Source organism: Dipodomys spectabilis, unplaced genomic scaffold (genome assembly GCF_019054845.1).
Source record: "Dipodomys spectabilis isolate Male_0828 unplaced genomic scaffold, ASM1905484v1 ptg000300l, whole genome shotgun sequence".
Classification (NCBI taxonomy): Eukaryota; Metazoa; Chordata; class Mammalia; order Rodentia; family Heteromyidae; genus Dipodomys; species Dipodomys spectabilis.
The window spans coordinates 1,062,385-1,134,473 of record NW_024870977.1 but is presented as its reverse complement, the minus strand read 5'-3'; the positions used below and the strand labels follow the sequence as shown (position 1 = coordinate 1,134,473).

Sequence of the window (72,089 nt, the reverse complement as noted above, 5' to 3'; positions counted from 1 at the left end):
GTGACTTAAATAAATTCACCAGATTTTTCAAATAAAATAAAGAGATATTTAGTCACAAAATACAGCTAAGCATTTGCGTGATTTTTTTTATTCTACTCCTGTTCTCAGTTATCTTCAAATAACATAGAGATGAGCCAATCATGTGTGTAAATCGAAACGTATCAAGCACACAGAACTCTAATTTCTATATCAACTTCACCTAGAAATGAAAATTATCACTTGTTTCATGTCTTAATCTACTTAAAACAAGTTTTATTAATTTTATCAATAAATTTCATAATCTATGGTATTGATGCATTGCATAAGTATTTGATGCCTTATTTCCACTGAATTAATATTACATATAGTTTACTTTTTTACATATGATATAATGATATTTTTGAGGATAAAACATACCTGTTTTTCATTTTGGTTGCCAAAATGGAAATATTAGGCATTTTGAAAATTTAACTTTAAATCTAAGCGTTTAAATTTCACTAGGACTTGAATTGTGTTACTTACAACTTTCATATTTAAATAAAAAGCATTATTAAATAGAAAGCAAAATTATGTTATCACAACTTAATCCCTGAATTAATTTTATGATAAAAAACAATTATATTTATATAACAAGATATACATATGCAAACAAACTATGAGATACACAGAAAACACATTTTTTGTTTTGTGTTTGTTGTTTATACTTTGTGATGATTCTGTATTCTTTACTTTATGCCTTGTATATTCATTGTATATCTTCAGGAAGGTGAGGGGTGGGCACAGAGCTTTAGGGAAAAGAGCGAAAAATTGTAGCAATGGAGTTCATTGAACATTGACGAAAGTGAACTATTTAACACATGGGTGGTGACAGGAGGGTGGGACTGGGAACAAGTGAGGGAACTGAAGATATCTCACAAAAGGAAATGTACTCTTTATCTGACTTATGTAATTGTAATCCATCTATAAATCACCTTAATAAGAACAACAGAGTAAATTTATTTTAAAAAGTTTCTTAGAATCCTAGAAGTTGTTTTGTTCACTGGTTTTAGCTGGTTGAGTCTATCTCTGAAAATACCTAGGTTGACATTCATTGGGCAAATATGTGAGCTACTAGTAGATAAATGTCAATTGTGATTTACGTTTTTTTAAGACTCTAATTCATTTATTTCTTTAATCTAATTTGTATTATTTCTGTTTACCACTTTTTGATTTGGCTTGTTTCTGTTTTTCAAGGACCTAGTGCCAAAACCTTAGTGCTGATTCAAGATTGTTCTAATTTGTTGATATACATACTCAAAGACATAAATTTTCCTCTGAGTATTGCCTGTGTTGTTGTGTCCCAGAGGTGGTAGTATTTTGTATGTTCACTTCCACTGAATTCCATAAACATTGCAACTTCCCTCCATATCTCTTCAGTGACTCACTAATGATTTAGCAATGTGTTATTCAGTCTGTGAGGTTCAGAATTTTCTGTGATGCCTCTTGATGCCAAGATCTAATTTGTTCCCATCGTGGTCTGACATGATACAAAGAGTAATTTCAATCTTATTTTTGAATTTTCACAGATTTTTCTTGTGATCTAAGATATGATCTATTTTGGAGAATATTCCATGGGCTGCTGAGAATAATATGTATTGTGAAGCTGTTAGGTGAAATACTCTGTAGATATCTTTTAGGTATAGCTTATCAATGCAGTTATTTAACTCTGAAGTTTTTTGCTAAGCTTTTACCTGGGTGGCCTGTCCCGAGGTAAGAATGATGTGTTCAAGCAACCAACAATGTATTTGGATGTATACATGTTTTTAGGGTATGTAGTATTTGTCTGATGAATTTGGGAGCTCTAGGATTCATGGTATTGATAATTAAAATTGTTATATACCACTGATGGAGAGTTTTCTTTATGAATATTTAATATCATTCTTTGTCTCTTTTTTACTTTCATACCACTTTTAATTTAAAGCATATTTTATCTAATAGTATAGCTATTCTTACCTGTTTATGAGGTCCAATTTTATTTTTTAAAGATCATGTACAGAAGGGTTACCATTACATAAGTCAAATAATGAGCACATTTCTTTTTGAAAAGTGTCACCTCTTCTCTCATATCCTCCCAGTTTTTCCCTTTCAACCTCCCTCCCCCATAAGTTGTATAGTTCATTTACAATGTAGTGTCTATTGAGTAGCCCTGCTGTATTTTGTTAACCTTGTGTCTCACCATTTCTGTTTTCTCCCTTGCGCTTTCCAAATTTACATATGAGAAAAAAGGTGCAGAAATATAAAAAATACAGCATCAGAACACAGAAGGAAAAAGCAATTATTTTAATGAATACTAATGATTATTTTAATGAATATTATTTTATATGATGACATTCATATAGCTATTTAGCCTTGGTGATCTTCTCCAAAGGGAATCCTCCTTTTACATCACTGTATAAATGTTTAGAATCTCTTATAATTTATCATGGGCAAGTGTAATATTTTTTCTTTTACCATCCAAGTGTTTTTAATTCTAATTAGAGGCACATTCTAATACAACAAATGAAGGAAATCAGACAACTTATATTTCTTTGAGTCTGTCTTTATTCACTTAATATAAGTTTGGTCCAAGTCTTTCCATTTCCTTATGAATGGTATAATATCATTCTTTCTGTGTGAATAGAATTGCATCATACTGAAGATTTTCTTCCTGGCAAAGGAAAAAGTTAGCAGGATATATAGAAAGAGAACAGAATGGAAGAAGATTTTTACTAGCTAAGCATCAGACAATTGGTTTCATAATTAACCCATATTTAGAGATCAAAAAGTTAAACCCAACAAAAAAAACCTCAAATAAACAAGAACCCAATTAATATATGGGATAAATGTTTAAAGATAACTTCTTAGAAAAAGAAGTAAGAATGACAAATAGACACATCTCTTTCCATAAAAGAAATGCAAATCCAAACAACACTGCGATCCATCTCACCCCTGTTACAATGTCATTATGAAAAAACGAACAATCACAGTTATTGATAGATGTGGCCCAAAGGAAACTCTATTACCCTGTTGTTGGGAATGTAATCTTGTTTTACCCCTTTGGAAAACACTATGAAAATTGCTCAGAGAACTGAATAGAGAGCTACTATGATCCAGCAATTCCTCTTACGGGCATTTATACAATGGAGCAGAAACAAGGCCAAACTGAAGCTACCAGCAAAATCATGGTCATTATTGCAATATTTTCTCTAGCCAACATAAGGGAGCAGCCCAGGTGTCACTCATTGTAAAAAGAGATCAAGAATTATATATGTATACATACATAATATATATTAATATATATATCTAATGTCATTGATCCCAATTTACAAGTGTATATGTGTGTATATATGTGTACATATGTATGTATATACATACATATGTACACATATATACACACCTATATATGCATGCATAATGGAATTCTGTTCATCTATCAGAAAGAATAATATTGCACCATCTTTAAGCAAAATGAAACAAAGAAATAATATAAGTGAAATAAAGCCCACTCAGAGAAACTTAGCTTACATGATTTTCCTCATTTGTGGTAGATAGAAGGTGCCTATAAATGTAATAGTAAACACACTGGATGGTATGCAAGGAGGTACAAATGAATTATCTGAAGTGTCAGAGTCCATGGAGAGTGAAAATTCTATAATTCTCTTAAAAGACTAAGTCACAGCTCAACAAAATAATTACCAGTAAATATGTACTGCAAGAGAGGACAGTGGGAGAAATTATTGGAGGGGTAGGAAATTGAAGTTTAAAAGGATAGAATACAGGCAAGAATCCATTGTAAACTTCCCAGAATTGAAATATACAAAGGAAAGGGTAGTGTGAAATGGGAGTGAAGATGTTGAAGTGGTAACACAATTCCAGGTGCATTGTACACATAAATTGCTTTGTTAAATGGCAAGTAATTCCATAACATAATATTGAGATACATAAGGATTGGGGTTGATTGGGAGGTGTGGATGAGAATGTTGAAAGAGGTGACAGTAATCAACATGCACTGTAGCCATAAACTGTTTCAGTGAATGTACAACTACTTAAAGATTATAAAAATATTCAAAAATTAATTATGACAGTTGAATAGAGTTGAACCTCAATTCAATTCCCATTTAAAAATATTTTTAACCTGTAGACTTGGAGAATAAAATTCAAATAATAAAATTTTATGAATCTTTTTTATCAGAATTTGTGATATTAACTAAAAATTACTTTGCCTTTTGTCAGCCATTGGGCTTTTATAAGAGAATACTTCAAAGTAAGTGGCTTATAAATAACAGGAGTATATTACCCATATGCTAGAAGCTTGAATATTAATTATAAAAATGGTTATTCAAACAATTCCTTATCTTATGGGAGTCCACTTTCTGGTTCATTATAATCTAATTTTTGGACGTTCACATGGCAGAATAATTATATTGGGCTTCTTTCATCAGGATCATTATTGTAGTGTCATCTCTGAAAAGTTGATTCTAATATCACCAGAAGAGGGAATAGAATTTCAACATGAGTATCTGGAAGGAGTTACATAGTCCAATACACTTTGCAACTTTTGCTTTAACTCAGTGTAGAGTATCATTTGGATATTATTTCATAGAAGATAATAACTTAAGGACAAATTTATATCATGTGACTTATGTGAATGATTCTTCTTACAATGGGAATAATTATAGTGATAGCAAAGTGAAATATGATTGTTTAGTGGCTCTTGAATCACATCATAGGTAATCATGTAAATGTGTCACAGCCTTTTTAAGGACCTTTTGATGTATTTGAACAATCTCCGATGAGATCATTGCTTTCAGAAATATTCATTTGAGCCAACAAATACAGATCTCCTTTGATTTTAATTACTTCCTGCTATTAGGACTCACACAGACACCAAATCAGAGCATGCTAATTTCTCTGATAAAATACATAATAAAATTTTTATAATTAATATAATATTAAGACTGTAATATTAATAGCAGTATAAATACTTGTATTCACATTATATAATATATTAACATCCTTTGGTTTAATCAATTTTTAGAATATTTATACCTAAGTGTAAATTGTTTGCAAACATTTATTGATGATATATAGAAAATGAGAAAAAGATTTGCATACATATTACTACAGATGCAAACAGATTCACCAGGTTGTTTATGATCCATCATTTGTTGCTTTCATTCGTGCATGGAGAACATGCAAAGAAGTGAAAATTGTAAACTTGACTTTACTAAAGGATTCATTACATGAAGTTTTTGTTGGGCTAAATATATTTTATAAATTAAATTGTTTGTCCCTCCCTCCCTCACTCCCTCCCTCCCTCCCTCCTTCCCTCCCTTCCTCCCTTCCTTCCTTCCTTCCTTCCTTCCTTCCTTCCTTCCTTCCTTCCTTCCTTCCTTCCTTCCTTCCTATCTTCTTTCCTTCCTCCTTCCTTCTCTCCATCCCTTCCTCTCTCTCTCTCTTTCTCTCCTTCCTTTCTATCTTTCTTTGTTTCTTTCTTTTTTCTTCCAAACTTCCTCTCTTTCTTTTACTCAGAATATCTATTATGGCTATGGAAAAAATGCCAATGTTGTACTCCAAGGTGTTATGAGTAGTTATAAATATTAACTAAATTAATATTAATTTTAATAACCTATGTTGTATCTTAAGACAAATTGTACTAAAAACTTCACAAACATTGCAAGATATGTAACAAATATTACTTTACATGATATTGTTTATTTCTTCAAACCAAAATAAGCATTTAGACTTAATATTGTATATGTGTGTGTGTATGTTGTTCTTGTGATTTTAATTCAAGACCTATCCTTTCGTTGTTGTTTGTTTGTTTTTTTCCCTCAAGTATGTTGCTCTATCGTTTGAGCCACAATTCCACTTCTGGCTTTGTGTGTGGTGTGGTGTGTGTGTGTGTGTGTGTGTGTGTGTGTCTTGTGGTGTGTGTGTTTAATTGAGATATGTCTCACAAACTTTCTTGCCAAGTCTGGCTTTGCACCCCCGCTTACTGAGTAGTGAGGATTACAAGCTTGAGACACTCATATTTAGCACAGGATTAATATATCTAAGAATAAAATAAATTTCATATTATTTGAATTCTAGAGGCTCAATTTAACAAATTAATACTTAGGTATTTATTTAGTTATTAAACTTGAACCTGCAATGTGAAAAATAGTTTTCATTTTTATGAAAAAATATACACTCAAAGGTTTAAATGACAGAATCTTTGGACAAATTGAAATAATCTATTATTCAAAAGCAAAAAAGGGATTGTTAATCAAATTTCTCATGTAAGCTAAAAGCAATAGGCTCTGTCAGGCTGAATGCTCTTTCAGGCAATTTTTCCTTAAAGTAAATATTATCTACTGTGGTCTCATGATTTTCTCTTCTTTTAAACCTAAAGTTTTTTTGACATAAAAATGTAGATTCATACATTTTCTTTGGGGGGGCGTCTGGTTGTGGGGCCTGAATGCTGGGTCTGGGCACTGTTCCTCAGCTCTTCAGCTCAAGGCTAGTGCTCTACCATTTGAGCCCCAGTGCCACTTCCAGCTTTTTTATTTTTGCTTATGTGGTGCTGAGGAATCGAATCCAGGGCCTTATGCATGCAAGTCAAGCGCTCTACCACTGAGCCACCTTTCCAGCTCCATACATTTTTTGAGTATATAAAAATCTTAGTTACTGGTCACGTATTTCTGAGGTTTGAATACCAAGTCATTTCAGAGAAACACTGAATTTTATGTATTTTATGTCAACAGTGATTTATAGAAATTGAATCAATTTCAGTATAAGATAACTAAAGCAAGATATCCCATCACTTATCCAATTATTACTATAGAGTTGAATAACTTATTTTTGAATGGTAAGAAATTCATATTATACCTACTCTCTATAGAATAATCAAAAGATCATGATAGTATTTATTTTTCCTTCAACTTGAAAGAAAGAACCTCACTATAGATGACAAATACTTGAATGGAAATGCCATCAAATTATGAAAAATTCAAATCATTATGAGTTATATGAAATAGTCATTTTGGAAGCTCACAAAATGAAACCTCTTGATGCTTCCTTATCTGTTAAATAAAATGTATTTGCACTCAAAATATTTCATTCATCTCTCCAGCAATGGTATAACCAAACCACCTCTATGCCAAATAGCATCTCTAATATTTAGGAACAGATGTTATTGCAATTGTACAGAAAGATCTATTTTCCCCACTCTAGAAATTAAATCTGAAATCATAAAGGATTGGGATTAATAACTAGATTTCACTATGTTGCCATAAAGAGATGAACCCTTTCAAGTGGGCATAGTCGTAGTGATTAGGTCACTAAGAACTTGTTATCAAAGAGGATGTTAAGATCAAAGTCATTTCTTCCTCTTCCTTCTTTTACTTCTCCGTCTCCTTCTACTTTCCCTTCTCTTTCTCTCTTCCCCTCCTACTCTTTCTCCCTGTTTCAATCCTATACCTCTTCTTCTTTACTTCATGGCTTCCATAAATACACATACTCCATCACATGTTCCAGATATCAGGTATTGTACCACCACCAACCCAAAACAATGAGGATAAGAAATGTAAATTGAAATGTGTAAAATCAGAAGCTAATATTAATCTTTCCTCCTTTTAAGTTAATTTTATAAAGTATTTTGTCATATTAATAAGAGACTGACACAACATGCTCTCATTTCTTGTGAGGGATAAGATTTACTGGAAATAAATCTGATCAACATTGTCCTAATATAATGATTGGTTAAATTAATATTATATCTGCACAAATCTACTTTAAAATATCAGATATACTTCAATAAGATGAAAAAAAATGTGTTCAGAGGAAGATGGCAGAGGAGAAGCTGGAGGCTAAACAAGCTCTGGCATAGAAAGCAAGTTTAGTGTTCAAGTAAACAGTCCTAGACTACAGAATCACACCAAGTATGCCATCACATTACAGAGAGTTTCGCCAGAAAGGGAAAATCCAGGCAAGGAGACAGATCTAAGCATGTGTTAGTAGCCACGGTTGTGGCAGCTGCGTCGGTAGAGCCAGTGATTATAGCCACCATACCTACATCACAGAGAGTTATGGGACAAAGGAGCCAGAAACAGTGGGCGAGCAGATTCTACTCAACACCAATAAGAAATTACAAGGAGCAGATATCTTCATCCTGAAGATCACAGACCTGAGACGGTCCAGGAACCAAGACTCTGGTGGTAGTAGAACCCTGACATCGTCACTCCTTCCCAGGGAGCACAGGAGGAAAGGCATCCCCTCCCCGCCACCACCATCAGAGATCTCCATCTTTGATACTGACAAAGGTCTATTTGAACAGCTATCTCCAACTCAGGTATTGGAAAAAAACAAGAATCATTTAGGAGGTCACAGGAACCTGACCTGACCTGCCAGGCTCACCTCCACCCAAGGGAAAGTCAACTAGCCTAAGCATGGAAGCCCAGCCCTGGAGGAGTGACTTTCTTCACTCGGTAAACAGAGCCAGGGTCTGCCCATCCCTAAGGCAGCCTAGACAATCAATTGAAATTCAGTAAACATAAACCGTGAGAATGGCTCCAGGATGGGCTCTGTGAGTATCTCAGGAGCTAGCTCCTCAGTTAAATGCTACTGTTTGCTGAAAAGCCTCAACCCTCTCCCAGAACCTAACCTCATCACAGCATCTCCAAACTAGAGGAAACAGCCATCTCCCTCTTTTGTGATTCTCAAAGCAGATCTCCCATCCACTGACCTAGCCTGGGAGGTGGTTCACAAAATCCTGGGCATTGCAGAGAATTTTTCTGCCTGCTCAAACAAACTGACTTAAAAAACCAATCAAGCCACAGGAAAACCAAACACCACAAGCCGACCAGAGACTACAAAAGACTGGTTACAGCACAGGGGAGATACAGGATCTTCCCAATCTACACACCCCCGAAAAAAATCAAAGAATATTTCTTAACATTTTCAATTTTTTTATAAATTATTTTCTATTAATCCTTTTCCTCTCATAATTTTAATTTTAGGTGTGTATGTGGGTGTGCTGTATTTGTTATCACTCCTGACTTTTTGGTCCTTTTTTATTCCTTTCTTTTTTTCTCTTTCTTTTTTGCAAAACTTAATTACTGTTCTGATAATCCCCAGATATTTAACCATCTTTGATAATTAGACTTTATCCACCATGTGTACACACTTAATCCAGAAATTTATTACTTAATTCACAACCTCTTTGTCTTAAATTCTTTAATAGCAATATTACCTATTTATACCTATATAATTTTATGGAAACTAATTTTGAGAATTAATATTGTTTTAGTTTTTCATGTCTCCTTTCTATCCCTGCCTTCTTCACATCCTATCCTTTTCTTCTCTCAATATCATATTTAAACATACATACTTGTTAAGTGTTTCAGTTTTTTAATTTAAATTTTTTTTCATTTTTTCTTGTTATTTTTTTCTTAATCTCTGTCCTATCATTCTGTCCAATCCATTTCCCTCTATGCTTGGTTAAATTCACTCTCCTTTTACCTGTCCACATCCCTCTAATCCTATTTTCCCTACATTTCTCCTTAAACCTAATAATAACTAGAGTGTATGTGCAGCCTTTTGACTCTGCTACTACAGGACTTTGGTTGATGCTTGCCTTAAAATGGTGTGCTAGCACAAAATTGGTGTTACTTTCATACCAAATGGGAAGAACAGGTCGGAAAAACACAAGAAAAATGGTAAGTCCAGGTACCTGAACTCCCACTCATGATAATCAGTGGACAGAATAGTTAATAAATAATCCAGAGGAGAGTTCCCAAAAATCTCTACAAATACTACTGGTAAACATGGTGAATGAAAAGATTGAAAACCTGCAAAGGACTCAGTGTGAGTGTGATAGGTAGGGACAGGCAAACCAAGGATTAATACTGGAATCTGGTGAGCATGATGAAGCTACTCAAAGATTGATACAGGAATTGAATGAGCAGGTTGAGGACAGTCAAAGAGAAATACAGAAATTGTGTGTGCAGCCTGAGAACAGTCAAAGAGAAAGACAGGAATTACATGAGCAGCCCGAGAACAGACAAAGACATACACAGGAATTGCGTGAGCAGGCTGAGAACAGTCAAAGAAAACTACAGGAATTGCATGAACATGAGGAACCTAATCAAAGAGTAATACAGGAATTGTGAGAGTAGGATGAGACTAGGCAAAGATCAATACAGGCATTCATGGAATCCATAAACAGACAGCTGAAAGAATTCTAGAAGACCACAAAAGGAATGATGAATGGAGACTACCAGAAGGAATGGGAGTCCAAGGAAACCATCACCAATCAACTAAGTGATTTGAGAATAAGCACTGAACACCAAATTAAGGAAGTTAAAAAGTTAATCCAAGAGCTAAAACAAAGCTCCAACAAAAAATTTGAAGCCATCAAAGCTGACCAATTAGAAGGAAAAGAAATAAAACACAAAGAAGAAAGTCTTGACAGTAAGTCTTGACAGTAGGTTAGACCATGCACTAGACGGAATCTCAGGTATTGAAGACAGCCTAGGTATTATAGAGAAAGAACATACAATTACCTAAGACAAATCCAAGAAATATGATATATCTATTCAACATTTGGAAGACACCGTCAGAAGGCCTAATCTCAGGAAAATGTGTACATAGCAGCACTTAGAAACAGAAGTTAATGGTCTAGGAAATTTGTTTCAGGATCCTAGCGGAGAACGTCCCAAGCATGCAAAAAGATAAGCCAATTCAGATACCAGGAGCTTTTAGAACCCCAAACAGACCAGACCAGAACAGGACATCACACTGTCACATTATAATCTGCATAGTATCAATTCAGACCAAGGAAAAGAAGCTTAAAGCTGTCAAGGAGAAAAGATTAATCACTTATAAAGGGAAACTAATTAGAATCACCTCAGATTTCTCAGCAAGTGCCTGGAATGATGTATGCCATGCCCTAAAGACAAATAATTATCAACCAAGAATACTGTTCCCAGCTAAAAACTCCTTCATACACAAAGGTCAAATAAAAACCTTCCATAGCAAAGAAAAACAAACAATATTTCTCCACCAAACCAGCCATAGGAAAGATACCTAATGATGTCCTACAAATAGAAAACCAACAAGACCAAAATTAAGGCCATGAAACAGCACCCAAACTGAGAATCCAAGAACTACAGGAAGAACCAATTGCCACGGCCCCCCAAAAGACGGATAACATGGGAAGAACTCCCAAATACCCCTCAGTCCTAATTCTCAACATTAATGGACTTAACTCTCCAATCGAGTGTCATAGACAATATAACTTAGATTAAAAAGCAAGATCGTTCTATCTGCTCCTTTCAGGAGTCACATCTTGCTCATAAAAACAAACACATTTTCAATGGGAAAGGCTGGAACAAAATCTACCAAGCAAACGGCCCCCATAAACAGGCTGGAGATGCAATCCTAATATCAGATAAAATAGACTTCAAATTAAAATTAGTGAGAAGAGATAAAGCAGGTCGCTACATACTAATTAAGAGATCTCTCTTCAGGAGGATTTTACATATCAAACATCTATTCACGAAACAACACAGCACTCAGATTTATCCAAGAAACACTACTTTCCCTCTAAGCTCACATAGATCCAAAAACTTTAATTGTTGGGGATTTTAACATACCACAATGCCCACTAGATAGATCAACTCAGCAAAAACTCAATAGAGAAACTGCAGATCTAAACAACTGCATAGATCAATTAGATTTAACAGACATCTACCAAATATTTCAGCCAGCACCATCAGAATACGCGTTTTTCTAAGAAGCACATAGGACATTTTCCAAAATAGACCACATTTTAGGTCACAAAGCAAAGTTGTCCAAATTCAGAAAAATTGTACTTTTACCTTTGATTCTCTCAGACCACAATGGAATAAAATTAGAACTCAACACCAAAAGCCAAAAGAAAGTCCTGTAACACATGAAGGCTAAACAACACACTGTTGAAACACCAGTGGGTCATGGAAGAAATTAGAAAGGAAATTCAAATATTCATGATATTCAACAAAAATGAACAGACAATTACCAGCTCCTCGGGGAAAAAGCAAAGACAGTACTTAGAGGCAAGATTATAGCTCTGAGTTCCTACACCAACAAATTGGAGAGATCTGAAACCAACAATTTAATGAGATATCTGAACCTCCTTGAAACAGAGCAAAAAGATAAACATCAATCCAGTACACGGAAAGAATTAAAATTACATCAGAATTAAATGAATTAGAGTTTTGAAAAATAATAGAAAGAATCAACAAAACGAAGAGTTCGTTCTTCGAAAATATTAACAAAATGGACAGGCCCTTAGCAAATCTTATCAGAAAAAGAAAAGAACACACACAAGTAAATAAACTCAGAGATGAGAATGGAAACATCTCCACAGAAACAACCAAGATTCAGAACATTATAAGGGAATACTTCTCAAACCATTGTGCTAATAAGTTTGAGAACTTGGCAGAAATGGACCTTTTCCTAGCAAATATTGACATGCCCAAACTAAACCAAGATTAGTTAAACCAACTTAACCGACTCATACGAAGCATTGAAATAGAAAAAGGAATAAGACACCTCCCATCTAAGAAAAGCCCAGGACCAGGTGGTTTTACAGCATAATTCTACAAGACCTTCAAAGCAGAGCTCACACCAATAGTCCTCCAACACTTCAATGAAATTGAAAGAGAATGTTCACTACAGAACTCATCTATGAAGCCATCATAACCCTCAGCACATAACCAGGCAGGGACTCATCAAAGAAAGAGAACTATAGACCCATTTCTTTGATGAACATTGATGCAAAACTTCTCAACAAAATTTTGGCCAATCGATTTCAACATTGATCCAAAAAAATCATACAGTGCAATCAAACAATATTCATTTCAGGGATGGAAATCTGATTCAATGTACTCAAATCAATTAATATGACTCATCGTATCAACAAAGAGCAAGGATTAAAACCCCATGTTTATCTCAATAGATGCAGAAAAATCATTTGACAAGATCCAACAAACCCTTTATGATGAAGGTTCTGGAAAAATTAGGAATTCATGGAATATTCCTGAATGCAGTGGAAAATTAGGAATCCAGGGAACATTCCTGAATGCAGTAAAGGCTGTATATGACAAACCTACAGCCAGTATTATAATTAATGTTGAAAAACTAAAGCCATTTCCTCTTAACTCAGGAATGAGACAAGGATGTCTACTTTCTCCACTTCTCTTCAATTTAGTATTAGAATGCTTAGCCACAACAAAAATACAACATGTAAACATCAAAGGGATCCAAATAGGGAAAGATGAAATAAATCTCTCCCTCTTTGCAGATGAAATGATTTTCTATTTAAAGAATCCCACAGACTCCACTCCCAAGTTACTGAAGCTGATTCAAAATTTCGCAAGGTAGCAAGGTATAAAATTAACCCTCAATAATCAATGGCTTTTCTCTATGACAACAATGAGAATAACATGGGTGAATTCAGGAAGGCAACACCATTCGTAATAACCCCACAAAAAAAATACCTAGGAATTAACAACCCACGAAGTGAAGGACCTGTATGATGAAAACATTAAAAACTTGAACAAGGAAATCAAAAGAGAACTTAGGATGCAGAAAAACCTCCCATGCTCCTGGATTGGAAGGATCAACATCGTGAAAATGGCAATACTTCCCAAGGCTATCTACAAATTCAGTGTAATACATATCAGTATTCCGACCTCATTCTTCAAGGAAATACAAGAGGCAATCCTAAAATTCATATGGAACAATAAAAGAAACCAAATATCAAAAACGATCCTTAACTGAAAGAACAGTGCTGGAAGAATATCAATACGAAAATTCAAACTCTACTACACAGCCATGGTAATCAAAATAACTTGGTTCTGGCACAAGAACAGACGTCAGGACCAATGGAATAGAATTTAAAACCCATAAATGACATACAGACCTATAGCCACATAATCTTCAATAAGGGAGCTAAAAAAATAGAATAGAAGAAAGACAGACTCTTCAGTAAAGGGTGCTGGCTAAATTGGTTAATAGCTTGTAGAAAACTAAATCTAGATCTTTATATATCACTCTGCACAAGAATCAATTCCAAATGGATCAAAGAACTCAGAGTAAAAGCAGACACCCTAAAAACAGTACAGGATGGAATAGGAGATACCCTAGGTCTCGTTGGCCCAGGCAGAAATTTCCTTAATAGAGACACAGAAACACAACAAATCAAAGAAAGTTTGGACAAATGGAATTGCATGAAATTGCAGAGCTTCTGCATGGCAAAGGATAAAGCTAGCAAGAAACGTATCTGTAAATATGGTATAATCATATAGAGTTGATAAAATTATATTGGACTGAATATGTGCACAAAATAATTAAAATAACTGAAGTCTGCATAAGGTACTAGTGAAATATTAATGTCCTACTTGTGATGTCATACTATAAATACTTAAAGAAACAGGAAAAATTATTCCAGGGATATCTCTGTGTTCTTCTTATAACTTCATAAAGATACATACTAACCTCAAAAGAATTTAATGATATCTAGAAAACAGAAGTCAATATTGAATGTTTACATTGAAAAATAGTCTGGATCCAAGCTTGAGATGAAATATACCTTGCTAATTAGAATGCAGAGATTTAGAAGACTGATATCAGTGCCAGTTTTGACCAAAAAATCATGGGAAATGACAAAATCAAAGTAAGTTAGATATAGTGTAATTTCCCTGTTATCTCACATTTGTGGAAGTCATTGGTAAGAGATCATTGCTCAAGAGAGCCTTGTCTTGAAAAATAACCTAAAGTGGTTAGAGCCTTAGCAACTTCAAGAACCAGTAGTTCCAAAGGAAAAAAGGAAAGAAGAAAACAGAAAAGGAAATGAAAGGATAGAAAAGGAAACTATTTCCTCTTCATTGTTGTAGTTTCATGTCATTGGATACAAGAATTGAAAGTATTTTCTTTACTGTTTGAGAATTCAGGCCTCTCTAATATGAAAGTATTTATTTCAAATAACTATTGTATTACTACTACTTATTAACTTATTATTAGGCCTTCTTGGAGATTGAACCCATTGCTTTGTATCTATTAGTCTAGTTCTACAAATGAGCTGTACCCCAGCTCTCTCGTATTGTTTCGGAAATTGTTTATGAATTCTTCAATAGTTAGCCATTCTACTTTTCATCTTATCTTTTCTCTCCAACATTTTCCACTTTGCATTTTAGTGTTGAAAACTTTCCTCAATATTATCTTCTAAACTTAGAATGTTGCTGTTGAGTTTATAGAGAACTCAGTTGTTTTATTACATCTTTTAAAATTGTATACTTATATATGTAATTCACATGTATGATTGATTCTTAGAGTTCCTTGCAATAAGCAACATTTATCTCATCATATGCACATAGGTATTGAGCCTTTGTGATCCTCTCCTAAGAATAGCTTCCCTTCTTCTTGCCATGTGAATGCTGAGAGGGCTGTTATTTAATCGTGTCCAACCGTAATTATTTGTCTTTTATCATCTGTTGGATTAACTTGTAGATTTATGGACATAGTGCAGTTATTACAAATGAGGAAACCATTCAGCATATATTTAATAGGATCTGGCTTATTTCACTTAATATCATTTTTTTCAGTCTTTCCATTTCCTCAGGAATGGTTAATTTCATTCTTTCCAAAGGAAGCACAGAATTTCATCAATACAACAAAATTGAAGGCCCAGAAATGACGCCACTCCTATAGGCACATCATCCTCGATAAATAAGTCACAAACACAGGATGGAAGAAAGATGGCCTCTTCAAAAAATTGTGCTGATAGAATTGTCTGTATACAGAAAACTTAAGTTAGATCCTTATATATCCCCCTGCACCAGAATTGATTCCAAATGGATCGAAGACCTCAATGTAAGTCCAGATACCTTGAGAATGTTACAGGAAGAGTAAGGGGAAACAAGAGTGCTCCTTGGCACTGGTCAAAACTTCCTAAGTAAGTTTGGATAAATGAGATTACAACAAACCAAATCTATCATTTGTCACACTCAAAAGCCATGAAGATAAAAGAGATAGTGTAGCACAGATTTATTAGGGAATAAACCTACAGATGAGAGCTAAACCCTTACCCCTTATCTACCTAGGTTATTTATAGTGGGTTTATATGAATATAAGAGTTTTCTTGTGGAGAATAAGAAGACAATGCTAAAACATAGATAGCATGTGAAATGAGTTGTAGCTGAAAAAAGGGAGGGATTAAGGCGGGGTGGTGGTCTCTTTCAAAGCCTTGGCTTAGTGCCAGATATGTAAGGTATAGCTGCAGAAAGGAAGAGGGGTACAACAGGAGTGGTTATAAACAAAAGCACCGGTCTGAAGCCTCAAAATAAGGACCCAAGTCTGTGTGAACCAAACAGACTCTAACATGAGATTCTTTTTACATGCATTTCACTTAATTTCAGAACCAAAACATTTAAGTCATCTTAACCATACGAGTAATAACAAAATTTCTTCTGAGTTTTCAATTTCTTTACAGATGAAAATATTTAATTATACATCTATTTTTCTCTGCCTAACATCCTATTCCTTAGGAAGTTCTTTTTGTGTAACCCTATGCTCCTGATTAGAAGACTGGAACAAAGGCAATAATGAAAATAGCCAAGGAAAATACTTGAAAAGCATTTTTTAAAAACCGCAGACACTCCTGTTTTCACAGGTTGCAATGAGAATATACATAAAAATATCAAGTTTTTGTTATCATATAAAAAGCAATAATTAAACTTTAATTAGCAGTGAAGAAGGGAACAGAAAACTATGTTTTAAGACAGCTTGACTTTGGGTTATACAACATAAGCATAATGGATTTATCTTGTTTTTCTATGTAGTTGACACAATAACAGAGAGCAACACCCAAAGGCAGGAAAATACCTAAGCCAAAGCAGACAACATTTGTCTATAAAATAATTGTGAGGGTCTAACTCTTTCAGAGTCAGGATTGAAAAAGGAAAAGTGTATTTGCGTTAGTGTGAACAATAAAAAATATAAAAATCCTTTATTAATATTTTAGATAACTTGACTAGTGGAGAAGAGGAAAGGTATGAAAAAGTTCAAGACTGAGTATTCCCCAAGATGATTCATATTTATCAGCTATAACAACGGAAATAGCCTTGGTTACTCTTAGTATCATGATTGTTTACATTTAGAAGCATTATTTGTTGCTGGGTTATAAGCTGCAAACCCTTGAGTGTTAATAGTCATTTCCTGAGAGAGGAAAGTTGCTGTGTAAACAAACTTAAAATATGAAAGACTTAACATAGTGGAAACTATTTTCTAGCTATATCACAATCTGTAGGTATAGATTTTGTTTCCCATTTTCCAGGGGACCCATTTTTGTTACCTTGTTTTTCACCATCTAGTGATCTTAGAACATCTTATACCATCCTGGGATTCCTGTATTTTTACTGGATTCTCTAATTTGTGCTGGAAAGTTAGGAAGGATAGAAAATTGAGTTTCTGTTTCTGTTTTACCTCATTTTTTATTACTTTAGAAACTATAATTCAAAATGACATAAATTATCTTTATAATATTAGGAGACAGATTTCATTTCCATATTCTTAACATAGCCTTCTACATAATTTTGGTACTTAGATATTATTTAGAATTTTGAGACTTCATTAATGCAAGGCCCTTAGTAGTATATACATCATACATGTGTACAAAGCCAGTGGCAACTTTTTCTTATTTTCAAAAATTAGGATATGTGTTGTCCCTGTAGTTGCATCAGGAAAAGGCTAGAGTTGACTTAGTTTACTAAGCCAAATCTGCTGTAAAAATTTTCTACAAGTTAATTGGCTTGAATAATCCGTATTTATCATTTTACAGTTCTAAAGGATAGAAATCTACAAGAAGCCTCACTAGATTAAAATCGAGCCACCGACAGAGCTAAAATAATTTTCAGATGATTCTAGTGGAAATGGCATTCACTTCCTGTTCCGCTTTCCAGAAACTTTAGAATCTGGATTGTTATCTTTTCCTTTATGTTCTAATGACGCATCTTTATATCTTTCTGATGGTTCTTACCTAATCATGTCTCTTTTGAACTACAGCTGCGACTTTTAAGTACCCATTTGAGTATACTTTCCCCATCAGATAATTATTCAAATTTGCGCTCCTTGGGTAATGAAAGGTGATTATTTTACAAACTTGTTTATGTGTGTGTGTATCTATCTATCTATATACACACATACATACATAAATATATATATTAAATATATATATTACAAAATCTACATTTGAGGGATTAGATATTTGGTGATGATAGACATTTTAGGAAGTTATTTTGCTGTGTACCACAATGAGTATGTAGCATACTTTCTGCTATAAACTGTTATCCTTTCATTAAATTTGAACAACATATTTCTTCTATGAAATATAACTAAAAAAATTTAATTCCTGAAAGCAGTTAATTCTGGTTAAAACATTGTCATGTACTAGAAACCCTAAATCTCAGAGAACAGCTCCAAAAGCAGTTCTGACACTATCACTTTTTATACATTCTTCTTAAAATCTTCTCTTTTCATGATTGTTATTATTTTGGAATTATGGTTATTATTTATTTGACTTCTATTTTTAAATAATGCACCACCCAATACTGGTTTTCTTTTTCTAACTTTTTGTGTTTAATCTACATGAACTTCTTATTGTAGTTGAGTCATTGTGGAGAGGAAAAGAAAAGATATCTCTGTTTGCATGTCACATTAAAATTGTGCCTTCAAGCTTTTTATTTTAAAATCATCGATTTTTCATTATGTTTAAATTCTGAAAAAATTTAGCCTCTCAACTCACACAATATTAATGCAGTCTTATTTCATGCCTCCCAAAAGCAAACAACAATTTACTACTTATTTTAAAAATGCTTTTAATTTTTAAAATTATTATTTATATAAAAATATATTTTTAAAAAAATTAGCCAAGGTAAATTGTTTCTTAGATATTTAGAGTCATATTCAGTCTTTATTGTGGAAACCAGAAAGGGGAAAATATTGCTTTTATTCTTCCTTGAGCCACTCTGATGTACTTCATCTATTTCTAAAAGAATAAAATTCTAGTTTTGAAGCCTTTTGCTTCATATTCACAATGTCACCCTTCCTTTATTAATAGGAGAATTTGGAGAAAGGATGAGAATTCACACTAGAAAATGGAGAAGAGGTAAAGAGAAGGAGAAATTTAGATTTTTTTCTTCCTCATCTCAATCATAATGATTGTGGATATTAGATACAGTAGTCTAGAGTGATTAAACACATTTATAGAAAAAGATAACCCCACAAGTGATCACATGGAGAATGATTATTTATAAAATAAAAATATAATAGCATCAAGCAGGAAGTGTTATCTTTTTGATTAGTTATTGTTTAGTAATTGTTAAATTCTGGTGTGCTATAGTCAACTATCTTAAAGGTATACAAGAATGGTAAGAAACTAACATCTTAATATTATATTCTAATATTAGCTTAATTCTTGCTGTATTATACATGTGTTGCTGTATTTGAGTTTTGCCTCAATTTCACATTCTATATTCTTCCAGTACATAAGTTGAAAGAAGCCTCCCTTTGGAAATATGCTATTTTTATAGCTAAGGGAATAGAAGCCTGCTAATAGTCCCAGACAAGGAGATAGAAATATTTCTCTACAAATAGCCTTTGACTACTTCTGGTTCATTATTGTAAGCAGAAGTAAATCACATGACCCAACTTGACTTTGCAGAGTAGAGGTAAATATCACCTACAGAAGCTGATGCAGGACATAGAGTAATATGCCAAAATATGCAACCCTTGAGATAAAGAACAAAATGAAAAGAACGATAATAGAATCAATCATACTTGCCATCACATGTCTCTGCAGGAAGGAAGCTATTATGTACATTTGTTTCTAAAACTACTGATACCTTCAAATCATGTCTTTTATTTTTGGATGTTACAGGAATTAGAGAACATTTTGATACTAAAACAGCATAAAATCTCAAAGAAAGCTGGAGTAATCATTTCAATACTACATTTTGTTCTCTAGGAAAAGAAACCATTTAATAGACAATACTTTATACTTTCTTACCTAGTATCTTTTTTCTCCAGAACTGGACTTTTTTAATATATGTGAATATCCACCAGAATAAATGTCATTTTACTGCATCTTTTGCAGACAGCATAGTCAATTAGATGTAGGTGGGAGTTCATCAGTAGCACTTTTTTAAATTGCAAAAAATTCGGACAGGGAGTGAATATACATATTTTTCAACCATTATATTCCACATCCTCCTCTTTATTTCCTAAGAAACACACCCAATCAACAAAAAGGCTTAGATATTTCGCTCTTGACCTTGAAAGTGGAAGCAGAATGTTTTGGATGTCTGAGCTGTTAATAGTGTTTTCAATAATAATGTCATATGAAACAGCCCTATGAGTCCTGCAGGTCACACAGTACTTCCTTAGTGATGTGATAGGAATGTCAACCTTACTGGACTTAGTATTGTTGTCCACTTCCTTTTCTACCACCAGGCCCAAATTATAATAAAAAGTAATGGAAAGAAAAAGTAATGCCATTTAAGAAAGTCATTTAGGGTTCTGGGAATTTGGCTTCATGGTACAGTGATTGCTTAGCATGCATGAAACTCTAGGCTCAATTCCTCAGTACCACATAAACAGAAAAAGAAAGACTGGAAGTGGTGCTGTGCCTCAAGTGGTAGAGTGCTAGCCTTGAGCAAAAAAAAAGAAAAGCAAAAGCTCAGGAACATTTCTTTGGGCCTGAGTTCAAGCCCCAGGACTGGCAAAAATGTCACTTAGCTAGTAAATGCCGAATAGAGAATACATACTTGGAATGTATAATTGCTCCTTCCAACTATTACCTAACAGTAGTCCTTAATTCATGTGGGTTTTTTTTTTTTTTTTTACCTATATTAGGATACTGTGGTTTGTTTTTTTTTTTTTAAACCCTTTTGTTAACAGGTCACAGCAATTAGTGTCAGGAATGTGCTTAGATATCAGGTGAAGATTAACCCTGGAAATTCAAAGATTCCATGCTTTTGAGTGGTCACTTCTAATCACAATGAGAAGGGTAGTCTAAGTGAGATTTGGAAATCTTTTTTGGTCAGTTATGGCACTAAAAAGGCAGAGGCTAATTAATAGTTTTAATAGAAATGAAGGAATAACTCCAGGTCGAAGAAATAAATGATAATAATAACTAAATTATACCAGAAACTGTTCTAGGGAACTATTTTGGGTTATTGAAGAACTAGTTATCAACTAGGCTTTTTCCTCATTGCCTTTAGCATTCTAAATCACTTAGGCTAGTTCTTAATCTCTGTGTGATAAGTTGTATCTCCTTCTATGTTGTTCTTTCATATCTGATATCCTTTGCTTTCTAAAAATCTCAGTCTTTCTCTGTTTCTTTATGGACTTTTCTTAATACTAAATAACACCTACACAGATGGCAGAGGATGCTAATGTAAGAGTCCTATAGTTCATGAGTCATTAATATAACAACATGGAAAAACGAGGACATATTTATTCCTAACTCAATTTTTCTGAAAAGCTACAATGTCATCATTTCATTCAAATTTCCATTCTTTGTCTACATAGTGTCATTAAATGCACTAAATTCAAATATGAGCCATGTGCTGGTGGCTCACACCAGTAATCCTAGCTACTCCGGAGGTTGAGACCAGAGGATTGTGGTTCAAAGCCAGACTGGTCAGGAAAGTCCATGAGACTTTTATCTTTAATTAACCCCCAGAAACCCAGAAGTGGTACTGTAGCTAGAGTGTTAGAGTGATCAATTGAGCTGAAGAGCTGAGGGACAGTGCCCAGGATCAAATTTCAAGCCCCAGGACAAACAATAAAAGTGCAAATATGAATTTCAGTTTCCCCAAAAGGAACTATGAAGTCAATAGTAATCTTCCTAAGCATAAAAAATAATTTCAAAATGATTCAGTGCACCGACTTTAGCTGAGTTGTTTAAGTTATGGCTTCTTTGATGGATATATTCTCTTATTTTAAAAATTATCAAATATTAGCTTTATAATAAACTTCTCCTAGTATTTCTTGTTTCATAAGAGAAATCCATACAGTTGATGTCACTTGGTTTTCTCAGTTCAAAGCCAACCCAGGCAGGAGAGTCTGTCACATTCTTATCTCTAATTATACACCAAAAATCAAGACGTGGGGCTTTAGCACAAGCAGAAGTGTACTAGATTTGAGGGCACGTAGACAAGAAAGACAACTATTCAGGGACAGGGTTCAGCCTCTGAGTTCAAGCCCCAGATCCAGAAAACACTAAACAAATGAAGAAGCAAACAAAAAATCCCACATATTTCTTTGGGACCATCCTTACAGCACTGGTTTGAGAAGAGGCTCCTTTTGCTTATCATACTCACTGGATCCTGCTTTTTTGGAATCCTCATTGCTATGGCGAACTCAGGACCAGATTAAAGGAATGGATAACTGACTTTTGCAACAAGAGAATTATCTCAAGAGTTAAATATTCATGCATAAGACACTTTAAAACCGCTGGTCGCAGGTGGCTCACGCCTGTAATCCTAGCTACTCAGGAGGCTGAGATCTGAGGATCGTGGTTCAAAGCCAGCCCGGGCAGGAGAGACCTTGAGACTCCTATCTCCAATAAACAACTAGAAAATCGGAAGTGGTGCTGTAGCTCAAGTGGTAGAGCGCTTGCCTTGAGCTGAAGAGCTGAGGGACAAGCGCCCAGGCCCAGAGTTCAAGCCCCAAAACCGCCAAAAAAAAAAAAGACACTTTAAAACCTCATGTCTTTGTTTCTTTGAAGTAGAATACTTTAAAACAAAGTTATTTTCTTTATTTTTCTATGCTGGCCTTCAAATGGCAGATTGTTTCCTTTTGTAATACTCTCAATTAGAAGTTTACAGAAAAGTTTTATATGAGTAAAGAACACAGTGGAACAAGTTAGGGACAGAGTTTCCTTCAAGACTTGGATTATTTAATTGTACAGTGAAAAGGACAGCACAAATCAACTTGAACTTGGTCATTTCCCTATGTTCAATTCCTCTCTTGGAATCAGTATCCACTTCCCATAACAGTTCCTTCCACTTACTTCCAGGAACAATCTATGGTGCTACTCCCGATAAAATGAATGTTTTCTGGCTTCATTGAAATAGCACAAGTACATCTTTGGACATGAGGTAAGAGGTGTTTCAGAGACAACTTAATAACGAGAAAATATGGAATTGTCATGGTTTATAAAACATTATCCATATACATATGGCCGTATATGATGATGTTAAGTAAAATGAAACCCAAGAAAGGGACACAACTTTTTTTTTCTTTCTTGTCATTGTTTTTAATGTACTAAATGTACTATGTCATTTTTTTGTTTCTCTCCTATTTTCTTCCTCCATGGTGTAACCCCTGTTTTCACTGTATTTGATGTTGTTAACCTGCACCTTGCATATACATTTTTCTAATGTGGGGAGGGGAAGGGAAATAAAACGCTAAGACAAGGATACAGTATGACCCATTGTAACAATGAGATGAACAAGACACTATGTTGAAAACTAACTTTAAAACTTGGGGATGGGAGAGGGGAGTTTGGATGGTGGGAAGAAAAAAGATGACAGGGTAAAAACAAAGAGGAGGTTACAATGCTCATTAGATAATGTACTTATTAACTTACTTATGTAACTCTAACCCCTCTGTACATCATTTTCAAAATAAAAAACATGAAAAAAATTATCCTGGAGTAAATTAAGTTGAAATTTCCTATGCTCTGTAAATTAAGACTGATTTTAAGTGGGAAGAAGTTTCTCAGAAACATTTTTTGTGAGTGTGCATGTTGTTCATTATTTCCCAAGTGTACATAAGTTAACAGTAGGAGATACAATAAGAATAATAGGAGAAAGAGAAGTTCTTTGTTTAAGTATAATGGTCCAATACACTATAGAAGACTCTGCAAATAAGACAACTTTGAAACAATAAAGCCAAGGCCACTATGTAGATCTATGGGAGTGATATAGAGAAACATTACTACTATTGAAACATAAAGGATGAGGCCACTCTCTTTAATCTACTAACTCTAAATCATGGTAGCTAATCATGAAAATTTGTAAAAAGAATGGAAGAATAATTCTGGTTCCAAACAAGTCAGATATAAGACCATAGACTTAGTTGGAAAAAAAAAAGGCCATGTTGAGAAAGCAGGAATTATACTAGCAATGAACTGGTGGCTAAGATCACATTTCTTTCTCTATTTTTTCTTTCTTTTTCTTTTTCTTTCTTTCTTTGTTTTTGTTTTTTTGGATGGTTGTGGGGCTTGAAGTCTGGGCCTCCACTCTTCAGCTCAAAACTAGCGCTCTACCTCTTGAGCCACAGTGCTACTTCCAGGTTTCTGGTGGTTGATTGGAGATAAGTGCCTCACAAACTTTCCTACTCATGCTGGATTTGAACTGCAATCCTCAGATCTCAGCCTCGTGAGTAGCTAGCATTATAGGCATGAGCCACCAGCATCCCGCTTAACACCACATTTCTAACAGTGTACACTCAGTATATGTAATGTGTATGTTTCTCTATCTTTATATGAACTCGAGTTAAAAATCTGGGCTACAGCTTTTGCACTCACAAAAATGTTTGTATTTTAAAAGTTGATACTCCTGGAAAAATAGAACTTAAGAATGTAAAGGAGTCTGGGAAGTTCAGTTTGCATCCAGCTTGGGAGAGCAGTCTTTGAGACACTATTTATAATTACCAGCCAAAAGCTGCATTGGAAGAATGGCTCATGTGATGGAATACTAGTTATGAGCAAGATTGCTGAATAAGAGCTTGAGGTTTTCACACACACACACGCACACACACACACACACACACACACACACACACATATACAAACATGCACATACACACAGAGGCACTTCTATGTGCAAACACACATATGAAACAACTCTCAGGATGTGTAGAATTGTTAGAAAATAATAAAAAATATGTACTCAGACTAGAATCAAGTGATAATTTTTTTAATATTAGAAAGTCCTCAAGTGAAATTTTCCCCAATATGCTTGAGAATATTACATATTTAGGGACCAGAGATAGTAAGAAAGTCAAGTAATCGTTATTGAAGGGGTTGGATCCATGGAAGAATGAATCAGAGACCCCTGCAGGTGCTTCTGAAAATGTTCATATCCTGTATCAAATGTTAGAAGATCATCGAAAATAGTACATAAACATTCTGAGCCATCAGTCTTTTGAAAAATATTATCGGAGAAGTTCAGAAATGCTAGTCTGTATCAAGATTAAATAAACCAACAAAGTATGGTAGGACAATGAGATACAAGGCTGGAATTCTAGCACTCAGACTAAGACAGGAGATTAGAGAGTGGAATTACATAGTGATACCTTCCTGGGACTAGGTAACATAATTTTGTCTCAATAAAACAAAACAAGAAAGGAATAAAAAAAAAAAAACAGGAAAGGAATACACAGTTGCAAGTTTGGCTAATTTTGTCATTATGTTTTGAGAAGTCAAGTTTGCTATTGAAATGCAACTCATATATAATCCTCAGTTATGTTTTAAATACTCTCTTCATTACAGAACATTCCTAGATGCAAAATAGCTCATGATTCCCAACCAAAAATTTGAAAAAGTAAGCATCATTCTGTTGGATTCCAAAGAAATGATGAAGGATTACAAAAGCTTAAGCCTGGGGAAATAGCGAAGTTCATCTAATGTAGGAGTTTGTAGACTTGTCTAAATTAGAATTTAGATATAAAATAAATATTTTTATTTGTAAGTTTTCTTTGTAATTTAATATTCTATTTCATATTGTATTTCATATTCTATAGGACAGAAGATTTAATTCACAAATTCACAAATGATTCTGGCATTCTATTTGCCTAAAATATTCTTTCAAGTGAGGTATAATTAGAACTTAGTTAATAGATAATTGCAACAGTTCCTGTGTAAGATGATAATGTGAATAATGTAGAAAAAGTTGCCAACAAATTTATGATATTAATTTATAAAAAGAAGAATTTTTTGAGACTTTGGTGCACCATGGGATGAACAGAGTAATTGTGTGACAACCTTTTCCTTCCACCTATATATAACACAGGAAGAAATTTCTTTAATTACATACCTCTGTATATAATGAGAAAAATGCTAGGTTTTGGGTTTGTTTTTATTTTGTTTTTGTTGTTTGCTTTGTCCTAGGGCTTAAATTCTGTGCTTGGGACTGTCCCTGAGCCTGATTTTGCTCAAGGCTACTGCTCTTCCACTTGAACAACAGTGCCACTTGTGTCTGGCTTTTCTGAGCAGTTTATTGGAGATAAGAATCTGAGGAACCTTCCTGCCTGAGTGGGCTTTGAACCATAAGCTTCAGATCTTCATATTCAGATATTCAGATATTCTGAGTATCTGTGATAGATGAAAATATAGCTATAAATAGTATTTGCAAGTGTTTTGATCTCAAGAATACCACTGGGGGGAAAATGATGCAGCAAAGTTTAGTGTAGTGTTCTTTCCCCAATAGGAAGGGCATCACATTAGCAGAAGTGTAGTATTTTTTCACAATAATGATAAGCTAGTCCTGATGTGAATTTAGGGAATTTTAAGGTCCACCTTACAAGTTGGAAACTGTTGGGCTAGGATGAACTTACAGCATAAAAACTTAGGATTGATGGTCATAGAAATAATAGCTTACTCTGATAAACATATGTTTACACTTGAGGAATTTATTATAGATACTTCATAGTTTTATCTTCTACCAGAATGGGGCTATTTTTTCTGTTGACTTTTAAATATGTACCCACCCCCCACTGGAAACTACATCTATTGAAGAATAAAATGCAAACAGGTACTGTTTTGAATGTCTCTGGTATGGCATGTTCAGAATTTGAAAATGAGTATTTAGTAGTAATAGGAATGTTGAAGAACACATATAGTCTGTCTTCTTAACAATTAGTTTTAAAAGTTAGGAGTTTCCATAAAATTGAACTGTTTTCTGTTTTAGTATGAAAATATTAAAATAATGTTTTTTTCAAAGTAATGGCAAGTATATTCTGAAAATTTTGTATAGTTTGATAACATTCAAGTTGATGACACTCTGATAAAGAAAGGGGTAATTAATACAAATTAGAAGACAAATTGGGTTCATTTTTAAAAAAGGTAACACACATAGAATAATATTTACTATACCAATACAGTGAAATTATATTTTATGTAGCTTATTTTTAAATTTAATTTTATTGTCAAGGTGATATATAGAAGGGGTTGCAGTAATTGTAAGGTAGTAAATATATAGCATGTCGAACTTTTTACCTCCTCCCTCATTTGTCTCATACTTTTCCTTCACCCCAATACCCTTTACAAGTTGTAATGTAAATTTCCAACAAGTCTTGTGAGTATTGCTATTGCACTGGTTTGTCTTTCGCCATTTGCCTTGCATTGTGTAGTTCCTCTTCCCTTGCCAAATTAAGATATATGTATATACAATACACAGAATCCCGAATTCAAATACTGCAGAGGATAAACCATAGAAAACACAAAGAAAAAAGAAATCACATTGGGAAAAGGTCAGATAATGTGATGTTAGGAAAATGAACCCTTAGATATGTATTTTAATGTTTTTTTTATTTCATGCATTTGTTTCTAATGCATTTATAAGATTATCTCTTTGTTGCTTTGTATGTCCCTCCCCCACAGTATAACCCCTGCTTTTACTATATTTGATGTCAGTATAACTTGTGGAGGAGATGGGGAAAAACAAGTCATTTAAGGATACAGGTGGACGTGTTGCAACAATGAGAAGTGCAAGTTGTCATGTCGAAAACGAGCTTTACAACGTTGGTGCGGGGGTGGGGGGTGGGGGGGTGAAGGGGGAGGATTGGGTGGTGGGGAGGTAGGGGGGAGGTAGGGAAGGGGTGTGAAGGGTAAACAAAGGAGGAGGCTGCAATGCTTGATAAGAAATGTATGCATTATCCTGCCCATGTAATTGTAACCCCTCTGTGCAGTATGTTCACAAAAAAAATAAAATAAAATTTAAAAAAAACAATACCTACAAAGGAAAACCTCTGTATCCATATCTAGGAGTTTATTATGCTCAGCATTATCTTATATGGTCATATATACATCACTATTGAGACATTCAGCTCTTCTGCTAGGACTATTCTAGATATTTCCTACTTATTACAAATGAGGGAAACCATGGAATCTCTTTGTGTCTTGCTTATTTTAATTAGTAGGATATTTCCAAGTCTTTCTATTTCCTTATTACTTAGAAGCATAGAATTCCACCGTGTGTGTGTGTGTGTGTGTGTGTGTGTGTGTGTGTGTGTGTGTTTGTATACCACATTTTGTCAATTCGTTCATCAACTGAGTGGCATATTGGTTTAAAACATGATTGCATGCAAATATCACTTAGGGTCATTCAAAAATGACAGATTCTACTTCACCAAACATTCTAAAATCATGATTTCTAAGTAAGGCAGGATTTTATGGTGGCACAAGTGTTGAGATACTTGGATGAGTCTATGTATATCTTGCACTGAATTAGGCAGGAAGATATCCAATATCATATAGGATAAAAATGGTAGTTTCAAAATATTCCCTTGAGAAAGATATAGGAGGTTGCCAGAAGTATGAAATAGTTGAGATAATTTTGAAGAATTTAGAAATGCAAGCTCAGGTATGTCTCTTTAAATAATAATTAAGTGGAAGGGCAAAAGAAGGGGAAGAGAAGAAAATAACTGACAGCAGATCATTGTCCCAAATTAGAGTATAAAGACATAATCTATAACTTCCAAGTTAAAAAGAAACCAATATAATACGTCGCACTTAATTTAGGTACATGCAAAATGTTTATTTGGCTTTTTCCTACCTTAATGTTCCAAAATAAATGAATACATAAGAAAAGTTATGTGATTGCCGTTATTTCAACCTGAACACTAAATGTGATGAGCCCTCTTTTTCTTACTTTGCACTTGGAAAATAGTACCTAAGTTGATGATGTTGTGGCTGATTAGAGGTAGACAAAGGGGCTTCTACTTGTACAATTATCCCAGAATAGTTTAAAGCAGTTTTTCTCCCAAGATATAAAACTAAATTTTCTGAAGTTGCTTTGAACACACCCTCACACTTAAGCAGATTATTTGAAATTATACTTCAGCATTTCCTTGGCACATTCTACTTTGTGCCTTTGTCTTTTTTGCACATTCCTTTTGAGTTCATAGTTGCTCTATTTCCATTTAATCTGTGAAAGCTGCTAAGAACATTGTTCAACTACCACTTCTTGTTTGCACATGCCCAGTCTATGTGAAGCTACTTTGTACATGTTAAGCAATAGGGTAGTACTCACTCTTTGAGGAGAAAAGTTCCACATTATAACCCTATGCCCACATTAGAGGGCGTAGAATTTAAAGCATTTTGAGACAACCAGTGAAAGGTTCCTTAGGGACATTTTCTTGGAGCTCATTAGTTTACCCAGGAGAAATATAAATATCCACAAAAACTGGAGCTTATTAGTAAGTATACGAATTAACACTAGATCCTAGATGTTGTGTTAATACAAATCACCATTGTATTATTGTTACATCAGAATCCTTCCCTACTTGCAAATATGGATGAGAAAATGAAAGAAAGGCATTAAAACAAAATGTCTTATCTTTTTAGTCATTTAATCCTAGTGGTGAGGGTAATGTCTGAACTCTTCCATTCAATAAACGTTTAAAGTTTATAAGAGTACTGCTTATATAAGAATTTGTGGCATGTTCATTGACAGGGTTATTTCAGCATGGAGATATCCCTAACAAGAACTAGATTTAAATAGAGTATATGACAGTTATGATGTGTCAATCAGACATTTTCTATTCTAAAGAAGAATCAATTTCAGGACTGTTCAGTAACATCAGTAACATCAGTGTTACTTGTCCTACATTTATAATGAATAGGTTGATAAAATATCCAAACATATCTAAAGATATTTCAATAAAATCCCAAACTGATGTGGATACATGGGTCACTCATTGAAACTGTAGACAAATTAGTCTTATCTGTGCTGCAGTTCAATCAATAATCACCTGATTAAACAAACTCTTCAAAAATATTCACAGGATTCATCATGATAATTATATCTGTATAATTCTTCTAAGGTCAGGATAAAAGCATTTGGTCCCAACATTTAAAATCAAGAGGATCTGTGGAATTCATGGATCCAGAATTTTATGGCTTCACGTTCATATCTCAAAATTTTATTAATCTGATTTTCACCAAAACACTGTGCTTATTGAACTTGTCTATGTCCTTTTAGTTTTCAAATCCAAATAGCATATTTCCTTCAGTATCTTCCTGAAAATTCATTCCCTCCTTTACTTCTGTAAATCTGTTTTTATTACTTTCTTGTTTCCTTATTTATCTCTTTCTTCCATTCTTGTCCACTATGATGCTCACATTGCTCACATTTGTGTCAGAACTTTCCTTTTACTCTTCCGTTTAATAATGCCCCCGATTTTATTATTCTTTTTCGTATTAATGGTCTTAGATATTTTAATGATGTCTAAAAAGACTTATCTATGCATCGGTTTAACATAAATTTTAGAACTATCAGAGAGTTGTTTTCCTCTGAATCCATCATTTCCACCTGTATTCTTTATCACCAAGAATATTACTAACATGGCTGCCAGCCAGAGACATGGAAGCACTTTAGATTTCTTCTTACCCTCCTACTTCTGTCCATTAGATAAGATGAATAATCAAGATTTTATGTTTATGTCACTAATATAATTTCCATGTACTCCTTTTTATGCCCCTGAAACCGGCCTGTTTCAAATACTCATCATGGGTCACCTAGTCCTAAAACAACCGCTTACATAGTATGCTTTTTCCCCATAGACTTTTCATATTGTTCCTCTCCATCACCAAATTACTGCTCCATGTAAGCACACAGAGTGAATATCTCAGACACAAATTCCAGTATCATTATTTACTCACTACATTGACTGTTGGCATTACATTTCTCATCTGTAAATGGATATAATCTACCAGAAATATTGAAGAATATATTTGTTGACTTCTAGAGCAAGAAAAAAGAAAAGTGAAGAGTCCTTACATTTTCCACCTTACCTTACAAATAAGGAAAGAGTCAAATTCAGTTTGTTGGTTTAAAATCACAAATTTTTTCTTGCAGAAATAAAAATAAGTCATCATCAGGCTACACTGTGCTCATCATCCTCATCAAAATTATTATTAGCATCATATGTGTTAATTATTGAAAGTCTGATATGTGTCTATGACTTTGCTATTATTTGTCTTTGGATTAATAATTTGAATGTTACCACTGTGCATGCATCCATATTAAAATTTTGAGCAAATAAAGAAACCAAAAAACTAACCATATCAGGTAGCTTGACTATGTGCTTATAACAAATTATGGAATAGATTTTTGAAGCATTGCAAATTCCTAACCAGTATGGATTAAGTTCCTCTCTCTCCGTCACTGCACACAAATATTTAAGAGGTTGAACAGAACATTTTTCAAGTGATATTCTGTAAATGTTACTACAATATCGTGTGTATATCTAAAATTTCCTTTAAAGTAATAAACTCTACTTTCAAATCAAATATTAGTTACTTTATTCTCGGAAACTTTTAGATAAAGACTGTATATCTTTGAAATGAAAGAAGGTCAAAATAGTAGCATAAAAATTTTAGAGGCAGTCTGTCTTCAGAAATACATATACATATACATATATATATATATGTTATGTGCAGAAAGATATACATTTTAGAGATTATTTGTCATCAGAAATATGTACATATATCTAAATTTCTGTGTAGAACGATGTACATTATAGTGAAAAATAAATCTTAAAACGTAATTAAAATTTAAAATAATACATCAAACCAAGTGCCAGTGACTCACTCTTATAATTCTGGGTGCTGTGATCGTAGAATTGTGTTCGAAACTAGCCCAGACAGAAAAGTACTTGTTAGAGTCTTATCTCCAATTAGTCACTAAAAACAGGAATTAGCTCTGTGCTTCAAGTTGTGGAGGGCTGGCCTTGAGCATAAAAAGCCTTGGGAACAATGCCAAAGTCTTGCAAACAACAACAACAGCAACAAAATGTATCACATTAATTTCACAAAAGCAAATTTTAACTGCTGTGAACATTTCTTAGAAACATGAATACATTCCCCTGGAAAATGTTAAGTAAAAGTATAGAATATTTACGTCTATGTTAAAGACATGACTATTTAGATTGTTTAAGATATTTAGGTGATGATTAGGAATTAAGAATAATGATAGGTAATATATTGGGACTGGACTTTTATTGTAATGATTAGATCAAATTATTCTTGCTTGGTATATGAATTATAATAAGTGATAAACATTTTTAAATGATTTCCAATGCAAAGGATTATCAATTCTTTTGGAATTTCAAAACAAGAAATCTATTCCAAGGCTAGTTTGCTCTAAGACTATATTGTTTTCTAAAATTAATTTAGGAATGAGTTAAGATTTAGATAACACTGCACAGCAGAGGAGAGTGAGAGGGGATAGAATGATGGACCACATAGGTGTGTCATTGGTACTGTGTCAAAAATCAGAAACACTTCAGAGAAGAGAAAGAGGAATATAAGGTGTCCTGAATCAAGTTTCATTTTAATCCACCTAATAGTTTTGACTGAGAGTCAAATAACATGGAAAAAATAGAAAATAAAGTAGAAAATAAAGCATTGTATAAACCTGTTACAATGTAAAGAAATTGTAATAGGAAGATGATAATTAATTTCCAAAGAAATAAAAGAAAGAATAGGTAAACTCTAAATGAAAAAAGAATGAAGAGAGAAAAGAAGCAAAGTAAAACCTTTATCAATAACAAACGCAAGAGTTTGGAAGTGGAAAGGCAGTAGAAATATTGTAAATAACAATAACAATAAAATTGCTAATGTGGATAGAAGATGGATCACATTTCATCATATATGATTTTGAAGTCATAGGAAATGAAAATTTAAAAGTCATAATTTAAAACTCTATTTGAATTATAACTAGACACTATAGCTCAGTGTTAAAACATTGGCCTAGCATGTGTGAAGCAATGGTGTAATCGCCCAAGCATTACAAAGTACAGACAAAGCACACACACAAAAAACCCACATTAACGCAGACACACACACACACAACATACACACATTTGGAATATTTATATCATCATAGTATTTTGGGAGCCGACAGTAAAGCTCCAAGGTCATCTTGACCCTTGTGCTCACTTGAAGGCACGTACAAGGAACTGGCTTTCATGAAAAGCACCAGGTGCGGGGGTTTGCTTTGCTATGTCTGTAGAGTTTGTTTTACTTTCTATCAGTTGACCTTGTCTTGCAATCTGCACCTTGTTTTTATTAAAATTTTCCTTGCTTTTCTGCACTATGGTGACCTTATGTTACCTCTTGACTTCTAATAGTATATAATAAGGACAGTTAAAAATAAACGGTGCTGTAGTCTTGAGCTGCAGACCTCCTGACCCCATCCTTTGTCTTATGTCTTTATTTTTCCATCCTCGCCCCCTAATTCAGGATTCCCTTTCGTTGCCTGCAGGCTCCGGCAATATTAAACACAGGAAATTATCACAAATAGTAAAAATATGTTAATATGAAATCGTATTATTGCTCATACTATTTAAAAGTTTAGTAGAAATAAAATAGTCACAATATACTTGGATTCTTATAGATCAACTAAATTGAAAATAAAGAAACAGAAGACATGAGAACCTTTGCAAACAAGTTTTAAATAATAAACATTTTGAAACATGTATACTTTTATTTTGACAAAAGATTGATGTTACTGATATTTTAACTCAAGATTTAGAATATGATAACCAGGTGCTCTATATCTCACTAGAGATGGCTATATTTCTAATCATTTCACTCTGGATACTTTTATAATAAGGTCTCATCATTTCAAAGCCTCTCCTGAATCACAAACCCTACTTACACTTCCCACCATAGCTAGAAAATGGAAGCCACAAATCACCATGCCCTACTCAAACATTTTTTTTAATTCAAGTACAAATATTTCCAAAAAGTGACCACGTAATGAAGCCTTCTTAATAAAGTATGTGCTTCTTGAAAACACAGTAAGGACAAATATGTTTAGAACTATAAGAAATTAAATTTATTTAAATTCACCAACCATATAAAAATTAAGAAAATAATTTTAACTATACATGTTAAATATTTTAAAAGCAAATATATGTGTCTAAATAATTTACATGTGTAAAACTCATGCAAAATTAAATTAACTAATCCTACGACTCTGAAAAAAGAATTACTCTAAAGAAACAAAAGAAAATAAGATCAAAATTTGAAATTTAGAAAATAAAATGAAGTGCATTATTTAGTTGACTTAAGTAACTATAAACCCTCTGTATATCAATTTTATAATAAAAATGCATGAACAAAAAAACAAAAGTACACATTGATCAAGAGCAACAGCTAAAGCATCAGTATTTCTTTTTTGAGTTTACAAGAAAATCGATGGAGGGGATAACAATGTTCTTTCCATTAAAAAATGTACTCATTACCTTACATATGTAACTGTAACCCCTTTGTCCATTACCTTTACAATAAAATTAAATTGAAATTAAAAATAAACTAAATAATATACCAATTAAGAATTCTTAGAAGCCATTGGTTAAAAACTTTGTAAAAAACTGCCCTAAGTACCCAAGGAATATACTTTGATGATACTATTTAAATACATAAACTTCAGCAGAGAAGCAAAAAATTTATAAATGTTACAAAGTAAAGTAATAAATCAGAATATATTAGTATTAATAAATATCATAAGATGAATTTATGGTGTTAGTCAAATATGTAAGAAATGAGATGAATTGCCATTCGTTTGCAGTTAATAAGTGAGAAAGAGTTTTCTAGGTCTTTTAAAATATATCTTAAGAGTAATGAAGAAACTATTCTGTCACATCATATGATAATCAGATAAAGATGATATTAAACCAAAGAACAGATTGTACTAAGTTTTGGGATGTTAATATAATATATTTACATATTTTGGTTGTGGGTAATTGTGGGGATTTCAACTTGCAGTATTGTTCTTGCTAGGCTGGTGTCATATCAGTGGTTAATTTTAGAACAGGGGTTCCCTTTCCACAAGAACATGCACCTGAGTTGCACACCAATTTGTCTAGCTGCCTACCTTTGCTGGCCTGGATTCTGCAGTATTTCCAATCTTAGCCTCTAGATAGTGCAGGATGGTGGAAATGATCCAGTGCACCCAGCTATAGATGGAGAAGGAAGTCCACTAAACTTTTGGCTTGGGTTCTGTTCTCAAGCCTCCTAAGTAGTTAAGAGTAGAAATGGGAGCCCCTGGTGCCAAGCAGTAACAGTATTTTTAAAGCAACTAGACATATATATGAGTTAGGCTTGTCATTACCTCAGGAAAAGAATAAAAGAGCTGTGAAGCACAAAGGACAGTCAGAATTTTAACTAGCTACTCAGAGGCTGAATCAGCTTAGCTAGCTACTCAAGAGCCTGAGATCTGAAGACCACTGTTCAAAGCCAGTCCAATCGTGAAAATACATGTGATATCTGCAAAAAATCAGAAGTGCAGCAGTGGCTCGAGTGGTAGACCACTATCCTTGGGCATAGAAGCTTAGGCATAGTGCCCAGGCACTATCAAGCTTCAGGAATGATGAATACATGCATGAGCACCTGCCGATGTGCGTGTGCATACACACGTGCGCGTGAACACACAAACACACCAATGCGACCTTCTTTATTTTTTTACCTTGTTGTACCTTATTGCCATGTATTAGCTCACAAATTAACAAAATCAGCTAAGCAGCTATTTACATGCAACTGATCATATTTCTCTAAAGTCTATTCTCTTTTTGCAAGCCTGCTTTTATTTGACCCAAAAGTAAATTATTCAGGAGGGCAATTCATCTCCCTCAACTCTGTAGTATTATATGATTGTTTAGGTTCTTCCTAGCTATATGATTTTGTGAAATCCTGCATCAAACAGCGTATTTCTTTCACGAGAGGGAAGTCTCTGTCAAACAATTAATAATAGGTTTTTGTCCTCCTGCCAAGCATCTATAGTTTTATTATCTTCATCTATTTCATGATCTGTCTGTGTATGCCAAAGACTGCTGTGAAAATAAAAAAGACCCTTTTCAGCACTTAGCATTCGTATAACATTCAGAGGTATGAAGGTGTTTAAATATTACTGAAATTGCTTTGGAATAAATAAAGTTCACCTTGACTATCTTGAGAAAGAAGAATTGGTTTCCCAGCACTTAGGTAAGAACGTGAGTGAAAAAAAAAAGGGAAAGTTTGGAACAACTCAACAAATACATTCAAATGAAACAAAAAAAAAAAAACAAGAAAACACAAATTAATTCAGTACTTAAAAACCTGCAGGAAATGCAAAGATTTGTTTTAAAAAATCAGCTATGATAAGCTTTTGAGAATCCTGAATACATGGGAGTGTACTGTTGTGAGGACAGTGGTTAAAGCCCAGACTAGACAGAAAGATCTGTACACAATGCCATGTACCTGTTATTCTAAATTCCAGGAAGAATAACATAAAGTGGACTGAGCCTAAGATCATACACAAGGAGGACACCAGATTCTATCTGAAAAATAATCACAGAATAATTTAGGGCTGGGGGCATGACAAAGTGGTAAGTACACCCATTTAGGAGACACAAGACACTCAATGCAAACTCTATTATGGGTATTGAAGAAAAAAGCTATGACTTCAAATAATTTGAATGATTGTAAGATTTGAGTATTTCAGTGGAGAAAAAATCCATGAGAGAAATAGAGTGAACCCATGTTGTGATCCTTTCTACTTAAGCTATAATTTTGTGTGGTACTCCAGACATAACAGAGTTATCTTGCAAATGAGCATGGATGTGCATTTGGGTGATGGGAATATTCTACTTACACAGCTGTAAATTAGATTTTTTGGCTAGATTGTAGTTCTTGAACTAAGAGCCTGTGTGTTGTCGCTGAGCTTTTTCTCTCAAGGCTACCACTGTACTACTTTGAGCCACAGTTCCAATTTTATTTTCTGTTCGTTGTTTGGAGATAGGAGGCTCATGTACTTTCTTGCCCAAGATGACTTCAAACCATGATCATCAGATCTCATCTTCCTGAGTAACCAGGATTCCAGGCATAAGTTGTCTATTTTTAAAATAATTTAGTAAATCATACAGTTACAGAACTTATAAATTATCATTGCAACCTGTGTAATAGATGTGTGTATGTATATATCAATGCATACAAATAGAAGTATTTTAACGTATCTTTGTATCTACAGTAGATTTATGAAAAATCAACCTTTGTTGTAAAATAAAATGGAAACAAAAGTTATTAAGGAGGAAACCAAAAGGAATTGTCACATGTTTCTTGTTGTTGAATGGAATATGAATTGCGAGAATCAGTTTGGAAAAATCATCTTAATTTAACAAAATGGATAATGGGTATTAATTCCAATCTATTTGCCCATATTGTGGATCCTCACACATGAGTGTCAAAATCAAACCACAATTTTTGCTTTTGTATTTAACGTATTTAGGGGATTGATGAAGTAATCAAATAAAGATTAAAATAATAGTAAATGAGGCTATGAGTTAGAGCTGAAAATGTTTTTAAATATTATAATAGCTAATTAAATTGAATTTTTCTTACTTTTACTCTATTGTCATGCCCCTCATTCCCACATTCATTCCCACATTAGAAAAGTACATAGAAGGTTCTCACTAAATTATTTGTACAATCATGAAAAAAATGTATTGAAAGAATATGGGCACAGTGTGGTTTTAGCTTATTGAGCTAGGGGGTAGTGTGTTATTGAGGACTTGCAAAACGTTGTGATAGAGATGAAAGGAGGGATGTGCTTACTCTGGAAAATTGGCTAGGGGATTGCTCCCAGAAAAATAGTGATGAATTCTTCCAAAAGATACAGTAAATACACTTTCAGAGGTAATCCTCAATACCATTTTCCACAAAGTTTTGTCCCAGATACAATCGGCCTGCCTTCTCTGGCTGCTTTCCTAGCCTGGACCTATTCCTTCACTCTACAGGAAAAGTGTGATACAACTGATTCCAGTCAGATCTGTTACTAGAATTATCAGGGATTTAGATTCTTGTCTGTAATTTGGTCAAAGCTATGTCTCTTTATGTAGGCTATTAAAAATGTATTTACTAATTACAAGTAAATACATAAATTCTATTTCCATCTCTTTTAAAAATAAAATTGTTTGCTCTATAAATTGATCAGAGGCATGGATTTTGTGGCTAGGTAGGTCATTGCACATCTGTCTCTCTCTTCCTCTCTCCCTTTCTTGGTTCTCATAGATAATATGACTGATCCATAATTATCCTAATTTATTTTGCTTTTATATTTTTGGTTGCATCATTTCACTTTCTGCTCTGCCATTTCCCAAATCATTTACATAGAAGGCATTATTTCATATTTTCTCATTCCTAGAATAAGCTACACATGAAGACACCACTGGTCCTCATTTTCAGTCAGTACCTTTGAATATGGAGGAAAACCTTTCCTCTGCTCTCTATCAATTCCCTACTCACCAGTTAGAATAATTTCGAATAGTAAAAATGGAAAAAGTGAAAAAAAAAATCATGGTGAAATAACAGATGTAGAAAATTCACTGGATTTTTCTGACCAGTTCAACCAACGTGAACTATTGGGGAATACATGTGCACCTCATTCCCTCTGGTACTCAATGTCTCTGGTTAGGCAATTCTGATGAAGACAAGGAACAAGATGAAAAAGTGAGGAATGATATCATTTGTAAAAAAAATGGAGAAGTATTCAAGCAAATTTTTCTGTGGGCTGCTGAAAATAATTGGCTTACTACAGTACAGAGACTACTTTCCAAAAAGGACACTCATGTGAATACTAGGGATGATGATGAGTATACCTCTCTTCATCGGGAAGCCTAAGTGGACACTTTGACATTGTCCATGTGTTGGTGGCTCCAGGCAGATGTTCATGCAATAACTGTGAATGGCTGGACACCCTTGCACAGTGCTGATATGTGGAATAATAACAGAGTGGCTTCCTTCTTAGTTCACCATGATGCAGATACCAATGCCCAAACTAAAGTCCTCTTGACCCCCTTGCATCTTGCTGCTTGGAATAGAAATAGCAAAGATATGCTGGATCTCCTTCTATTGAACCATATATGAAACCAGGTCTGAAGAACTTGGAAGAAACTGCATTTGATATTGCCAAAAGGATAAATATGTATCACTACCTCTTTGAAGTTGTGGAAGGCTGTAAAAATTGTTCTCCTAAATCATAATGGTTTGGTTAAGTTTCTTAAATTTCAAAAATGCCAATCCATCTTTGTGTCCATACAAAATATTTTCACAATACAAAGTAACTGCAATATCTTACTTTAAAAATTCATGGATTCCATCGTATTTTTCAAGTGAATTGCCTGACTTTGATGTCAAAATGTATTCAAGATTTGTTTGTATACATCTATAATGATTTCTGCAGGGTTTGTGATTATTTAAATCAGAAATCATTTTAACTTATCTGTTGGAATGAGTAGTACAAAAACTAAAAATATTTCTGGTGCTTGAATGAAAAAATTATATTTTAAAATAATCTGTTTTTTGTTTGTATAATGTACATAATCTATTTAATTCTCGCCTAGATGTAATACTTTGAATTCTACATTGTTTTATTATATATATATAGGTTCATTACAAATGTGTTATTTCAGATAGCATTCCATATAGAACAAGTTTAAGATTCCTTTTTTTCCTAGGTCCTTATAGTATTTTATTTCTTTGGGATAAAATGACAATGTTATCTAATTTCAAAAGATTTGTAAAGATTATGCTATGTAAAGGCCTTTCTAAGGTGAGGATTTAATGCATTGATGTCAAAATAACTTTCAGTTCAATGAATTACATGTATTGTTACATTTGTATTTTTTAATATTTTTATTGTGAAAATACATTACAGTGGGGTTACAATTACATGGGCAAGATAATGAGTACATTTCTTATCAAGCATTGTAGCCTCCTCTTTGTTTACCCTTCCCATCCATTCCCATCCTTCCCCTGCCCCCCCACTCAATCCTCGCCACTACCCCCCCACACGCACCAAAGTTGTAAAGTTCATTTTTCGACATAACGACTTGTATTTTTGTAATCAATTTTTAATAACTGTTTCTCATATCTTGCATCTGAAGGATGAAAAATATGGAATACTTCACAAATTTTCATATCATCCTTGTGCAAGTGCCATGATAATTTCTATATTGTAATTTGGGTAAACGTCCTGCTGAAGCGTGTAGTATCCTGTAGATTTAAGTAGTTAATGATGCATTCTTTATACAGGCATATATCCTTGGTTGACTGTTTGTAACTAGGAAACCTTATTGTTCCTAAAAATGCTATTGATCTTACTTCTCTAAAATTCTGTGTATATTGGAAAAAATTTATATTGTTTGGTCGATTGCTCACATTTGCAATTTTTTGTCAATGACTATTTTAAGTATTTTTCATCTTAAATTTGATCATACTTTGAAGCCTTTATAGCTAGGTCCAAAAGTGATTGCTTTTCAAGTATTTGTTTATAAACTGAGTTAGCTTTGTGGAGCTAATGGATTCAAAGTAAGCCTTGCTTAAGAGCACTTCTAAACTTCTGCAGCTTAAAAATTCCTAAATGAGGTCTTATTGGCAAAAATGTCTACCTGACCCTTTACTCTTCTTCCATGTAGCAACAGACCAACCAGAATATCTTACCCTGACAGCATAGATTTTCTTATTGGAACAAAACTATTCTTAGTTAAAAGGGATCATAGAGAGATAAACAGTTAAGACAGAATCATTTAGACTAGAAGGTATTTTATCAAAATATATATTTTTTTTATACCTAACATTTCAAAAGTAGCTAAAGCCAAGAAGGTGAAAAAATTTTTCACATGCATGATTACTTAATGTCCTGGTCAGTCTACCATCCAACCAAGCAGGAATTTACACTACTGCCTTTCTTTCACGAAATATTTTCATAGTTACAAGAGAAGTCTATATGTTTCTCCTCGATAATAGGCCTTAAATTGGTAGTTTTTTAATCACAGTGTTTCCTCTTGTCTCTAGGCTGTAAAGCTACAAATGATAAAGCTTTAGGTCCAACTCTACCAAACACTGAGGTAGAAACAATGGAATAATACTTTAAAACACAGTTGCCTTTGATACCCTAACCACTGCAGAACATTGCAAAACATGTGCCTTATTCTTATATTATATATATTTATATAGTATATTTATACTTGCTGATATTTTATTTCACACAGTGAAACTTACTAGAATTAATTGATAATTTGTCAAATAAATAGATATTTATTACAATAAATAGATTGGAATATAAATAATAAGTTTTATAATGTACATTAGAATATAGAAATTATCAATGCAATGTCTTCGTTATAAACTTTTGGTATGTTCTAAGTGTTCTTGATCTTCTGAATTCACATTGTAAAAAAAATTGTTTTCCTCTAATCTATAAGGGATTTTACTCTGCTGCACTCTTTATTGTTTTAACTCACTGGTTCCAAAATGTTTTCTCCATATTTCTGAATCATTCCTACTGATTATACACAAATTTTGCTGATATGATATGTAAAAGGTATCATTCTTCCACAGGACCCACGGGTCCTAGGATCCCATGTCCCAGTTATCTGCTTCATCAGATAACAAGGGCAAGATTTCTCATGCAGGCTCATGAAACATGCCAAAAGAAAGTAATTGAAAATCCATCTCAATTCCTTATGACACTGGAATTAGCAGTAATCAATTGTGAAATGCAATGCAACTTAAAATGAAAGATGAGATCACAAAATCTGAAAGTACACTAATTCAAACTTTCTGTTTAGAAATGACCAGCCCATATGAGTGACCAAGATCACAACTGGCACAAAATTCTTTTTAATACCCCTCTTCTAATGATTATTAAATGATTTCAGTCCAGCATAAGTAGTCCAATTATGGATCTATCGTTCTATCCTAGAACGATAGATCCATAATTGTTCTACCAACGCTAGGAAAACTTGACTTACAGGTCAAATATAATTCACAAAAACATTAATTGAGAAGATCGTTAATGCTTCAAAATACTGGTACTTCATTAAAACTTGGTTTTGTAGAATAAAAATGTTATCATCCTTGGCCGGGCGCTGGTGGCTCACGCCTGTAATCCTAGCTACTCAGGAGGCTGAGATCTGAGGATCGTGGTTCAAAGCCAGCCCGGGCAGGAGAGACCGAGAGACTCCTATCTCCAATAAACCACCAGAAAACCGGAAGTGGGGCTGTAGCTCAAGTGGTAGAGCACTCGCCTTGAGCTGAAGAGCTGAGGGACAGCGCCCAGGCCCAGAGTTCAAGCCCCACAACCGACAAAAAAAAAAAAAAAAAAAGTTATCATTCTCAAACCAATGATAACCTACATTTAATCTCCTGAAAGCAATTTCCTTTTCTTATAATCTTTTAAAAATCACATTCACCAAAATAACATTTGACAAGTAGACGATAGTGACATTACAAATTTTTCAAGTTTAGGGTGCAAGTTACAATTGAGTTGATTTATTTACCCAGCACTAATGCCAAACAGGTTCAACCACTCATTAAAGTGTAGAAATAGTACCACCCACCATTTGTGCTGTTCAGTAGATTCCTTGCAGAAATGTGTCAAACAGAACAACCTCCCATAATTCAAACCCAAACATTAGCTAATAAATTAAGTTTCATCACTTAATAAGGTAAATATTAAAAAATCACAAGTAGTTGCCTTATCATATGTTGTTTTATGTTTTCCCTATCTGTCTAACATAGTAAGAAATATGACTTAAAGTCATGAATATGGGTACTCATCAGAGATGTGAAAAACATAAAATCTGTCTTTTATTTCTACCATATTCTTGTATAATAGGAAATCGTAGTTTTTTTCTTTTTTACAAAACTTATAATATAGAAAATATTATCCCATGTAAAATAAAATAATCACAAACATTTTACAAAGCCATTAATAGAATTTGTTAGTTAGGAATATATTCTAAGCCATTTTTTAACTTTGTTGTTGACTAAAGATTAATCTTCCAACTGGATGAGAATAAAATCATATCAAAGTGCTTCACGTCTCCAGTCTTTCAAATTGTTATTGCAGATGAATGAATTATGGAAATATAAGCTGACATCAGTACAAGTATATACAGGATTGAAACTCCATGGAATGTATATAAACCTTTCAAAATATTAAGTTTAACAGAATGTCTATCAGGAAGTTGAAATCAGAGAGGAATAATAGTAAAGACATAGAATGAATGTAAAATGGAACAAGGGGCAAGTACAGCTAGAATACTCAATGTACACATGTGATAAAGGAAGTGGTAAATCTGAAATAAATCTTGGAGAAGGGGTTGGTTGAGAATGATAGAAGGAGTCACTCTGATCCAGGAACATTGGACAATTAGATGGACATATTTATTGTAATACACTTGCACAACCTTTTGAGATTTAGTTAAAAAACACAACAAAAAACAAAAACACACAAAAATCACAACCAAACAGCACTCTCTAGAGAGGATGAATATGACCTCTCAAAATTTTAAATAGTTAATGAAGGGTAGTCTTGGGAAAAACAAATAAAGCTGTTCAAAGAGGGCAGTTTGGGGTAGCAGAGAATTTTGAACAGATTTAAATAGATTGTCTAAGGTTATGAATCACCTACATCTGCTGCAAATATTTTCTTCTGTGAGTTCTTTTTGTATGCAATGGATACTCCAGTCCTCAGCCACACTTGATAGCTTGTGAAGATAGAATGGAAGAAACAAGATAAATAACCCATTACTCTACTGGGGACAGAAGAGTCCTCTGTTTTCTCTCATCTCTCTTCACTACTCTTTCTTCATACTTTTAAGTCAAGTGATTTTGAATTATATCTTTCATTCTTTGTTCTGGCAAAGTAATTAGCCAAACTAATTTACTAAATATTATTTGGCATTTTTTCTGCCATGCTGTTTACTTATCCATGAGAGTACATTAAACTTCACCCTTGCATTTGGTTGCCACGAAAACCCAACGTCTATGTTAATGACGACAAACTCTAATGTAAAACTTTGTCTCCAAAAAACCGTTCCAAGAAGCTGTGATCACAAATATTTAGCTATACTTTTTTTCTTTTACCTTGAAAGTCTTCTTGTGTCTGAAGTGCCACAAAAATAAGTACTCCACTACTTTTTGGTTCGATCACTTCGAACCTCAAATATTTTGCTAACAAGATGCTTAGAGGAAACCGTAGTTTACTTCACTTTTATGTTCTCTCTTAAGACTCTCCTTAGATACCATATCAGGATCAGTGAAGTTATTCTTTGCAAAATTATTTCAATAGATTATTTTTTTCTTGGTCTTGCATTTGCTCAGCAAGATGTATGGAAAAGAATAGAGTTAAATGATCCATACCTTGGGTGACAGTGTCTGTTTCAAAGGACAATGTTTCTATGTCAAAATTCTATGTCCTCCTCTTAGCTCTTGCCTGATTTCCAATTAAGCACAGTTTCTTGGCTTCAAGCCCAGTGAAGCTGAAAGACTATAAGATCTCCTCCCCGCCCCGCTACATCTTCATGGTTTCTCTTTTAAACCTCTTTTAAGTTGCCTCATTTGGACATAGAATTTATTTTCCTGTCTTCATTAAATTTGTTCTGCATTGTAGTGAGCCTAATAGGCTCTGGAAAATCACTTTAGGTAGCAAAAATATTAAGAGACTTTATATAAAAAATTTTGGCCTCCCTCCACTGCTAATATCAATATGCTTGGATAGGGCTTCTAAGAACATTGTATTCTTACCCTTTCAATTTTCTCAATTCTTTTCTGATCCCAAACTTTTTGGCTTATGCAATAAGAGAATTCTTCACTACCTCATGTTGATAAGGATATTATTTTTTGTGAGCTACTTCGAAATGTGTAATCATTGGAGTATCCAATCAGATTTTTTTCTGTGTTTCAGTGCTTCACGTGCAGAGACATTGTGGAAAGTGTTACAAACAGAAAAGTGTGAACCCAATATATTCTTTTATTTTGGAGGGCACTTTCTCCCTAAATATTTTTAACCAAATTATCTTTTTCTAAGAATAATTTTGGTAATTAAAGGTCAATTCACATATTTTGATGTCTTAGTTTTTTTTAAGAACTTTGAATTTCACACAGTGAGAGTGTATTTCCTGGGTAAGGACAATTCTCAAGGGAACCTACAGGATTTACAGTAAGGTTTCTGAAGTTTGTATGTTTAGTGTGAAAATGAGCTATCTTTACCCACATTGCTCCCTCTCAACTAAGTTTCCATAGCTTTCTTTGCATGAAAGTCTATTTTTCCCATGCAATTTTCTTAATAGTCTAAGTTGTTAAAAAGTTTGAACAATTAAAAGATATCTGTCATAATTTTTAAACTCTTTTGAAATTCCTTTATCAGAATCACGTTTTCCCCAATCCTAATTCAACCTTTACCATCAAAAACAGTAACATGTTGTTTACATGATATAGTGTCCAGGCAACTATTATTTTCCAGTGGCTTTATATGTATATATGAACATAGAAGCTGATGCTGAGCAAAATGAACTCCAGATATGGAAACAGAGATTTTTTTGCAGTTGTTTTTAATGTGATTTCTATTTTCTTTGGGGTTTTCTCCCTATGGTTTGTCCTCAGCTGTATTTGATTTTGGTACCCTGTGTATTGTGTATACATTTACCTTAATTAGGGAAGTGAAGAGGAACAACAAAACGGCGAGACAAAGGATAAGCCAATGCAATATCAATACACACAAGACAATATGTTGGAAATGTACATTACAACTTGTGAGGAGTATTGAGGTGAAAGAAAACTGTGAGAAAAATGAAAGAGGGGGTAACAAGTGTGAAAAGTTATGTATTTACTACCTTACAATTACTGTAACCCCATTGTACATCAATTTAACAATAAAAATTAAATTAAAATATAAGCTGCATAAAATATACATTCACTGTATTGTTATAGTAAATATTATCCTTTATTTTATGTAGTAACTTTTTTAAAATCAATACTATTTGGCATCTAATTTGAATTGATTACTGCTTTTTTATCAGAGAGTCATCAAATTGATGTTATCCAACTAGACAATATTTTCACAATAAACGCGAATATTTTGAGAAAAGAATAAACTTAGTACTTTTTCATACTAAAACTGAAAACAGTTTAATTCTATGGAAACCCATAACTTTTAAAAGTAAATAAGTTGTTAAGAGGACAGAATATATGTGTTCCTCAAAATTCCTATGACTAATAACTACTCATTTTCAAATTCTAAACATTCCAAACCTGAGAGATTCAAAACAGTACCTGTTTGCATGTTATCTAATTTTGCAATAGATGCAGTTTACAATGGAGTGTTACAGAATGAGAAGTCAACAGAAAAATAGCCACATTCTGGTAGAGGATAAAATTATGAAGCATAAAGTCATCTTAGTCCAGTAGTTTCCAACTTGTAAAGGGCACTTTAAAATTCCCTTAATTCACATCATGAATATCTTATCTCTATTGTGAATAAATACTACACCTCTGATAATGTGATGCTCTCCTTGATCTGGAAAGAATACTACAATAAACTGGGTTGCATCATTTTTCCCCCAGTGAGATTCTTGAGATCAGAACACTTGAAAATGTTATTTATATTTATACTCTTTTTAAACTATCACAGATATTCAGGATGCTAAGGTCGTAAGATTGTGGTTCAAATCTCCAATAAACTCAGAAAAAGTCAGACACAAATGGCACTGAGATTGGAGTGGTAGCGCATGAGCCTTGAGCATAAACAGGCTCAAAGACAATTTCCAGGCCCAGTTTTCAAGCCCTAGGACAAACCAATAAAACAAAAACAAGCCCCAAATGTAGCATTTTCCTCATTGTATACAGAGGCACGTAATTAAGGAAATTGCTTCCTGTATTACATATAGGTAGAAGAAAGAAGATGTCACACAATTATTCTCTTCATACAATGTCATACAAAACCCTCAAAAATTGCAATTTTTCTATATTTATAAGTTAATATCGATTTTTTGGCAATTCTGTCTAGATTATTTACTTTATCATTTTATACATGAACTGTTGGAATTATCTATTAACTAAGATCTAATTATAACTCTATTGAAAGCATATTATAGGCAAATAGAATGCCAGAATCATTTGTGAATTTGTCAATTAAACCCCCTACTTATAAAAATTTTGTAGTATCCTATAAAATATGAAATTACAAACAATACTAAAATATTTATGTTAACTCTAAATTCTAATTTAGCAAGATCTACATAGTCCTGCATTAGATGAACTTTGCTATTTCTCTAGGCTTAAGATTTTGGAATCCTTCCTCATTTCTTTGGAATCCAACAGAATGATGCTTACTTACTTTTTTTTTTTTACAAATTTTGGGTGGGAATCATAAGCCATTTTGAATCTAGGAATGTTCTGTAATGAAGAGAGCACTTAAAACCCAACTGAAGATTATATACGAGTTGCATTTCAATAGGAAATTTGACTTCTCAAAACATAATGACAAAATTAGCCCAAACATGCAACTGTGTATTTCTTTCTTGTTGTTTGGTTTGTTTTATTAGACAAAATTATACTACCTGGTCCAGGGAAGGTATCACTATTTCATTCCACTCTCTAATCTCCTGTCTTAGTTTGAGTGCTAGAATTCCAGGCTTATATCACATTGCCCTGCCTTGGTTTGTTGGTTTATTTAATCTAGACATAGACTAGCAATTCTGAACTTCTCCAATGATATTATCCACTAGACTGACTGCTCAGAGTGTTTATGTACTATTTTCAAAGATCTTCTAACACTTGACACAGGATATGATCATTTTCAGATGCATCTGCTGGGATCTCTGATTCATTCGATCCCTTTAATAATAGTTACTTGACTCTCTTACTATCTCTCGTCCCTACCTATGTAATAGTCTCAAACTTTTTTGAAAAAAGTTCACTTGAGTACTTTCTAATATTAAAATTTATCTCTTAATTCTTACTCAGGACATATTTTCTCTTGCTTTTTAAAAACTTTTCTACGTATTCTAAGAGTTGTTTCATTTGTGTATTTGTTTATGCACATATAAGTGCCTCTGTGTGTATGTGTATGTTTGTATGTATGTATGCAAAAGCCTCAAGCTCTTATTCATCAATCTTGCTCATGACTGGTATTCCATCACCTTAGACATTCTTCCAATCCAGGTTTTGGCTGGTAGTGTGGCAAAGACTGTTCTGCCCAGGATGCATGCAAACTGTACTTCCCAGAATCCTTTACATTCTTAGGTTTTATTTCTGCAGAAGTATCAACTTTTAAACTACAAACATTTTTGTGAGTGAAAAGTCTAAGCTGTAGCCCAGATTTTTAACTCAAAAATTCATATAAAGTTAGATGAAAATACACATTGTATATGCTGGGTGGACACTGTTAGAAATGTGATCTTAAGTCGGGTGGTGGAGAGATCTGGGGATTGGGGTTAAAATCCAGCCCAGGTAGGAAAGTCCCAGAGATTCTTTTCTCCAAATAACTACAAGAGAACTAGAAGTGGCACTGTGGCTCAAGTGGTAGAGCTGTAGCCTTGAGCTGAATAGCAGAGGGACAACGCCCAGGCCCAGAGTTCAAGTGCCAAGACCAACAACAACAAAATGCAAGTAAAGGAAAGAAAAAGAAATGTGATCTTAGCCACTAGTTCACTGCTAGTAAAATCCCTGCTCTCTCAAAATGGACTTTTTTTTTCCAGTTAAGTCCATGCCCTTATATCTGACTTGCATTGGAACCAGAATTATTCTTCCATTCTACTTTTTTAAAATTTGTGCCATTAGCAAGCATGATTTAGAACGGTAAAGGCCTCATACTTCATGTTCCACTTAGGAACACTCCCATAAATCTACATACTTGACTTGGCTTTATTGTTTCGATGTTGTCTTATTTGTAGTCTTCTATATTGTATTGAACCCTTATACTTAAACACAGAACTTCTCTTTCTCCTATTATTGCAAATGTTTCGCTTACTGTTAACTCATGTGCAGTAGGGAAATAATGCACAGCACATACACTCACAAAAAGAATGATCTGAGGAACTTCTTCCCATTTAAAATTTGGCTTAATTTGCAGAGCAATTATGAAGTTTGAACTAAATGTACTCATGGACAAAGTATTTATAAGCAATATAAATTTTATATTTTATCTTTACTAAGTTTTCTCTGAAACACCTGTTACCTTATGTCCAAAAGTGTCCTTGTGTTATTTCAATGAAGCCAGAAAACATTCATTAGACCTCAAGAAGCACCAACGATTCTTACTGGACTTTGTAGAAACTGATCCCAGGAGAGGAATTGAACATAGAGGAATGATAAAGTTCAAATTAAATTGTGCTTTCCTTTTCACTGTACAAGAAAAGAATCCCAAGGCTTGAATGAAACTCTGTCCCTTACTTTATCCAGTGTGTTTTTTATTCATATAAACTTGTCTGTAAACTTCTAGTTGACAGTATTACAAAAGATAATAATATGCCATGTGAAGGCCAGCATAGAATAAAAGGAATTAATGTTGCTGTGTTTTAGTTAGTTTGTATTTTTTTGCCAATCATGGGGCCTAAACTCTGGGCCTCTCCTTCAGCTCTTCTGCTCAAGGACAGTGCTCTACCACTTGAACCACGGCACCATTTCTGACTTTTTCTGTTTGTGTGGTACTGAGAAATCAGGGCCTCATGCATGCAAGGCAAGCACTCTACCACTTAACCACATTACCGGCTCCTAATAACATTGTTTTAAAATTGTTCTACTGCAAAGAAACAAAGACATGGAGGTTTAAAAGTGTCTTATTTCACCCCTGAGATGATTCTCTTTTTGCAGGAGTCAGTTATCAATTCCCTTAGTCTGGTCCTGAGTTCTCCATAGCAATAAGGATTCCAAAAAAGCAGGATACTGTATGATCAGCACAAGCAGCCTCTTTTCAGACCAGTACTCCTTTAAGGAGAGTCCCAAAGAACTATCTGGGGGTTGTTTTTGTTTGCTTGTTTGTTTAGATTGTCCTGGTTCTGGGGCTTGAACCCAGAGGCTGGACCCTGTCCCTGAACAGTTGTCTTTCTTGCCCACCTATCCTCAAAGCTAGTGCTCTACTGCTTGAGCCAAAACTCCACTTTAGGCTTTTCTACTGTTTATTTACAGATAAGATTTTGACAGACTTTCCTGACTGGGTTGGCTTTAAACGTAGATAGTAAGAAAGCCAAGTGATATCAACAATATGGGCTTCTCTTTTGAAAAAATAAATATTAGATGAAGCTTATTATAAAGCTAATATTTGACACTTTTTAAAAAAGAGAATATGCCCAGCAAAGAAACCATAACTTAACTCAGCAAAAGAAGGTGCACTGAATCATTTTGGAATTATTTTTTATGCTTGGAAAGATTACTATTGACCGTGTCATTCCTTTTGGGGAAACTGAAAGTCATATTTGCACTTTTTTTGTTGGTCATGGTGCTTGCACTCTGATCCTGTGCGCTGGTGCTTGCACTCTGATCCTGTGCGCTGTCCCTCACCTCTTCATCTCAAGTTGAGCACTCTACCACTTTAGCTACAGCACCACTTCCGGGTTTCCTGTGATTAATTGAAGATAAGGGTCTCATGGACTTTCCTGACAAGGCTTGCTTTGAACTCTGGTCTCATCCTTCTGAGCAGTTAGGATTATAGGTTTGAGTTACCAGCACCTGGCTCATATTTGCATTTATGTGTACTTAATGATACTATGTAGACAAAGAATGGAACTTTGAACCAAATGATGACATTGCAGCTTTTAAGAAAAATTGGGGTAGGAATAAATATGTCCTCATTTTTCCATGTTGTTATATTAATGACTCATGAGCTATGGGACTCTTACATTAGTATCCTCTGCCATCTGTGTAGGTGTTATTTAGTATTAGGCAATATTCATAGAGTAATATAGAAAGACTGAGATTTTTAGAAAGCAAAGGAGATCAGGTATGAAAGAACAGCATAGAAGGAGATACATTTATCACACAGATATTAAGAACTAGCCAAAGAGATTTAGAATGTTAAAGGCAATGAGGAATGAGCCTAGTTGATAACTAGTTCTTCAATAACCAAGAATATTTCCCTAGAACAGTTTCTGGTATATGTTAGTTACTATCATTTATTCCTTCCATCTGGAGTTATTCCTTCTCTTCTATCACTTTTAATTAGCCTCTGCCTTTTTGGTGCCATGACTGACCAAAAAGATTTCCAAATCTCACTTAGACTAGCCTTCCCTGTGATTATCTGTGACTACTCAAAAGCTTGGAATCTTTGAATTTCCAGAATTCATCTTCACTTGACATCTAAGTACATTCCTGGCATTAACTGCAGTGATCTAATGAACAAAACATTTTTTTCAACACAGTATCCTAATATAGGCAAAATGCATGAATTAGGGACTATTGTCAGGTATCTGTATGGAAGGAGCAATTATATATTCCAAGTGTGTGTTTTTATTTTGCATTTACTGTTTTGTTTTGTTTTGTTTTTGACAGTACAGGTGGCTTAAACTCAGGGCTAGGGAATTATTAATGAGCTTTTTTTTTTCCATCAAGGTTATCACTCTACCACAGCTCCAGGGCACACAAATCCCTTGGTCTTGTAATTTAATTGTGATGAGTCCCCTTCAAGCACCTTACCCTTCCAGGCCCCTAGAGCTCAGCCGTGAAGCCCATGCACCCCCCACAAAGATAGCAGGAAAAGTTACCAAAGGGTCTGACCATCTTTGTTGCAACCCACTTCTACACACGCACAAATCCAGACTGGTGACAGAAGACTCATCCATGCAGCACCTGAAATTTGCCAATTGATCACTCACCTGAGCACTGTCAGGATGTATAAGTAGAAAGATGATCTATCTCTCTTTCCCTCTCTCTCTCTTTCCCTCTCTCTCTGTCTCTCTCTCTGTAATGCACACACACACACACATACACGACTCAGACCAGTGCCTCTGTTCGTTCCTCATCTGGGACAATGTACAAGGTGGAGCATGGAGGTTCCCTTGAGAGAACCAGGGGCTCCCACCCAAGGGGAGCACCACTCAAATGATACAGCACCACCCCGCCCCTCCCTTTCTCCAGGGCCAGATCCTTCCCCTTTGGAACAACCAGCCTTGACTCCACATTCACCAAAACCTAGGCCAGGATGCTGGGTGAAGGAGTCCTGAGACAGGCGTCTCCTCAGAGCCTGGGAAAGGAAACTAGCAGAGGGTCATGGTGACCTCAGAGGGGTGTCTGGGCAGGGGTGGGGGCAGTGTTGGGGAAATGGATGGAGTCCTAAAGCTACATACATGGACATACTCCTTACTTCTAGCTTACATGCTTCGGGGCTACTTGGTGAATTCTTGGGGAGGACAAGGAGACCAAATGGACCAAGAACACCAGCACATGTTGGCAGAGCTTGGAAAGGTGATGACCCTGTGAGAACTTTTGACAGCTGAGGGGTAGGGGAACAGGCCGGGTGTATGTGTGTGGGGGTTGGGGGGGTTGGGGGTATTTCTCCCAGATTTTCACCTTCTGCTTTGACCCCCAGCACCCTTCACCTCCCTCTGGGTTTTTCTGGGACCCTTTTCAGGTGAAAGGATGACCAAGCACAGAAGACAAGGGCTCACACAGCTGGGGGGGTCTATCTTCTGCATCCAAAAACCCCATGCCCAGAAAAAAGGAAAAGACAGAGAAAGCAAGTGTGGAGGTGCTGCTCCCCACCTTTGACTAAAGCCACCAAGCTCCCACTAGGGAGAGAAAGGGTGCAGATGCATGGCTCTGTGGCTCCCACTGCTCCAGGCCAGGGACGATGTGGTGCCCCTCTTCATCCATCACTGCATCTGCCCTTTTCCTGGGACAATGGCTGCTGGGATGGGGATGGGTTCCCCGGGTTGACACCCACCCCCTATCCTTGAGGCGAATTAGTGGCAGAGCCCTGGCTGGACTGTGGGGTGTGAGGGAGGTGCAAGTCCGGGAAATGGGGGGGGTTGTCAGGTACAGGTGTCTCAGGGTGCAGGCCCACTGGGTGGTCACTCACCTGTGCTGCTGGGAGAAGTTGTTGGTGGATGCTCCTGGTGGGGTGAGCAGCAATGGAGGGGGCATTGCAGACACTCAGGTCCAAAGCAGAGGACCAGGGGCCAGGACCAGGTCAGGGCTGCAAGCCTGCCAGCAGCTTGCCACCACCTGAGGTTTGAAATGCGGTGCCTTGGAGGAAGCAAGGGAGGGGGCTGGGAAGCAGGAGGGCACATCAATTTCCTACTCCAAAGTAGCGTCAAGTCTCTTGCTCACTACTCAGCCAGCTCTACCTTCTTCAACTGCTGGTAGTGGTGACAACATACCAAGGGAATGCCTGGGATACAGGGCAGCATGGAATGTGGGCGTGGCCACCATTCTTGTATTCCATTGGTCAGAAAGAAACATGAAAGAATGGTGGTGTGGCCAGAATCCTGTGATGCAGGCAGCATGGGCAGAGTCAAGAGGACAGCACCTCCCACAGCCACTTTCCCAGGGAACTATGTCCAATTCATTTGGGGACAAGAGGGTGACCTGCTTTAGCCAGATGGCTGCACAGATTCTTGTGTATATCTATTTGTTGCCAGTCCCAAACCTTGAACTCAGGATCTGGGCACAGTCCATGAGCTGCTTTTGCTCAAGGCTAGCCCTCTACCACAAGAGCTACACAGCTCTACTTCTGGCTTAGTTGGCACTGAAGTTGGACAGGAGTCTCAAGGACTTTCCTACTTAGGATGACTTTGATCCTCCCATCACAGCCTTTTAAGTAACAAGGAGGATTGCTGAGAGCCACTGGTGCCTGCCTCATCATTGGTCTTGCTGATGTTCTTGGACAGACTGGTGAGTTCCCTATCCTCGGGTTTAAGTGGTGGGAGCTGGAGCCCACAGTTGGTATACTGGTCCTGCTACCTCCAAATGGCAGGAGATCCTAAGAAATTCATTCCTATCCATATGATTACCAATGGAATGTGATTAATGTCATGAATGAATGAGCAGTTGTTGAATGATAAAATTATATGATAAAATTATACACAATTATATTATAGGATCATGATTGATTTTAATTAATACTTTATTAAGCATTTAAACTATCACATTCATTAAGTGGAGGCATAATGAAATACCTAAGAATTGGACCTTATATACTATAAAGGTGCCATTTTTTCTGCCAAGACTGGGATTGGAACTCATGGTCTGGGTAACTCTGTTGCACTGTGTGGGAAGCAAAAGATTTCCTCCTTGAAGTCAAGAAATTTAAGTCTATTCCTTAGGCCTGAAATTGATCCCCACCACTAGAAAACATCCTACTCATGTACAATTTACATATATGATTTATATTTATATACATATGTTGACTCCATATTGCAGTCAGTGGAGTTATTCATTTTATTTTTTATTTTAATCATGTATTGACCATTTATCTTATTGACTATTATGACACAAGAACATTTTTTACATTGATTACATAGGACATAGGTCTGCATATGTATTCCACTTCATACCTGAAACCCAGAAGATTCACAGTAAAGGAAAACATGTCACCATCAGCTTCTTACTCCACAATTCATTGTTTGGGAGTGCTGGCATCTGAACTCATGGCCTACAAGGCCAAATTCATGAATGGGTGAGTGTCACACGCCATCCTGGGGCAAATTTACCTGAAAGGCAGTTCCTAGGACCTGAGATCAAGCCCCAGGGGTTGACAAAATAAGAACAGATTGACACAAAGATGGCAGTATACTAATAAATACATATCTTTATAGCATGCCAGAGATGTCTGTCCATTATTCACTTATATAGACTACATTTGTACCAATTCTTGGGTATTTATTATGCCTCCGTGTAATTATTGTTATTGTTTTCATCCTTAAATATTAATGAAATCAGTTTCTTGAAATTATTGTGTTCCTGTAAGTAATAGTATTCTTTTCATGCTTCATAATATTAAATACAATCAATCATCCTCCTGAAATTAGGCTGTCTAATTTTATAGAAGCATTATTTACAATCAACTCATTCAACCGTGACATTGATAACGTTCCATTGTTATTCCTATGGATGGGAAAAAAGTCTCTTTGTATCTCCTGCCATTGGTTGTGTCAGGATAGGGATTCGAAATCAGGGCCTACATTGCCACGTGGGCCTATGGCTTCCTCGGTATTCTGACAGCCTTCAGCAATGCAAAGTGAAGTACTCTTTGCAACAGTGTCATTCAGACCCAGGAGGGTCACCGTACAAAGAAGAAAACATAAAAAGCTATCTCACAGCATTTTTCTGTGCATTTTTTCCCTGCAAGGCCTGGGGGTTTAGGATTCCAGGAGCAGCTGTGGGTCCAGTGGCTCCATCCCAGCCTTGAGTGATCAAAGCTGAAGCAGAGTTGCCACGACCTGAGTTCAAGTGCCATGTGAGCATAAAATAAAATAAAATGAAAAATAAAAAATAAAAAATAAATTAGCTCCCTGGCTTGCAATTCGCGCTGTTTATTCTGCCCGGTTTTGGATTTGAACTCAGGGTCTGGGTACATCTGCAGCACTGTGGATGAAGGGGAATCTTACCATACATGAAGATAAGAAAGTCAGGCCTGTTCATTAGGCCCGAATTCAAGCCCCAGCCCTGGAAAACATACTATTTATATACATTGTAAAGACAGGATTTATACTTACCTGTAGATGTTCAGTCCATACATGTTTGGTGTGGTTGTTCCTTGTAATTTTTATTCTTTTATTTACCATTGATTTTATTTTCTACGATGACACCCTCTCCGTTTATTACGTTGATGATATACTATCACATAACATCTAGATTTGTAGGCATGTTCTCCATCATACCTAACACCCAGGACTCAGAGAAAAGGAAAATAATTTTCACACTCACTTTCTTACTTCATGATCCACTTGTTGGTAGTCCTGGGATCTGTCTCAGGGCCTATCAGGACCAATTGGTGAATAGGTCAAGGTGAACAAACCAGCCTGTGAGCAACTAAGGAGCTAGGCCATTCTCAGGATCTGACATTGATCCTCAGAATGCCCCACGATAGTCATAAATTCATTATATAAACATAGGATCTATATTTACATATATGTGTGGACAGCATCTTGCATTCGGTGCACTTATTTTGTGACTAATTCATGGAGGTATTGTGAATTTTACTGAGTATGGTGACAGGTATAACTGTGCTGACATGGATAACAACCTGTTCCTATGGTTATAGGGTTGCCTATGCATTCTCCATCCTTGTTGAGACCCCGCATTTCACAGGAGAGGAAAACATGTGCAACGATTGCCTTCTGACATAAGGATGAATCTTTTGTCAGTGCTGGGATTTTAACACAAGTCTGGGTAGCTCTGTGGCACAGTGGGGGAAGGGGAAGCTCACCATCCTTAAGGACTAGAATGTCAGTCCCAGTCCAGGGCCTAATTTGAAGCCCCAGCACTGGACAAAATAATAAGCCCATCTTTTTTAAATATAGGATCTCTCTTTACCTACAGGTGTCGTATGCATCTTGCATTCAGTGTAGTTTTTTATTTTTTATTTATTCATGGATATATTGTGTATATTATTGAGTATGGTGACAGATATAACCGTGCTGACCTGGACACCCTATTTCTATGGCTATAGAGTTGCCTATATAGCATTCTCCATCCTCTCTGAGACCCAGAACTTTCACAGGAGAGGAAAACAGGTAGATCGATTGGATTCTCACATCAAGATGAAACTTTTGGCTGTGCTAGGATTTGAACTCAAGACCTAGCATACCCAATTGGTGAAAGGGTCCTTGTGAGCACACCAGCCTATGAGCCACTAAGGAGCTAGGCCATTCTCTGGACCTGAGATTGAGCCCTGGTGGGGGACAATATAGTCATAAATTCATAATTAAACCAAGGATCTATATTTCCATACATGGGTGGACAGCATCTTGCATTTGGTGTAGTCATTCTCTTTATTTTGTCTCTTAATAATTGATGTATTGTGTATTTTCTTGAGCATAAGACAACAGATATAACTGTGGTGACCTGGATGACAACCTAGTCCCATGAGTATAGAGTTGCTTATACATTCTCCATTCTAGTTGAGACCCAGAACTTGCACAGCACAGGAAAACAGGTGCAATGACTCACTGGTGAATTTTTGGCAGTGCTGGGATTCACACTCCAGGCCTAGGAGGCCCAACTGCCCAATGAGTCCACGTGAGCACACCAGCCTGTGAACCACTAAGGAGCTGGGCTGTTCCCAGGAACTGAGACCGAGCCCTAGGGAGGTCACAAGAGTCCTCAATTCATCATTGAAACATGGGATGTATATTCACATCTGTGTTTAGACTGCATCATGCATTTAGAGTAGTTATTCGCTATTTTGTATGCTATTCATGGATATATTGTGTATTTTCTTGAGTATATGATGACAGTTATAACTCAGCTGACGTGGATGACACCCTATTCCCATGGCGACAGGGTGGCCCATGCATTCTCCATCCTAGCTGAGACCCAGGACTTAAACAGGAAAGGAAAACAGGTGCAACGATTGGCTTCTGACATCAGTATGAATCTTTTGGCAGGCTGGGATCTGAACTCTGGGCCTAGCAAGCCCAGTTGGCGAATGGGTCCATATGAGCACAGCAGCCTGTGAACCTCCAAGGAGCTAGGCCATTCCTAGAACCTGAGAACGAGTCCCCGGGGAGGGGGAAGGAGGAGAACAATAGTCATCCATTCATAAACTGAAGGTAGTATGCAAATAAGTACATATTTGTATAGAGTAGGAGAGAAGGCAACCTGTGATGGAATCCAATCTACCGTGTGACTGCCGATTCTTGGATCTTTCCTGATGCCTCCATTTCATGACTGTGGTGATTATTGTCATGCTTCATCAACTCTTCATTACATATAACTGATACCCCATGAGTCTTGCCTATCATTTCCTACTCCCATCATGCACAAACTACTCATTCAAGGATGATATCAATTGTATTCCATGACACTTCTTAGGTCCAGAAACAAGAATCTCAGGATCTCCTGCAATTCCCTCTTCCTAGGGGGGCTGAATTCAAGCCTCAGTCCTGGAAAATATACTCCTTATATACATTTTAAAGAAAGGATTTCTACTTCCATACAAATGTTCAGTCCATAACGTGTTTTATTTCTTGTTTTATTCATTTATTTACCATTTATTTTATTGACTCTGATGACATCTATACCATTTATTATATTGTTTAAATCCTATCACATAGCATCTAGATTTGTAGATGTGTTCTCCATCATGCCTGGTATTGCTAGGATCTGAACATAGGGCCTAGCAGGCCGAATTCATGAATGGGTGATTGTGAGCATGGCATCCTCTGGCCAATGAAGTTGTCAGGTGGTTACTAGGAGCCGATTTTGAGCCCCAGGTTGGCCCAAACAGTGATAAATAGATTGGCATTCAGGGTGGTATTATACACACATAAGAAGGTAGGGTACTGATAAATAACTTGGTATTCTCTTTTTTAATTTATTTTGTGGCCATCCCAGGGCTTAAACTCAAAGCCCGATGCATTCCTCTACTGTTTTGCTCAAGGGTGAGGCTCTACCACCCCCACAGCTCCACTTCAAGCCATCTGGTCAATAATTGGACATAAGCACCTTCCAAACTTTCTTGCCTGGTCTGGCCTGTTTTTCCTGTTCGGTTTTCTCTCTCAAAGCTGGAGCTCTACCCTCTGGGCCACTGCTCCACTTCTGGTTTTCTGTTGGTTTTTGGAAATAAGAGTCTCAAAGACTTTCTTGTTCAGGCTGGCTTTGAAAGGCGATCTCCCGAGGAGGCTTCAAGCAGCTTTCCTCAAGGATTCGCAAAGGAGGTACTCCACACAAATCTTTAATCTAAATCTTGCGACCATGAGCTCAGAGGAGAAGCCCAGAGGTTTACCATTTTGTGTCACACCTTCACTTCTGGTCTGTGTGTATGTGTGTGTGTGTGCACGCTTCTGGTCTGAAGCTCATGGTCAGCACCCTGTGTTCAACCCCAAAACCTATCCACCCAGGGCCCAACTAAGAGAAGTGAAACATTTCAAAACCTGATGAGCTTCACCAGACTCATATGACAGGAAGCACTGTGATACCAGACATGTGCTTGGACTTCCCAAGCTTCCAGAAACCTGGGAGAGGCATCATAGGTCCATCATTGCTGCAGGTCCTGGGGTGGAACTGTAAGCCTAGGCATACTCCCTGAGCTCCTTTTACTCAAGGGTATTGCATTAACCTTGAGTCCCAGCCTTACTTCTGGGTTTTTCTGTGATCTCTCAGAAATAACAATGTCAAGGACTTTCCTATGCTGGCTGGATTCAAACTAAGATTCTCTACATCTCAGTCTCCTCAGGAGCTGCGATTACAGTCAGCAGCCACTGGCACCTGCCTTTCTTTTGTTCATTTTTTAATCTGGACAATCTGAATTATTTTTTTTTTAAATTTAATTTAATTTTATTTGTGAACATACTGTACAGAGGAGTTACAGTTACATGGGCAGGATAATACGTATATTTCTTACCAAGCATTGCAGCCTCCTCCTTTGTTTATCCTTCACATCCCTTCCCAGCCTCCCCCCTCCCCCCCTAATACCAATCCTTCTCCTTCCCCCCCCCCCCCCACCAACGTTGTAAAGCTCGTTTTGGACATGACAACTTGTACTTCTCATTGTTGCAACAGGGTCATTCCAATGGTTTGAATTTATAAGTAAACTACCACAATGTTCTTTACAGTAGCTTTCTCTGAGAAGGATTTTCTCTCCTCATATTCTCCTCTGGTCACAGGTTTGAAGCCAAAAGTGAAAAATGAGTGTCCCAGGATTTGGGAGCAAATGTCCATAGGACATGCCAGCTTTGTCACTTAGCATTGAGCTGCAGTGAATTTACTGCTTCAGGATGAGAGGACCAAAAGCTGGAGCGATCCTCATACTCTCTGCATTGTTCCTTTTGCCTATAAAATGACCTGATAATTATGAGTACTTTGTGTCTCCAACCTTAAGTATATAGAACACACTAGAAGCATCTTCATGTTCCTGTTTTTCTCTAGCACACACACATGCACGTACAACTTCACTTCTGGTTTCTGTATGTGTGTGTGTGTGTGCGTGTGTGTGTGTGTGTGTGTGTGTGTGTGCACGTGCGTGCGTTCACACACCCTGCACATGTGTGCATACACCAGTCCTGGAGCTTGAACTCAGCACCTGAGCACTGTACCTAGTTTCTCTTATACAAGGATAGCCCTCTCCCACTTGAGCCACAAATCCATTTCAGGCTTTTTTCTAGTGATGTGGTCCTGAGAAATCAAGCCCAGAGTTTCATATATGCAAAGTACTCTACCTCTAAGGCACATTCCCAGCCCACTAATTCACATTTGTTTATTTGTTTCTGTTTTTTTTTTAAATTGTTGTTATTGTAGGTTGTAGGAGTTAAAGTCTGGGCCTAATGCTGTCCCTGAGCTCTTCAGCTCAAGTTTTGTACTCTACCACTTGAGCCACAGAGCTACTTCAGGTTTTCTGGTGGTTCATTGGAGCTATGTGTCTCAAGGACTTTCTTGCCCAGGTAAGCTTTGAACCATGATCCTCAGATCTCATCCTCCTGAGTAGCTAGTATGACAGGCATGAGTCACAAGCACCCAGCTTCCATTTCAGGTGTCTTAGTGGTGAATTGGAGATGATAGTCTCATGGGACCTTTTGTGTCTGGGATAGTTGGGAACCCAGATCCACAGATATCAGTTTCTTATAAGGCAAGGCGACAGACTTCAGCTATCAACTCCTAGGCCATGGCACTCTGCTGCAAGGGGGTTAGTGGCTCCATGTGGTGGAGTGTTAGCCATGAGCCCAAGAGGTAAGGGTCAGAGCCTAGGCCCCGAGGTCAAGGTTCATGATGGAGAAAAATCAAAACAAAACAATTATCCACAGGAGACAACTCACTAGTCTTCAGTAATACATAATTTTGTCTCTGCCATGGGGACATATCTGAGCCTCAATATTCTTGTCTGCATAATCATCTGAGTTGTGGAGGTCTTTGAGTACCAGGTGAAAGAATCTACCTGATGAAGGACACAGCATATGTTACTCTTTGCAAGACTCAGCTGAGAGCACCCTATGAAGGTCTCAGCACATAGCTCTATTCAATAAGCTGTCATTAGGATTAGGGTGCTTTCATCAGTATCACCAATCTTTGAGGAATATTTCACAAACCAAACAAGTTCACATCTAATGGTTTCATGGGATGGTTTTTTTTTTGGTGGGGGGGTGGTTACCCAGCGTGCTTGAACTCAAAGCATGGGGATACTGTTCTAATTACATTGGCTCAAGGCTAAAACCGTACCACTTCAAGCCACATTTTAAATTGTCTCACAGGCTTCCCACTAGGACTGGGTTTTAAAGCCCCCAAGCAGCCAGGATGATAGGGGTAAGCCAGCAGCGTTTGCTTCCTTGCAGCTGGGTTGCAGGGGTTTACATCTGGCTATGTCAGGTTAGGTGGCAGCTGTCAGCACCAGACTCCTAGCTTGCTTTGTGATGAGGTATTTGAAGTCCTGTCCTTCTATAGTTGCAGTTAAAATATTCTGCCTTTTTGGCAGCAGTCCTGGGGCTTGATTAAGGGCTTCTACACTGTCCCTAAGAATTTGTGCTCAAGGCTGGCACTCAATTGATTGAAAGACAGCAGAACTTCCAGGTTTTCATTTTATGTGGCACTGAGGAATCAAAACCAGGGCTTCGTGCTTACTAGGCGAGCACTCAACCACCGAGCCCCAGGAATGAACAAGATATAAATAGAGATTGCTGTATATAAATATTATATACACAAAAAGAGAGCTGTCTGTATATTATTAAATTGTAGATAATATTACTACCAATTATTATGTATTAAATTATGTGTCCGTTTAATGATTTGTCCCAGTTGAACCATTAATAAAGCATTAATTAATAATTACTCAATATCCTGTTATTATTTATCATATATGAATATATATCCATACATATAATTACATATTTTATAGAATGAGACAGATGTCTACATATAATTAAATTATGTATGCATCATGTGTTGCTACCAATTATTATGTATTTAATTATGTCTCCATGCAATTTTTATTCTGTTAGTGCTTAATAAAATATTAACCTTAATGCAGTCTTATAGTTATTATATCTAATTTTGTCCTACAATGATTCACTACTAATTCAATTTGTTTATCATTTACTGTAGTGATAATTTTTCCACCTATGACATTTATTACATTTATGACATCCTCTTACATAGCATATAGATTTGCATACGAATTATACATCCTACCTGACACTGAGCACTTTCAAAGAAAAAGAAAACATGTGTCACACTCAGCTTCTCACTCCACGATTACATTTTTGGCAGTACTGAGATCTAAACTTAGGGCCTACAAGGTTTAATTCATGAATGGATGACTGTCAGCACAGAAGCCTCTAGCCAATTCATCTGCCAGGCAGTTCCCAGGCCCTGAGATCAAGCCCCATATGTTGACTCCATATTGTGTTTAGTGTATTCATTTTATTTTTTGTATTATTCATTTATCTACCATTTATTTTATCGACTGTTATTACACATGGAATATTTATTACATTTATTACATAAGGCATAGATTTGCCTGTGTATGAAACTTCACACCTGACACCCAGGCCTCTCACACTGAGGGAAAACATGTGTCACTATGGGCTTCTTAATCCACGATTCAATTTTTGTGAGTGGTGGCATCTGAACTTACAGCCTACAAGGTCCAACTCATAAGTGGGTGAGTGTCAGCACGTCAGCCTGGGGCATATGGAGCTGACAAGCAGATCCCAGCACCTGAGATCAAGCCCCAGGGGTTGACATAATAAGAACAGATTGAAATGCAGATTGTAGTACACAAATAAATATAGATCTTTATAGTGCCAGAGATGTTTATACATTATTCAGTTCTATATGCTACATTCCTACCAATTCGTGGGTATTTATTATGACTCCATGTAATTAATATTATTGTTTTCATCCTTAATGAATTATTAATTAAATCAACCACTGTCCTGAAATTATCATGTCCATGTAATTAATTGTATTCTTTTAATGTGTCAAAAATTAATTAAAATCCATCGGCCTCCTAAAATCACTCTAATTTTATAGTATCATTCAGGAAGAACTAATTCAACCTTGACATTCAAAACTTTACATTGGTATTCCTATGAATATGAACGAGACTCTTAGATCATTCTGCCATTGGTAGGGGGTCAGAACTGGGCTTTGAACTCAGGGCCTAGGTTGCCATGTTGGCCTATAGCTTCCCTGGTAGCCCGACAGCTTTCAGCAAGCCATGTTAACAACATTTTTTCGGCTGTGTCATTCAGATTCAGATCCAGGATGGTCACCTTGCAAAGAAAACAAATGTAAAACCATCAGCCATCTGCAAGTTGAACGGTTTTATTCTGTATTTATTTATTTATTTATTTCCTGTCAACGTTTGGGGCCTAGGAACCCAGGTTTGGCTGTGGATCCAGTGGCTACACCCCAGGGTAGAGTGATCGAAGCTGAGCCAGAGTTGCCACGACCTGTGTTCAAGCCCTGTGGCAAAATAAAAATGCATACATACATACATATGTACACTACAAATATTTAAAAATATATGTGAATCCTTGGCTTGGAATTCATGCCATTTTTTCTGCCAGGCCTGGGATTTGAACTCAGGATCTGGGTAAATCTACAGCACTATGGGGGAAGGGCAAGCTTAGTGTTGGAAGACAAGAAAATCAGGCCTGTTCCCAGGGCTTGAATTCAACCCTAGCACTCAAAAAAAAAATATTCGTATACATTTTAAATACATGACTTATATTTACTTACAATTGTTTACTGCAGGGCCTGGGAAGGTGACTCAGAGGAAGAGTACTTGCCTTGAATACCTGAGTCCCTGGGTTCAATTCCTCAGCACCACATAAGAAAAAAGAAAAAAGCCGGAAGTGTCACTGTGTCTCAAGTGGTACAGTGCTAGCCTTGAGCTGAAGAGCTGAGGGACAGCACCCAGGCCCAGAGTTCAGGCCCCACTACCAGACCCAAAAACAAATGTTTACTGCATATTGCAGTTAGTGTAGTTAATCGTTTTATTTTGTTTTTAATTATTTGTTAAGTAATTTGGTGAGTATGATTACACATATAACATTTGTTACATCCTATCACATAGGACATAGATTTGCATATATAGTGTACATCATACTTGAGACCCAGGACTTTCACTGGTAAGGAAAACATGTGTGACAATTGGCTTCTTCCACCAGGATTAAGTTTTTGGCAATTCTGTGATTTGAACTCAGGGCCTAGAAGGCCCACTTCATGAATAGGTCAATGTTAGCATACCAGTCTGATGCAAGTGAGGTTGTTGGGCAAATTTGAGGACCCAAGTTCACGTCCTAGGAGTGGCCAATATATAAACAGTTAGATGTGTAGACTGAAGTGTGTGTGTATTTACATATGTATATGCATCTATCAATAAATGTATACAGAGACAGACATTTATGTAGATTCTAGTGTATAACTCCATATAAAGTGTGATGTCTATATTGAATATATATATATTCTATTACTACAAATTATTGGCATAAAATTATACCTCCATTAATTAATCACGGTAGAAGACTTGATAAAGTATTAATTAAATTAATCAATGATCTATATTTATTGTGTACAATCTTATACTAGAATGACTAGCTAATTAGTGATTCAATTAGTACATGTCACCATTCTATTAGTCTTCGTATAGATAGGAACGAGTTTCCTAAGATCTTCAGCCATGTGTAAGTGGCAGTCCCAGGATCAAACTAAGGGCCTCAGTGCCTGGATTGGGCTCAGGCTTCATTGAGAGCCCCCCAGCTTTCAGCTATGCAAGGACACGTAAAGTTTTCAAGCCTATTCACTGTCACCTAGGATGGTTATAGTGCAAAGGAAACAAAAGTAATACTGTTGTGTAAAACTTCCTGGTTTATTCATCCTCCATTTTTGTTGGTTTGATGTTTTATTGCTAGTGATGGGAGTTGAACTCGGGTCCTAGGATCCCTGGATCATCTGTGGGTGTAAAAGCTGCACCCCAGCTTTGGGTAATCAAGGCTGAGGCAGAGTTAGGACAACCTAATTTCAAGACCCATGCCTGCCCCCCCCCAAAAAAAATGTTAACACATTAACTTGGAATTTGAGCCATTTTATCTGCCATACCTGGGATTTGAACGCAGGGGCTGGGTAACTCTACTGTGATCTGGGTTACATAGGAGCTCACCCGCCTTGAAGAAAAGAAATTCAGGAATATTACCCAAGGCATGAATTCCAGGCCCAGGACTGGCAAAAATAATATTTATATATATTTATAATGTATAGCATATATATGTATGTATTTGCATAGATATTACATATTGTACCTAGGACACAAGATTTTCACAGAAAGGAAAACAGTGCAACATTGGCTTCTTACTCCACTTATTGGTTTTGGCACTGCTGGGATTTGAACTCAGGGCCTGGAATGCCCAATTCCTCAAGTGGTCAGTAAGCACAGCAGCCTCAAAAAAATTTACTGCCAGGCAGTTCCCAGGACCTGACTTCTAGCCCAAGGAGTCGCCAATATATAAATAGATAGGTGTGCAAATTGCTGCAAAGATATATATGTGTATATATATATACATACATAGAGAGAGAGAGAGAGGGAGGGCTGGGGAGAGAGAGATTTATAGGTTTATTCGATTGTATATTTAAATATATAAAAATATTTATAGAATGCGAGATGTCTACATATTAAATTACATTTAATATATTACTAATAACTAATAGGTATTTAATTATGCCTCCATTTAATTATGTATCATGTTTTAAGGCATAATAAAATGCTTCCTTGAGCAAAAGGAGCTCAAGGACAATGTCGAGGCTCACAGTTCAAGATTCAGGACCTGCCGCAAAAAAAAGAGCCAGTAACTCCACATATCTGTGTATATATGCAAGTATTTCTATCGGTGAACATCCAGAGACACTATGAAGAAAGGAACCCAGCTAGGAAATTTGCTTTAAATAGAATGATTTCATAGCACAGCTTTCAAGACAGTGCATGTTCCAGAGCTCCCCTCACTGTTCCCAGCGTAACCTGAGGTTTTCTCCACACCCCAGGCTACTGGAGGAAATCTGCTTCATTGTTGGAACAGGCAAACAAATTAGTGAGGATGAGTGTGGTTGGGCTCTAAAGGCCAGGAGAAAAAGACCTCCTTTTACCCCAAGCTATCTCTCCCCCCAGTGCTCTGTTTTGACAGGAAGTCTTTATTTGTGTCACCTCCTGTGGCAGGACAAGTTCCCTGTACTCATCCTGTCTTTGTTATACTATGTTCCAATGTTGAGACAAACTGCTACAATTAATTAAAGAATCCTTTTGGCAGACAACTAGGGCCATGAATCTAATGAATTGATTCATAATTGGCAGTGTTGCCTCCCTAGGTTTCCGGAAGATTGCTAAATCTGCAAAATCACAATGCTTCCTGTCATCTAGGGCTGGTGAAGCTCATCAGGATTTGAAACCTTTGACCTCTCTTAGTTGGGTCCTTGGTGGCTAGGTTTGGGGTTGAACACAGGGCGAAGGTGTTGACCATGAGTTCACAGCAGAAGCTCAGTGCTTTCCCATTTGGTGTCACAGCTTCACTTCTGGTCTGTGTATGTGTGTGTGTGTGTGTGTGTGTGTGTGTGTGTGTGTGTGTGTGTGTGTGTTTGCATACACCAATCCTGAAGGACTCAGGACCTGACCACTGTACCTGAGTTTCTCCTGTACAAGGACAGCACTCTACAACATGAGCCACAAAGCACTTTAGATTTTTTTTCTAGTGATGTGGCATTGAGGATTCAAACCCAAGGTTTCATACATGCAAAGCACTCTACCCCTAAGACACATTCCCAGCACTGCACTTCAGGTTGTTTTTTTCTTATAAGTTTGAGGAGTTGAAGTCTGGGCCTGGGTACTATCTGTGAGCTCTTCAGCTCAAGTCTAGAGCTCTACCACTTGTGCTAAAGAGCCCCTTCAGATTTCTGGTAGTTCACTGGGGATAGCCATCTCAAGGAATTTCCTGCTCAGGCTGGCTTTGAACTGTGATCCTCAGCTCTCAGCCTCCTGAGTAGCTAGGATGACAGGAGCGAGTCACCGGTACCCAGCTTCCACTTCAAGTTTCTAAGTGGTGAATAGGAGATAATAGTCTCATGTGACCTTTTATGTCTGCGATAGTTTGGAACCCAGATCATCAGATTTCAGCTTCATGAGTAGGCAGAATGACAGACCTCAGCTAAAGACACCTATGCTCTGACACTTTACTGCAAGGGGTCATTGGCTCCACATGGTAGAGTGCTAGCCATGAGCCCAAGATGAAAGTCAGCGCCTACGCTCTGAGTTCAAGGTAAACGATGGAAAAAACTAAACCAAAATAATTGTCTGCAGGAGACGACTCAATAGATTTCGTACATACATCATTTTGGCCCTGACATGGGGGCATATCTGAGCCTCAACTTTCCCATTTGCACAATCATCTTCAGGTGGAGCTCTTACAAGGACCAGATGAATGAACCCCGTGAAGGACTAGGACACAACAACTCATGAAGAACTCATCACATAGCTGTATCCCACATGCTGTCATTAGAATTAGGGTGCTTTCATCAGTATCACCATTCTTTCAGAAACAAATCACAAACCTCACAAAGTTCACATCCAATGATTTAGAGGGGTTGGTTTTTTTGGTGGGGGGGTTCAGCCACGTGGATTACACTCAGAGGTTGGGGATACTATACTAAGATTTTAGCTCAAGCCTACAGCTCTGCCACTTTGAGCCACAGGTCAGAGTTTCGCAGACTTCATGCCAGGGCTGAGTTCTAAACCCACCAGTGTCAGATCTCAGCCCCCGAGTATCTTGGATGACAGGGGTGAGTGAGAGCGAGCAGCATCTGTTTCGGTGGAGCTGGGTTGCAGTGGTTTATCTCTGGCTAAGTCAGGTTAGATGTCACCTGTCAACCCCAGACTCCCAGCTTGTTCTGTGATGAGGTATTTGCAGCCTATCCTTATATCATTGCAGTCAGAACATTCTATCTTTTTTTTTGGTGCCAATACTAGGGTCTTGAGTAAGGGTCTAGACACAGTCCCTATGTTTTTATGCTCAAAGCTAGTCCTCAACTACTTAAGCGAGACAGCACAACTTTCAGATTTTTCTGTGCATGTGGTAGTAAGGAATCAAACCTAGGGCTTTGTATGTCTTAGGAGAGCACACTACCACTGTTCCCCAGGAGTGACAAGTGTACAAACAGATAAATGTGTAGATTGGTATACAGATAGTTAAGTAGGTAGGTAGGTGGATAGATAGATAGATAGATAGATAGATAGATAGATAGATAGATAGATAGATAGATAGATAGATATAGAGGTATATGCTTAAAACAAGAAAGAGATGTCTGTATATTATGAAATTGCATATATAAAATTACTACTGATTATTGGCAATTAAATTATTCCTTACTTTTTAAAGTATCATGATTGAATACAAAATAAAGTATTAATTGAAAATTAATGTAGTATAATTGTTTTATATAGTTTTATAATTTAATCATACACTAGTAATTAATTTGTTACTTTTATAACATTTCATTTGTATGGATGTATATCGGAATGCGCCTTAGAATCTCCTACCATTCATTACTGGCAGTACCAGGATTCGAACTCCAGGCCTAAGTGGCCTCTTTTGGCTATGGCTTCCCTAATAGCCCGCCAAACATCAGCAATGCAAGGTCATGTACACTTTCATTTAGACCCAGGATGGCCACAATGCAAAGGGGGGGAAAAAAGTAAAACCACCTTCTTGAACTACTCTTTTTTTTTTATTGTAAGAATACCATACAGAGGAGTTATAATTACATGGCAAGATAACTAGTGCATTTCTTATCAAGCATTGTTGCCTCCTCTTTGTTTCTGCTTCCCATCTCACTTTTATCCTTCTCTTTTTATTTTTTTTTGCCAGCCCCAAGATTTGAACTCTGGTCCTAGGATCCCAGGGTTGGTTGTGGCAGAGATGCCAAGACCTGAGTTAAGCCCCATTCTTTGGCCAAAAAAAAAATAATAAGGCCCTGACTTGGAATTTGCACTATTTTTCTGGCAGGCCTTTGATTTGAACTCAGGGTCTGGGTAACTCTGTGACACTGTGGGTGAAGGGGAAGATCACCGTCCTTGAAAACAAGAAATTCAGAACAATTCCAAGAGCCCGAATTGAAACCCCAGCACTGGAAAAACTAATATTTATACATAAGATCTATTTATATTGCATGAGTTTATAGCATATGACGTTTATTACACTTATTAATTTATTATTATTACACATATAATGTTTCATTACCTCATATCACCTAGGATATATTTGCATATGAATTATACATCACACTGTGACCAAGGACTGTCACAGAGAAGGAAAAAATGTGTCAAAATTAGCTTCTTACCCCACGAATAAATTTTTGGCCATGTTGAGATTTCAACTCACAATGCCCAATCCATAAATGGGGTCTCAGTCTTAGCAGACCAGCGTGTGGCAAACTGAGTTGCCAAGAAGTTCTGAGGACCTGTGATCAAGCCACAATAGTGCCCAATATACAGATAGTTAGAAACATAGATAGATAGATGGATAGATAGATAGGTGTGTATATATATACATGTGAGTGTGTGTATATATATGCATATATATATATTTATATATATACAGAAAGGGAATGTGAAGATGATATATATATATATATATAACTGATTATTAGTGATTACATTATGCCTCCATTTAATGAAGTATTATGGTTGAATACTTAAAAAATGTGTAGTTAAAAATTAGTCAATATCCTTCCATTAGGTGCTAGAATGGAAGACATAAATCCAGTCATTTGTGTGTGGCATTCTAAAATAGAATCAAGAATTAACTGCAAATTATTACTATTATAACACTCCATTAGCATTCACATGAATAGGAATGAGTTTTTCAGATTCTCCCTCCATTTGTAGGGGGCAGTCCTAACATTCGAACTCCAGGCCAGGGTAGTTTACTTCTAATGCAAACCATTGGAATGGCACTGTGAAGACTTCAGATTGTCACGATTAAAAAAAGAACAGGAAGCAAAGAAAGCCAGGTGTCAGTGGCTTCTGCCTATAATCCTAGCTCCTCAGGAGGCTGAGATGTAGAGAATGCCAGTTTGAATTCAGCTGGGGCAGGAAAGTTCCTGACACTCTTATTTCTAATAGACTACAGGAAAAAAAATACACATATGGGTGGGGCTGTGGCTCAAGGGCAGAGCACTACCCTTGAGCAAAAGGAGCTCAGGGACAGTGCCTAGGCTCATAGTTCAATCCCGGACCTGCCAAAAAACAAAAAAGAGGCAGAAATTCTGTGTCTCTGTGTATAGATGGATGGTGTATGGATGATGGGCATTCAGCAGGTTGCCTATTACCAGCCCCCAAACCTGGGCAAGCTGGGACAAGCACTGAGACAATACTAAGTCTGAGCCTGCTGCTTGAACAAAGCATCCTTCGCTGCCATTTAAGTACTGAAGCCCCAAAGGCTTTGCCTGGGCTGGTGTGTGCAACAGGTGCATTATGTTGTGGGTGAGGTTTCCCATTAGGACACCTAGAAGCCAGCCACTGCCTCCAGGGAGACCACATTTTCTAGGCTGTAGGAGTTGTTCAAGGTTCTGGCTCCATATTCTTTAGGATGTGGGGCCTGGTGCCTATCACTCATTCATCATTCCTGATTGCAAAGTCTCAGGCTGGTCCCAAATCCTGGGAAAGATAGGAAATAACCAGTGATTTCTGCGCCGAAATGGTTAGCCAATAAATCCCACCCTCATAGCTCCTGTTAGAAGTGAGCCTTGGGCTGCAAATGTAGCTTAGTGGTAGAGTACTTACCTAGATTGCACAAAGTCCTGGGTTCGATTCCTCAGTACCACAGAAAAAGAAAAAGCCAAAAGTGGCACTGTGACTTAAGTGATAGAGTGCTAGCCTTGAGCAAAAGAAGCTCAGGAACATGTTCAGACCTTGAGTTTAAGCCCCAAGACTGGCAAAAAAGGGACCCTGCTGAGACATATTCTTCTGGGACTCAGAGGAGGGCCAAGGTTAGAAGTAAGAGGTAGAGGTCAGGTGCTGGTGGCTCACCCCTGTAATCTTAGCTACTCAAGAGGCTGAGATCTGAGGATCAAAATTACCAGAAGAAAAGAGTATAATGAGACACTTTTCTCCAATTAAACACCCCAAAAGCCAGAAATAGAGCTGTGGTTCAAGTACTGGAGTGCTAGCCTTGAGCACAAAAGCTCAGGGATACTATCAAGGTGATGAATTCAAACCCCCAGACTGGCACAAACACACACCAAGATAGAGCATTTCCCAGTTGGCCTGCACAAGTTCCATCTCTAGCAACACAATATTAAAAGAAAAGAGGGAGAAGGGAAAGAAAGAGTTGCTCCAGAAGGTATATAACGAGTGCCAAAATTCCACAGGAGTTCTAAGATGTGGAACAGGACAGAGAGCCTCAGGCAGAAGGTACAGCATTGGCAAAGGTCCTGAGGTATGGTGTAGAGCTGGTGGTGTGGGTGAAATGAAGGTTCTGTGGCTTCAGACAAGTCTGGCAGGACATTCAAGGCTGGGTAAAGGTTTGTACTTGAGACACAGGCAGGGCAGAGGGTGGCGACCTAGAATGGGGCCCAGGGGGAAGATTAGCTTGGCTTTTCACCACGGACCCCAGCCATTTCCAGTGGCTGGAAGCCTATTTTTCACAGCTCCTGACCCTCAGAGGCCTCCTTTTCATGGATGAGTCAGGGCAAATGCAGGCAAGAACTCTTTCTTAAGAAAAGTTTCTAGGCACCAGTGGCTCAGCCCCTGTAAATCCTAGCTATTCAGGAGACTGAGATCAGATATTGTGGTTCAAATCCAGCTCAGGGGAAGAAA

The 72,089-nt window shown here is 36.3% G+C and overlaps 1 pseudogene; it reads right to left on the bottom strand.

Moving 5' to 3' along the window:
* Positions 1-40,243: 40,243 nt before the first annotated feature.
* LOC122127420 lies at positions 40,244-40,338 on the bottom strand (annotated as a pseudogene).
* Between the last annotated feature and the right edge of the window lie 31,751 nt (positions 40,339-72,089).